General features: G+C 38.9%; 5 protein-coding genes and 1 long non-coding RNA gene across 7 annotated transcripts in view; 3 read left to right on the forward strand and 3 right to left on the reverse strand.

Annotated features, from left to right (window-relative positions):
- Nucleotides 1-5,301: 5,301 nt before the first annotated feature.
- LOC141641773 (uncharacterized) lies at nucleotides 5,302-6,024 on the reverse strand. Its single transcript, XM_074450422.1, has one exon. It carries the CDS (start codon nucleotides 6,022-6,024, stop codon nucleotides 5,302-5,304), a length of 723 nt encoding a protein of 240 aa, XP_074306523.1.
- Nucleotides 6,025-7,737: 1,713 nt separating this feature from the next.
- Nucleotides 7,738-10,830, forward strand: LOC141643718 (scarecrow-like protein 15). 2 transcript variants are annotated; one of them, XM_074452991.1, is made up of 2 exons: nucleotides 7,738-9,659; nucleotides 9,803-10,830. In XM_074452991.1, exon 1 carries the CDS (start codon nucleotides 7,899-7,901, stop codon nucleotides 9,621-9,623), a length of 1,725 nt encoding a protein of 574 aa, XP_074309092.1. In that variant the 5' UTR covers nucleotides 7,738-7,898; the 3' UTR covers nucleotides 9,624-9,659; nucleotides 9,803-10,830. The 2 variants fall into 2 exon arrangements, with proteins under 2 accessions (XP_074309092.1, XP_074309093.1); XM_074452992.1 differs by having other exon boundaries at nucleotides 7,738-9,668; nucleotides 9,803-10,227.
- LOC141643719 (uncharacterized) lies at nucleotides 10,406-13,170 on the reverse strand. The gene is made up of 4 exons (XR_012543758.1): nucleotides 13,058-13,170; nucleotides 11,993-12,195; nucleotides 11,199-11,641; nucleotides 10,406-10,827 (listed from the first exon to the last, which is right to left on the reverse strand). It is a non-coding gene; the product is annotated as an uncharacterized LOC141643719 (long non-coding RNA).
- Nucleotides 13,171-13,332: 162 nt separating this feature from the next.
- Nucleotides 13,333-17,654, forward strand: LOC141641774 (uncharacterized). The gene is made up of 3 exons (XM_074450423.1): nucleotides 13,333-14,559; nucleotides 14,665-14,757; nucleotides 15,477-17,654. Exons 1-3 carry the CDS (start codon nucleotides 13,333-13,335, stop codon nucleotides 17,652-17,654), a joined length of 3,498 nt encoding a protein of 1,165 aa, XP_074306524.1.
- Nucleotides 17,655-27,179: 9,525 nt separating this feature from the next.
- Nucleotides 27,180-27,941, reverse strand: LOC141641775 (uncharacterized). The gene has a single exon (XM_074450424.1). It carries the CDS (start codon nucleotides 27,939-27,941, stop codon nucleotides 27,180-27,182), a length of 762 nt encoding a protein of 253 aa, XP_074306525.1.
- A 38,912-nt stretch (nucleotides 27,942-66,853) lies between these two features.
- The window catches only part of LOC141643720 (aminopeptidase P1), an 8,783-nt gene continuing 3,547 nt past the window's right edge, over nucleotides 66,854-72,089 (forward strand). Inside the window, exons 1-9 of the mRNA XM_074452993.1 lie at nucleotides 66,854-67,108; nucleotides 67,251-67,314; nucleotides 67,835-67,974; nucleotides 68,108-68,392; nucleotides 68,666-68,788; nucleotides 69,675-69,920; nucleotides 70,176-70,262; nucleotides 71,407-71,471; nucleotides 71,948-72,014. Of these exons, the coding sequence (XP_074309094.1) occupies nucleotides 67,016-67,108; nucleotides 67,251-67,314; nucleotides 67,835-67,974; nucleotides 68,108-68,392; nucleotides 68,666-68,788; nucleotides 69,675-69,920; nucleotides 70,176-70,262; nucleotides 71,407-71,471; nucleotides 71,948-72,014 (1,170 nt within the window). The 5' untranslated portion in view covers nucleotides 66,854-67,015. The remainder of the gene's footprint in view (nucleotides 67,109-67,250; nucleotides 67,315-67,834; nucleotides 67,975-68,107; nucleotides 68,393-68,665; nucleotides 68,789-69,674; nucleotides 69,921-70,175; nucleotides 70,263-71,406; nucleotides 71,472-71,947; nucleotides 72,015-72,089) is intronic.

Raw genomic sequence — 72,089 nt, forward strand, 5'->3', positions numbered from 1 at the left:
TCCCGGTCATTTGTTGTTTTATTCCATTTTTGGGTGTCTCGGTTAATTTATCCTTTCTATTTTAATAATGAATTTGATGAGTAATTTGGTAATTCACACGCAATTTGTTACACTTGTCATTTGTAAAGAAACCAAATAATACGGATCAATACAAATTACAATTTTTCATTCACAGTATTCTTCATTCTTATATGGTATCAATCGCCTCGATCCTTAACACCGTATAACTCGATCATGGCCAACCACGCTCTCATCCTCCCCAACGCCGGTGAACCTGCCACCCCTATCATTTTCGTCAACCTCTCTCAATGCACCAAACTCACCTCTTCTAACTACACTCAATGGGCCTTCCAAATCCAATCCTTCCTCGAAGGACTTGAACTCTTTCAATTCCTCGATGGTTCCCATCCCTGTCCTGCCAAAATCGTAACCGTTGCCAATGACTTTGTCCCAAACCCTGCCTACTCGACTTGGTCGAGGCAAGACCGGCTGCTCATCGCTGCTCTTGCAGGTACCCTCGACAGCTCCATTGCTCCACTAATCACACAGTCCAAATCTGCCCGCGAGGCTTGGACGACCATTTCCTCCACCTTTGCTAACCCCTCTCGGGGTCATATCCTCCAACTCAAAGCTCGACTTGACTCCATCACAAAAACTACTGATGAAACCATAACCAATTATATGAATCGGATCAAAACCTGTACCCTATAACTCGCAAACCTAGGCAAACCCTTGGACCCCGAGGACGTTACTGCCCATGTCCTTCGTCGCCTTGATTCCACCCACTACCGTGCCATAAAAGAAACTGTCGAAGCCCGTGACACACCAATCTCATTTGATGCTCTGCACGAAAAGCTCATCAATTTCGAGCTTAAACATCCCGAACTATCCTCTACCACACCTCTGCCAACCACTGCTTTTGCTGCTCATTACCGCCCAAACCAGCAGCGGTATACCCCTCGTCCCTCGTCCCCTATCCTGCCTTCACCTGATGCCTCCAACCAGCCCAAAGAAGTCATCACATGTCAATATTGCTGGTACAAAGGACACACTCTCCTTAACTGTCGCAACTTCAAGAAAAATCACCCATCTTTTACCCTCACACCATACACTCGTCCAAATCGCTATTCCAATCCCCGACCCCAGGCACATACCGCCACCGCCTCGTCCTCTGCCTCTGACCCATGGCTCGTTGATAGTGGTGCGACGAACCATATCACCAATGACCTGTCTAATCTCGCTCTCCATCAACCTTATGATGGCCCCGACGATGTGGTGATTGGTGATGGCTCGTCACTTTCTATCTCCAATATAGGTTCTTTTCATATTTCCTCTAATTCTCAATCTCTTCATTTTCGTAATGTCTTACATGTTCCTTCAATTTCTCGCAATATTTTATCCGTCTCATAATTTTTGCTTGATAACAATGCTATTATCGAATTCTCATCCTCTGCTTTTGTATTCAAGGCAATCTCGACGGGCCGGATTCTGCTCCACGGAACCCTTGAGCGTGGTATCTATGTCTGGAACCCGTCCTCTTCTCAAGCCCTTTTAGCCACCTCGTCCTCCGCAGCCTTGTTATGGCACCATCGGCTTGGTCATCCAGCCTCTCCTATTTTTTCCTTTATTAAGAACAATTTTAATTTGCCTATTTCTCATTCAAGTTTTGATTATTATAATGCTTGCAAGATTAATAAATGTCACAAATTGCCCTTTTCCGCTTCTACATTAAAATCTACCGCTCCATTAGAATTAATCTTTTCCGATGATCTGTATACTTCCCTTAAACTAGAAGGATTATAACGATTTAATAAAGATGATCTAAGGTCATAAAATAAAATACATAAACATAAGTAAAAAGATTTAAAATCTACCACATTTCTCAAACACATCCTATAGGTGTGACCTTTAGGGACCAGTTGATCACCGCCATCTGTATGATAATAGCGTCAAACTTTCTAGCAAGCCAACCGTTATTAGGTAAACGTTAATCAACTGATTAAATATACGAAGTATACCCTTGTGAACCTGTAAGAGATTTACAAATGTTATCACACTAATTTGTGGAGGACACCAGCTCCAACACGGTCATCCCCGACATATTTTCATGATGGTTTTAAATATTATGTTCTTTTTGTTGACCATTACACGAAATATACATGGCTATATCCGCTTAAAAATAAGTCACATTTAATGTATTTACTCAATTTAAAGCTCTAGTAGAAAAGTTCTTCAATCGTCCCATTGTTCAAATGTTCTCGGACAATGGCGGCGAATACGTCAAGCTCACGCCCTCCCTCCTCCAACACGGCATCTCTCATCTTACCTCACCGCCTCATATTCCCGAACATAATGGTTATGCGGAACGACATCACCGACATATTGTCGATACTGGTCTTTCCTTGCTCACCCATGCGCATATACCCATTCACTATAGGCCTCACGCCCTCAACACAGCTGTTCACCTTATTAATCGTCTCCCAACTTCTACTCTTCAAAATGACTCACCTTACTCTCGCTTATTCAATTCTCAACCCAACTATAATAAACTTCGTGCATTCGGTTGTCTATGTTATCCCTGGCTTCGACCTTACACCTCTAATAAGCTCGAGCCCAAGTCACTTGCCTGCGTTTTTCTTGGCTATTCAAAGACTCAAAGTGCCTATCATTGTCTTGATCCGGTCACCAAACGCATCTATACCTCTCGCCATGTTACCTTCGTTGAAACGGAATTTCCGTTTTCTCGTCTCACATCTAAACCCCAACCTGAATCCGTCCTATCTCCTGATGATTGGTGCACACCATCAATTGTCTTCCTTCCCGCCTCCACCAACACGCCCTCTAAGACTCCTTCTTCAGCTTCCACTCGCACCTCCCCTTCCTCTGACCAGCCCAAACCCTCTTGTCCCCTCTCTTCTTCTTCCTCTCCCGCTGCCACTCCCTCTGACCAGACCACACCCTCCATGCCCAACCCTTCCACTGCCCCTGAATCCACTGTAACCCAACCCGTTTCCACTTCCCAACCCACACCTGGCCGTGTTATCACTTGCATGTCCAACAACATTCGCAAACCTAATCCCCGATATGCCAAACTTGCCATCACCACTACCCTGCATTCCCTTCCCACCACTGCCAAACAGGCTCTTGCCTCACCCCAATGGCGTGCTGCCATGATCGAGGAGTACAACGCTCTCATTCGCAACAATACATGGCCCCTTGTTCCCGCCTCTAAAGCTCACAATATTGTTGGGTGCAAATGGGTATTCCGTGTGAAGTACAATCCCGACAATACCATTCAAAAGTACAAAGCTCGTTTAGTTGCGAAAGGGTTTCATCAACAACTTGGCGTTGACTACACTGATACGTTTAGCCCGGTTGTAAAACCCGTCACAATTCGCTTACTTCTATCCCTTGCTCACAGTCAAGGATGGTCCCTTCGACAACTCGATATTAATAATGCATTCTTACAAGGTACACTTCATGAAACTGTTTACATGTCCCAACCACCTGGCTTTGTTAATGACGACACCTCTACTCACGTGTGCCGGCTGCTAAAGGCAATATATGGCCTCAAACAAGCCCCGCGTGCGTGATACAATGAGCTCAAAAAGTATCTTCTTCAATTTGGTTTCACTGCCTCCCTCTCTAACCCCTCTCTTTTTATTTACACCAAACAATCCAATGTTTTATATGTTCTTGTCTACGCCAATGATATCATTATCACCGGACCGTCTCACTCTTTTCTCACTACTTTTGTCACACAATTTGCCACTTGTTTTTCCTTAAAAGACCTCGGCTCTCTCTCTCTCTCTTACTTTCTCGGCATAGAGGTAACTCCCAATCACAAAGGCTTTCTCTTGTCTCAAACCAAGTACATACACGACCTTTTACTGCGCTATGACATGCTCGATAGCAAGCCGTCAAATACACCCATGGTTCCGCACCCTCCTCTCATGGTTGACACCAACACTCCGCCCTGTGATGTCTCTACATACCGCTCGGCTGTTGGAAGTTTACAATATCTAGCTCTCACTCGGTCGGATATATCCTTTGCTGTAAATAGGTTAGCTCAATTCATGCAAAAACCTCAACTTCATCACTGGCTTGCGCTTAAAAGGTTGCTTCGTTATCTTCATGGCACCATGACTCTCGGCATTCAGTTACATCGCCATAATCCCCTCCAATTTCATGCCTTTAGTGACGCGGATTGGGGCGGCGACAAAGATTGCTATGTCTCAACCTCAGGCTATCTCATTTACCTTGGCAAAAATCCCATTGCCTGGGCTTCTAAGAAACAAAAAACGCTAGCATTATCGTCTACTGAGGCTGAATTTCGAGCCGTCGCACATACCACGTCTGAACTTCTATGGGTTAAGTCTCTTCTTCATGAGCTTGGTTTGAAATTCACGTCTCCTCCTACAGTGTATTGTGATAATCTTAGTGCAACTCATTATTTGGCAAATCCCGTCTTTCACTCTCGCATGAAACATGTGGCCCTTGCTTTTCATTTTGTTCGCGAACAAGTACAATCCGGCTCTCTTCGTGTGACTCACATAAATGGCGATGATCAACTTGCCGATGCGCTTACTAAACCATTACCATGTCCCCGGTTTGATTTTCTGATATCCAAGATCGGACTTTTCAACGGACAGTCCGTCTTGCAGGGGAATGTTACGAAACCAAATAATACGGAACTTCAGTCAAAGGAAAGCTAACAACCTTTATTCTTGTTATCTCTTATCACTAACAAATACTCCGTAGCTTGTATATCTCATAATTAGTTTAGACTTTATCTTTTAGTCTAGATTTTTATTCCTTCATTGTAGCAACAAATAGCTTGTATTTAGCTAGGAACCATCTTATGTATATAAACCAAGCAATTGTACGTAAAACACATCAATACAAATTACAATTTTTCATTCACAATATTCTTCATTCTTATATCATTTAGTAATTGACCTCCTTCCCTTTCCTTATCTTTGTGCCAAAACCAAATAACAACAATTGATCCGGAACGGAGGGAGTATATTTCACAATTGATGCATTTTGACAAAATTATTGCGGAGTAATTTATAAACATTCTTAAAGCTAAAACTTTATATTTTATTTATACTCGTAATTTCTATTTTACTTGAGTGACGATTTCAATTTCATTTGTGAACTACTAGTATGCAAGGGAATTTAATTTACTCGTCCAAACGTATTAATTAGGAGTACAAAATTCGAGTACAAAAAAAAGAACATTCAGGTCTTTTTTTTTTTTTTTTTTTTTTTTTTTTTGGCAACCGTAAATAAAGAGTTTTACAATCGCATGGCCCGAGAAGCGAGACCATGTGCGACAGAATTAAGATTTCTAGCAATATAAGCAAAACTTAAACAATGAAAAGACGCATAAGAGCCCTTGAGATCCTGCAGAATGCCTTTGATGCCATGATGAACTCCTGCAAAACCTGCAATCTGGCAAAGTAAGAGTAGACAATCCGACACTACCTCTAGATGAAGGATACCCCTACCGACGGCCCATTGAAGAACTTCAGAGATACCTAAGGCCTCCGCTTGCAGAGCTGATTCAGCCTTAGTCTTCCTGCTTCCGCTCTCAATCATAACCCCATCACTATCATACGCCACCCACCCTATCGCCGCGTCCAAGGTCTTTAACCAGCCAGCATCAACCTTTATCCGTATACCTCTACAATGACCCCGTCTACCAACCATATAAACTGAGTGACCATCCTTAATAGTCTGCATACCATCAGCTCCTACCAAATATGTCACTCGCCCTTGCATCTTCTCATTGTGCTCCTTCTCGTTTAGTCTAGATTGTAGATACACCTCAACATTGTTAGCGATTGACTGAAGAAGTACGCACGGCATAACCTGATCTCCTCTGAAGACCACGTTGTTACGAGCGATCCATAGACCCCATAAGGTTGCCACGAAGACTAAAATTCGACCTTCGCCCCCCTCCAAAGTATCTAAATACCGAATCCAGTTTATGACCCAATCACCAAGCGGGATCATCATAGTACCTTCGACCCGAATCCCAAGGGCCGTTCCTGCCCAAACTCTGGAAGATAAAGGACAATCTCTAAAGATATGCTCAATTGTCTCGCTATGTTGTTGATCCCCTAAGCACATCCGACATGTATGATTCCCTTCAATCGATCGTTTATGAAACTCATACCCTTCAGGTCACCATTATGAATATATCAGTGTATTATGCAGATGTCAACTAGCATATGAATGTAGATTACGATTGAAATGCTCTTGTAACTTTCTTTCACTACCATTGTCCCGTATAGGGATGTTAACGAACTTAGCCGAGCTTGGCCTTACTCGGCTTGTGCTCGTAAAGTAAAACTCGAGCTCGAGCCGGTCTCGAGCTTGAAAAAATTGAGCTCGAGCTCAACTCAAACCTATATAATTGCTAAATTTTCATTTTTTTTCTCTCGATATTTTCAATAACAAGGCTCAAAGGTTTTAGTACAAATATTGGAAAATTAATGAGACTTTTTTAAATATGTGTGATACAAATATATAATCATGACAAAATATTTTTATAAAATATATGAGTAATATAACTTATCTAATTACAAAAGTTCAAGCCGAGCCAACGTTAATTCGGCTGGACTCTTTAAGCTCTCGAGCTGAGCTCGAACCCGAACCCGAGCCTGAGCCGAGCTTTGACCAAGCTTTGATTGAACCGAGCTCGAATTGCTCGCGAGCTGTCTCGTTTCATTAACAACCCTAGTCACGTACACCTTTATAGTCGGCCATGCAAGTGAACTAATAGAGTTGTTAACAAAGACTGAAGAAATTAAAGAAGAAAGACTTCCACAGAGTGATTCAGGATCATACCATTGAAGGACTACTAATAATTCCACATAAAAGAAATCACCAAAAGTGGAGCCATCTTGAGAGTGGAAGAAGAATCATAGAAAGCAACTTAGCTAGAAAGACCAATATCTAAAGCCTTGGCTTTCAAGCCTCCATTATTTTCATCTCATAAAAAGACCTTGCCTTTTTTACTTCTTTTTCTAAATAGATTGGCAGACAATTGTCTTGTATTTCGTTCTAATTATTCGTTCACCTTTGATTATAATATCTTCATTTATAATTGCGAGAAGAGTAATAGGACGTGAGAAAGTGACCAGATAGTATCAAGACTCAGTACCAGGTTCCACCTGCTCAATATATTATGTCGTCCATCATTTTAATAAATCCTACATATTGCTACGTATATACCAGGGTGATAATAAGACTCGAAAAAGACTGACCATCTCATTTTCCATTTTGAAATCAGATCATGGACACGGAGCTAAGGGAGGGCTAGCAGTAACGCTCGTTCCCGTTTGAGGATAAAAATTTCAAAAATTTAAGTTAAAACTTCCGAATTTTTTTCGAGTTTTTCTTATACTAAAACCCATTTGGCCCTGCTGAAATTTTTCGCTTGGTCGGATAATGATAGGGCGCCACCCGGTGGCGCCGAAATTGGGTGGCACCCTCTCACATGCATCCTTTATTAAAGGGGTTCCAACTTATTGCATGTTAAAAGGTGGCGCCGAGATTGGGTGTCACTCGATAACGCCAATTCATTTTCCTTTTCGCTATGCTGAGTTCAAATCCTAACTCTACCACCCAATCACCCATGTCAACATGAGTCTCTAATAAACATCTTTTTCGTCCATCCCCACCACCAGCTCAACCCATGCACGCAAAGTTAAAAGCTCTCCATTATAACCCTTCCTATACTCCCCCCATTTTCATTACTACCTCCTTTTCTCTTTTGCTTCCTCAAAAGCCATTTCCCCAAAACAAAAGAAAACCATACTCTACAAGCAAAACACCATAAAGTATAGTTCACTAAACTTTAAAGTTAAAAAAGTTTCCATTTAGGAATGAAAGTGCCTCTTTCCACCACCCCAACCTCCTTCTCCGCCTCCGCCAAACCCGTTTCTTCCACCACTTCACCTAACAACAACAACAACAACAACAACAATAACAACAACAGACAGTGCTACGAACCAACCTCAGTTCTAGACCTACAAAAGAGCCCTAGCGTGGCCACCAAATCGTCTTCAGACACCAGAACCAACAATAACAACAACAACAACAACAACAACAACAACCAGGCGCATCCACCGACAGCTGACCTGGACAATTTGGAGGGGTGGGATTCAATCCTATCCGAACTGGGGCTCAATGATGATAACAATAACACTTCCCACCCTAACAACTCGAAACTATTACTCTCCCATATTACACCACCTGATCACCATTCCCATACCCTCCCACTCATCACCCAAGTCCTTTCCGACTTCCCTTCATCGCAACCGTTCGATCAAAACCCGTCCCTACCTGGTTCCGATTACTCCTCCCAATTCTCAGACCTCTCCTACACCCCATCCCTCACCCCTAATTTCGCCCCGTTCGATCAACAACAACCACAACAACAAGATAATAATACTCCTACGTTCGGCCTCGACTTCCTCGACGACCTCGTGCGTGCAGCACACGCGTTTGAATCCGACGACTTTAACCAACTCCACCTTTTATTATCACGGCTTAACCACCGGTTACGGTCTCCAGTTGGAAAGCCACTCCAACGCGCCGCCTTCTTCTTCAAGGAAGCTCTCCAGCACGTGTCTAATAACCACCAGGCCGCGGTCGCTGCGCAACCGGTCAAGCTGTCGTCATATGACGTAGTGCAGACAATCCGCGCGACGAAGGCGTTCTCTGGAATCTCTCCGATTTCGCTTTCTGCTGCCTTTGCAGCTAACCAAGCTGTCCTCGAGGCGGTTGACGGTGCTGCTTTTATTCATATTGTTGATTTTGATATCGGTTTTGGCGGACATTGGGCGTCGTTCATGCGTGAGCTTGTCGATAAAGCGATTGACGTAGCGAAGCTGACGTCGATTGTCTTGAGAATTACGGCGATTGTTCCTGAAGAGTTTAGCGTAGAGAGTAAGCTAGTACGAGAGAATCTCTCACAGTTTGCGAGAGAATTAAACTTGAATTTCCACATCGATTTTGTACTTACAACTACTTTCGAAATACTCTCGTTTAAATCGGTGAAATTCATTGAGGGCGAGAGAATTGCAGTGCATCTCTCGCCGTCAGTGTTTCACCGCTTCGCGAATAATTCGCGAAGCGGATTGTCAAAGTTTGTATCAGAGCTACGAATTTTGTCGCCGAGCGTCATCGTGGTAGTGGATAGAGAAGTAGGGATGGAGATTGGAACGGCGTCGTTTGGGGTGAGTTTCGTAGCGGGAATTGAGTATTACACGGGATTGCTGGAGTCACTTGACGAGGCGGCTGCCGGAGGATTTAATGGCGGGATAGAGTGTGTACGGAAGGTTGAGGCGTATGTGCTTCAACCGAGGATAATTGCGGCGGTGGAGGCGGCAGCAACGGCAGTGAGACGGCGGAGTACAACGTGGAGGGACGCGTTTGGGGCGGGAGGTATGAGAGTTGTTGGGTTCAGCCAGTTTGCTGATTTTCAAGCGGAGTGTTTGTTACGGAGGGCTCAGGTTGGCGGGTTCCACGTGGCGAAACGACACGGGGAGATGATGCTGTTTTGGCATGATCGGCCACTTGTCGCCACGTCAGCTTGGAAGTGTTAAGGTTTTACAATGGTGGCACCAACTTCACGTAATTATGTAAGCCATGTACTCCACTTGACTATAACTCCTAATAAATTCGAACCCGTGACCTATTGTTTAGGATTTTGGTATTGATAATTACAGTGACCCTTTTGGTTATGAAAAATGAGAAATTGATTGCATAAATTTTGCAAATGTAGGCGGATCATACTGAAAGGGCGGAAAAGTTGGTGCAACAAGTACTTATTACAATGTACTCGCTCCTTTCAAGTCATTTCTATACGTCTAATGTATGGAATTGACTTGAAAGGAGCGAGTCGAATTCAGTTGTTGCAATGTTTTAGCTTGTTATTTTTGTGCTTTGGGTTTTCAATTGGGGTAAATAATTATGGGAGACGGTGTTAATTAAGTGGACGGCTTTAGAGGAGACCGTCTCTACATTTAGAAGCGTACTTAACTTGGTGATTAGCTTCTAATTTCTAGGGCTGGGGCTTTCGAAAAGGTAGGTTATATACTCTTGTATTACTAAACTATGTCAAATCTTGAAAAATACCCTGTTTTGTTCAAGGTAATATATGATATGAATGGTGTTGGCTATTTCTGCTGTTCAATCGGCCCGAGTAAACCCGTAACTTGCTAAAAACATTACATAATATGAAATTGTATTTACTTTTCTATCAAGTATGATCTTTGTAAATGGAAACTTTACCTTTGAATATGTATGGAAGAAATCGGGCCAAAATCATATACTCCGTAACTGACATAAAGCATATTCGTAAAGAGCTAGATAGAAGTTTAAAGGCAAAAAAACAAATGCTTTCAGCTTCCATATGGAAGAACTGCATGTTATTAGTTATTACTAAGAGAGGAAATCGGAACAAAAATTAGCAGTATTCTGAACTTTACAAGCTTTATACGGAGTGCATCTGTATTTACTCCTACTCAGCAATCAATGTATCGTGTGAATGGACGCCCCTTGGAACAAACTAACATTCGTCACATTACAAGAGCGATCAAGGGAGAAAAACAGTTCAGACAGAAATAATGGGAAGAAGGGGAAGGTAACATGGTCTGAAGTACGAACTGCGTTAAGATGAAACTATTGTTGTGTTAATGCTGGTTTCTCTGCCAAAAATCAATGCTGACCCATACATAGTGATTTCTTCCTTGATGCCCCAGTTATTACTGTACCAAATTATTCCTTTCCCAGACATTTCAGCTAGTCCTGCTTCCACAGCAACTAATACCAAGTTAGTTCTTGGTTTCAGCCTACACGTAAACTATTACAGGAAAGTATACCTAGACAAGGGGTTATTCAGGTTGGGGCGGATCACCTTGGGCATTATTACACTCGGGTTTGGGTCATGCCGGTCATTTTGGGTTTGCGTATGTTTATGGGTGTAATATTATTGGGTGATTTAAGGGTACGAGTCTGAGCTCTGTTGAAATGCAACAGTTGGTCTGAGCTCCGTTGAAATGCAAAGAGATAATCCGGACTACCAACCAACTAAATGGTGGGAAAACGGGAGTAAAGACTGAATCGAATGAAAACATCAAAAAAACAGTCATTATGAGAGGGAGCGAAAGATAATTAACCTGAAAAGAAGAGTTTTCAGCTGTCAGTTTTATGCGCTGGACTGCCACTTCTCTGCTAAGTTTTTTATTTTCACTATTTAATCCTTCTACCTTTCTTTGTAATTCTTCACACTCCGACTAAGTACGCACAAGAGTTTCATTAGTCAGTAGTAGTACTAGCCTTCAAACTACGCTGAAGCCTGAACGCTTCCTTTGACCATTTGCCTAGCCTTCACCTCTGACAAGCTCGTAAAAATAATATTGTTTCTTCCCATTTCACTTGACATTCATATAAGCAAAAAATATACTTTGTACTCCGTATTATTTTACCATTTATGTGAAAGAAGGGCCGAAAGAGAGTGAATACTAGTTCTCATGTGTCTACCTGCTTTAACCGCCTTGACCTCATAGCTGACTTGCGGTTAGATTGCTCCCTTTTTTGCTTTTTTAAGTTGACGTTCATCCTGTCGATAAAAGAAATTGGTAAACAAATATTTATAGCTGTCCATGCATACATTGACATTGGCATAGTACTGATATAGTGCATCCCTAAGTCACTAAGTGTAGGCCTGTAGGATTTATAAGGAGCTGAACATCTTTTCTACTTTTCTTTCCTTTTGAGGACAATTGTGTTTTGAGCCCTCCTCCATCTTTTCTAGATAAAAATTGTTGTTTACAGTCTATCCTATTTACCATTCTCTCTGTCCAATATTCAAGCTAAAATAATATAGAAAATCAGTCAAGGGAAAATGAACTATTCAAAAGAATTCAAAAAAATATACGAGTAATCCGTATCATACAAAAAAAACTGTCACCTATGAATCTATGATCATTGATGGAATGAATAGCAGGAGGTGACACTCCAGTACTTGGTCTCAACTTGACGGGCATCAGCAGCATTACCATTCCACAAGTCCATGCCGACATTAAGATGAGTTTCAGAACTTGGAAAAAGGTTCCATGTCACCGGACCCAAATGACCAACATACGATACAATATTCTGTGTATTAACTATCGCCTGCAAAATTGGGTATTGAATAAGGCTACAAAATGATAGAATAAGGCCATCTCTCACTGTGTGAGACGGTCTTTCTATTGGTCAAACACTCATTTATAAAATGGACCGTCTTATTCTCATGACTGTGAAACTTGTCATAATGCTAAATTATGCAGAACAAATCCCGAAAATTACCTCAATTCCTCACCAAACTGCCACACTATAATGAATTCCTAGAAAATTAAGCTAGAAGATAAAGCAGCGGACGTCCAATTAATGAATTTTGCGATATTCATATGATCCAGGATCCTCAAACTTAGGGCTGGTTTGGATAGCAAAATAAGAGGGAGGAAAGAGAAGGGGAGGGGGAATGGAGGATGAGTGTTCGGATACAATTTTCCCTCCAAATTTTTCAAATAGTGGAGCGATTATGATTAGTCTTGGTGGACGGAAAATGGATCCCTCCATTTCCCTCCTACCCCATTTGATATTCAAACAATGAACAAGGGATTTCTATCCCTCTCTTCCCTTTCCCTCCAAAACCCATCATCCAAACAAGCCGTTAAAGATTATTACCAATCCAAATCCCAAATTATTCAGATTATTAGTGGCAAAGAATTAAACTTTTCGACAAAATTGAAGCAATTATAATGGAACAAAGAAACCCACAAACCCCATTAGCCTATGTTTCCCTTGAATCACTTGCACTCGACTTCATCAGAATACTAAACATAAATTCAATTACATGGAAACAGTCACTTTAATTATATGCCCGTAAAAAAATCAGCACAAACAATAAATCAAAAGCAAGTACTTACTAAGTTAATTCAGAATTTGAATAAATCCAAGAAAAAAAAAACAAGGGGAGTAGAATTAAGTATACCTTAGAAGAAATGAGAAATCGAGAGGGAGAGAGGTGGGTGTGGTGAATATTTATTAGGATTATGTATTGTATTTATGAAAGCCCAAACCCAAACGACGAAGTCCGTCGTATGTAAATCTATTTAAGCCGACATTAGGCTAGTTAATCAATAAGATAACACATTATATTTCTTAACATGGTATCAGGATTAGGTTTCGACCCTCTGAAACCCTAATCACGCAAAACCCTAATCAACACCAAACAATTTCACAACGAAGATTCTTTCTTACGTCGCAATGGCCGGTGACGACGACGCCGTTCCGACTCCCAAAATCGATTCTACTTCACCATATTACATCGGTTCCAATGGTGTTCCCGAGGCCAAAATTTCGAACGTGGTCCTTCGTCGTGACAACTACGACGATTGGAGAAATTCTATGCGTATGTCCTTGAAATCGCGCCGCAAATTCGGTTTCATCGACGGCTCAATCAAAAAACCGACTGATCCCTTCTATCTCGAAAATTGGGAAGTTGTTCATTGTACTCTTGTACAATGGATACGCAACACCATCGATCCTTCGCTCCATGACACGATTTCCTATGTCGAGGATGCATCCGTTTTGTGGAACGATTTGGCCGAGCAGTTCTCTGTTGTCGACGGTACGGTAATTCATAATCTTAAAACTCAACTTCATAATTGCGTTCAAACTAAAGGCATGGATGTTACGACCTATTACGGAAAACTTAAAGTTATTTGGGACTCTCTTGTCGTTCACGAGCCTCCTTTTGCTTGTCACTGTGGTGGTTGCAAGTGTAATATTGGCCCCGATGCTACTAAGCGACTCGATAACGAGCGCCTCCATCAATTTTTTATGGGACTTGATTCCTCTTTGTACGGTAATATTCGGTCCCAGCAGCTACAATTAGACCCCCTTCCTTCTCTTGCTCGTGCTTACCATGCGGTCCTCCAGGAGGAGCGGCTTCGTGCTCCCTCCCAAACCGTGGTGGATGCTGGTGATGTAGCGGCTTTTGCCACCCCGCGTCAGCCCCTGTTTTGTCAGTTTTGTGATACACGAGGTCATGAGCCATCTGCTTGCTATATTAAATTGAATCGTTTTCCGGATTGGTGGGGTGATCGCCCCCGTACTCTTGCTGATTTGCGTCGGGTTCGGGCTGCTAGGCGTAATCGTGGGGGTTCTGGTTCGTCTGCTGGGTCACGTGACACCTCGGGTGCCACTGCTGCAGCCTCGGGAAGCGGGTCAGGAGCTGCTGCGGACCGTGTTGTTCAAGCTAACATGGTCTCGGGTGTTTCCATGAACTCCGTTCTTACCTCGGACCGTCTCAGTGGTATGTGTTTTTGGATTATTGATACCGGGGCTTCGAATCATGTTACAGGCGATCTTTCTTGTTTAATGGATTGTCATACGATCGCGGCTCGACCTGTTGGTCTCCCAAATGGGCAGCGGGTTGAGTCCACTATCATGGGTTCGGCATATATTAACTCTTCTCTTTCTCTTAGTCGAGTTCTTTATGTCCCGAGCCTCACATGTAGTTTATTATCCGTGTCTCAGCTTGCCTCCGATCGTGATTTTGTTTTTGAATTTGCTAAAAGCTCTTGTTTTATACAGGACCGTTCTTCGAAGACGACGATTGGAGTAGGTGAGCTACGGGATGGATTGTATTGGATTCGTGCGTGTGCTCCTTCGACGGATATTCATCAAGTAAGTGCTCTGGGCTCTCGTGACCTTTGGCATCGTCGTCTTGGGCATCCGTCTGATCAAGTCGTCAAGACCATTCCTTTTGCTAGTACTTTGAATTTTAATAAAGATTGGGTGTGTGATGTTTGTCATTTAGCAAAACAACATCGTAGTAGTTTTTGCATAATGAACAGCGTGCTTTGTCTATTTTTGATCTCATACACTGTGATTTGTGGGGTCCTTATCGCATTCCGTCATCTTGTGGTGCGAAGTATTTTTTGACAATAGTGGATGATTTTTCTCGCGCTACTTGGGTTTACTTATTGCTTGACAAAACAGAGGTTACCGATATGTTTATGAATTTTATTAATATGGTCTCGACTCAATTTTCTAAATCACTTAAAGTTGTGCAAAGTGACAATGGTACGGAGTTTAATTGTATGGCGGGATATTTCTTTGCTCATGGGATTCGGTTTCAAAAGTCTTGTGTAGGTACGCCTCAACAAAATGGGCGGGTTGAGCGCAAACATCGTCATATTTTGAATGTTGCTCGATCCCTTTTGTTCCAAGCCAATTTAGATAAATCGTTTTGGGGTGAAAGTATACTTACTGCTGCCTTTCTTATCAATCGTACCCCTTCTCCCCTCATTGGTAATAAAACTCCCTATGAATGCTTGCACGGTGTCAGCCCCTCTTATACAAATTTGCGTGTTTTCGGTTGTCTCGCATTTGCTCATAATCAGGTCACTAATGGTGATAAGTTTGCGAAACGAGGTCGCAAATGTATTTTTGTTGGGTACCCGAGTGATAAAAAGGGGTGGAAAATGTATGATCTTGAGACGAAATCCTATTTTGTCTCGCGTGATGTTGTATTTTACGAAACGGTCTTTCCCTTTTCCACCACCCCATCGCCCAACGTACCTTCTCCCACTGTTGTTTCCGATGAACCATTTAATGGTTCTTTGTCTGCTGATGAGTCCGACACACATACAGGGGGGGAGGGTGCTGGGCCTGCTACGGCTGAAACGGGCCAGGGGCCGGCTGCTACTGGGCCTGATATGGGTGACACGGGTCAGGGGCAGGATACCACGGGTACTTTGGACACCGGGTTAGAGAATATGGGTACAGGGAGTGCTTTGAATCCGGATGAGCATAATAATCAAACTACCGCTGACAATATGGGTAAAGGACGTCGTATTAAATTTCCGAATTCAAGACTCCAAGGCTACGTCCTTCGCACAACACGCAATCCATCCCAGTCCTCTAGCTCTTCTACTACTTCGCCGTCGTCTTCAGGTACGCCTTATGATTTAGCAAATTATATTAACTGTAATTCTTTTTCGGAGCAACATCGATCTTTTATTGCAGCTATTACCTCCGGTGTTGAACCACCGACTTTTAAGGAAGCTATTCGAGACAATGGTTGGTGTGAAGCCATGAAGGCTGAAATTGATGCTCTCGAAAGAAATGAAACATGGGAGCTCACCGATCTTCCCGTTGACAAAAAGGCTCTTGGTTGTCGGTGGGTCTATAAAATTAAATATAAATCTGATGGTACAGTTGAACGGCTTAAAGCTCGCCTTGTTGTTTTTGGTAATCATCAGGTTGAAGGATTGGATTATGGAGAAACATTTGCACCAGTGGTTAAGATGGTCACCATTCGCGCCTTCTTGACCGTTGCAGCTGTAAACAATTGGGAATTACACCAGATGGACGTGCACAATGCGTTTTTACACGGGGATCTTGACGAGGAGGTTTATATGAGACTCCCACCGGGCTTCAGTCGAGGTAAGGAAGGAAAGGTATGTCGTTTAAAGAAATCTTTGTATGGCCTCCGTCAAGCGCCGAGGTGTTGGTTTGCCAAGTTGACCGCTGCTTTGAAAGATTTCGGGTTTGTTCAATCCTATTCCGATTACTCCTTGTTCTCTTTCGCGCGAGATACAGTCCGTTTATTTGTCCTTATTTACGTGGATGATCTTGTAATTGCGGGTAACGACTCAGCTGCAATTACCAAATTCAAGTCTTATTTGGGTGAATGCTTTCATATGAAGGATCTGGGCAAGCTTAAATACTTTCTTGGCTTAGAGGTGTCGCGAAGCAGAGAGGGCATTTATCTTAGTCAACGAAAGTATGCTCTAGATATTATTGCTGAGACAGGTCTTCTTGGTTCCAAACCTGCGGCTACACCTATCGAGCAAAATCACCGCCTTGGACTCGCTTCTGGTCCCTTGTGTGATGATGCTGAGGCCTATAGACGACTCATTGGTCGTCTTGTTTATCTTGCTGTGACGCGCCCAGACTTGTCTTATGCAGTGCACATTCTGTCCCGTTTCTTGAGCAATCCACGCCGTGAGCACATGGCGGCTGCTCATCGAGTTGTCCGTTATCTCAAAGGCAGTCCGGGCCAAGGTATTCTTCTACGTGCTGATCGTCCTCTCTCTATATCTGGCTGGTGTGATTCCGACTGGGGAGGGTGTCCCACTTCGAGACGATCCATTACAGGCTGGTTTGTCACTCTTGGAGACTCTCCTATCTCTTGGAAGACCAAGAAACAGCAGACCGTCTCCCTTTCTTCTGTTGAAGCAGAATATCGGTCTATGACTCAGCTGGTGTGTGAATTGAAGTGGCTCAAAGGCCTCTTACTCAGTCTTGATGTGCCTGTCACGGCACCTATTCCCATCTTCTCCGATAGCAAATCGGCATTGGACTTGGCTCGTAATCCGGTTTTCCATGAACGAACCAAACACATCGAGATCGACTGTCATTTCATTCGGGATGCAATTGTTGATGGTTTGGTCACTCCTACACATGTTTCGACCAATGAACAGTTGGCTGACATTTTCACGATGGCTTTAGGCGTTCCACAATTTACCTATCTTCTCCGCAAGCTGGGCATTCTCGATCTTCATGCTCCAGCTTGAGGGGGGGTATTAGGATTATGTATTGTATTTATGAAAGCCCAAACCCAAACGACGGAGTCCATCGTATGTAAATCTATTTAAGCCGACATTAGGCTAGTTAATCAATAAGATAACACATTACATTTCTTAACAATATTCAAGTGGGAAACAACTGCACTGCAGAAGCGAGTTGAATTTGTGATATTTGTATGGGGGTTAAAATCGAGTAAAACTCACAACTTCACCACAAGGTCTCAATTCAACTATCTTATGGGGGTTAAAAACTTAAAATTAGGGATGTCAATAAGGTGGATCCGTGGATATAAGCGGGTATCGTCTTACGCTCGCTCCAGTTAAGACAGGTATGGGTAGAGTTTTCCGTTATGCAATAAACCAGCATTCGTCGAACTTTGGATAATCGTGAAAAATGGATTAATATGTTGTGAAATATTATAATATAATATGATATGGATGTCCATATTTTAGAATATTTTAGAGTGTATTATCTTATGGAAACAAACAAACATATATATACAATGCAATGGTTTTGTGATTTTTGAAAGTTTTTCTATTTTTTTTGAATTTTTTTAAAATTTTGCCAAATTTACAAGTTACTAGTTTGAATGCCCGTGCGTTGCAACGGGGTATTTAGCTTATTTATAATGCAAAAAAAAAAAAGTTATAAGCGTTTAATGTTTACATTATATGTCTAATGATTTGTTTACATATTATTAAAATATCTCTTTCAAAAAAAATAAAAGATTAATATACATACGTGGGTTAACTCTTATTTATAATCATATAATCACCCCACCTTATACTAATCTTTCGATGTGGACAATTCTACTATTTATTTATAAGTAATATATTCACAAAAATTGGATTTTTTTCTGATGTGAGACAATTCTAATATTTATACGTAATATATATTTATCAAACCTGCATTATTTTTCAATGTGGGACAAATAACATACTCAGAATTACTCCATCTTTTTTGTACTTAGTTCGACATCCAACCAGATCTCGAATACCGAATACAGATAATTGCTGCTCATTATATCTAATAGTTATATTTAAATTTAATAATATGATCAAGTACTCTCCATTAATATTTGTACATTGTTTTTCTTCAAAAAAAAAAATTAACATAATTGAGATACGGAAATTTCCCGTGGTACCCCTTAATTTTGTTAGATTTTCCATGTTACCCCTACTTTTAAAAATCTGCCTATAGTACCCTTGAGGTTCCATTTTTTTGTCCATGGTAACCCCTAATGTAAAGGTTGTTAAATGGACATTAAGTTTGATGGCGTGACAATAAAATAACAATTAAAAAATAATACCCCCTTTATTGTTTTATTGGTACGGATATCTCTCTTTTAAATGCAAATTTTATTAACTATATCATTATAATATTGGAAATTTCTCATGGTAACCTTGAACTTTGATAGATTACACATGCTACCATGGACGTTTGTTTTCTATTTTTTTTTTATCATAATTAAAATATGTGCAAATGATAAGAACCTATACTCTAATGATAGAATATTTTTTAACACAATTCTAATTATATTATTTAAACATAGTATATTTACCACACCTACATTATTTTTCAATATGGGACATATAAAATCTATAGGTAGAAAATATAATGATATAAAATTTTAAGAGCTCTCCAAGACAATACTTAAGCGACTCAAAAGATTTTGGGTTGATGCCTAAGTTCCAAGGATGCTCATAGAATCACCCACCTTATGCTATATTTCGATATGGGAAAATTCTATTTTTTATATGTAGTATATTTATCACACCTATATTATTTTTCAATGTGAGAGATATAACATACTATGAAATACACCATCTTTAATAGGGGTGCAAATTATATGAAATCTATATATACTCTAATGATAGCATTTCTTACCATGAATCTAATAATATTATTTTCATAATTTTTTTACCTACATTATTTTGTCAAATGAAATTTAAAAGTTTTTATATAAAAATTAGAAACATTACTTGAATATAAAATAAGAAATACATAGTATATATTATAATAACTAAAAGATTTTCCAAACATTAACTTAGGTTAGAAACCATTATTCTAGAGACAGTAATACAAACTCTTTTAAGAGTTATCCCTGATAATACTTAAGGGAATCAAAAGATTTTGGGTTATGACTTCTATTTATAATCATAAGATCACCATGCCTTATGATAATCTTCCGATGTGGGACAATTTTAATATTTATACATAGTATATTCACCACACTTACGTTACTTTTCAATGTAGGACAAATAACATACTAAGTACACCATTTTTTTTTCACCTACTTTGACATCAACCCGATTTAATAATGAGAAAATACAATACAATACAGTATATACTCTAATGATAGCATTTTTTTTGTCACAATCTAATTATATAATTTTCATACGATACTTTTTTTTCAAATGAAATATAAAGTTTTTATATCAAAATTATAAACATCACTTTAATATAATATAGAAAATGTATATATATGGGACATATCTATTATTTATACATAATATATTCACAACACCTACATTATTTTTCAATGTGGGACATATAACATGCTAAAAAGTCTATATCTTTTATATCAAAAAATTTTGGATTAATACATAAGTTTTGAGGATGCCTCCTATTTATATTTATAGAATCACCCTACCGTATACTATTATTTCAATGTGAGATACATAATTTAATTATTTAGACGTAGTATGTTCATAATGCCTACATTATTTTTCAATGTGAAAGATATAACATACCAAGAAATACATGTCTTTTCTTAAAAAATCACTATTGTATACATATTATTTTTCTTTAAAGGTAAAATCACTTAGTCTCGATCATTAGATATGGATCTCTACATCGTACATATAACGACTCATTAACGCTCTATTACTTCATTCAGAAGACAACCATTAGTAAAATCTTTAGTTTTGTATTGTGCCAGGAGATTACCATTAGTAAAATCTTTAGTTATTTTTTGATTTTCTTGTTCATGTTCTTAACTCTTTCCCGGGTAGTTCCCAACAATTTTCACTTTATTTTTTATATCATATCGTAGATAATGATAAAAAAATCTTAAGAGCTCTTTAAAACAATATTTATGAGACTCAAAAAATTTTGGGTTGATACATAAGTTCCAAATATGCATCCTATTTATAATCATAGGATCACATCACCTTATGCTAATCTTTCGGTGTGGGACAATTCTACTATTTATATGTAGTATATTCACCACACCTACTTATTTTCCAATGTGGGACAAAACATACTAAAAAGTACACAATTTTACGTATTAAGAAGTACACCATCTTTAATATGTGCAAATAATATGAAATTTATACTCTAATGATAGCATTTTTTAACACAAAGCTAATTATATTATTTTCATACTTTTTTTAACGATATTTTTTTGCCAAATGAAATGTAAAAGTTTGATATAAAAATTGGAAATATCACTTGAATATAATTTAGGAAATATACATATTATAATAATTAAAATATTTTCCACTTTATTTTTTACATCAAAAATTATACTTTCCTAAATTGATTTTTGATGATGTGGACGCTCTCAGATCGCTCGAAAAAACTCTCTTTTATATAGATATATAGATAGATTTACAAGTATACAAATTATTTACAAATATATACGAAGTAGATATTTCCCTCCCCACACTTAAGACTTACATCGTCCTCGATGGAACGAAATGTAAGGAGGAAATGGAAAAAGAAATAACATATTTTTGTATTTTTGTAATTTTTGTCAAAATAAAGAACTTGTTTTTGTATTTTTGGTTTTCTCAAAATGAAATAACATATTTTTGTAATTTTTTTTTTGGGCCTCCTCCCCACACTTGCTATATACAATACCCGGTGACGGGGAAAGTGTGGATGCGAGGCAAAGGAAATGAAAAAGAACATGTTTTTGTGTTTTTTGAAAGTAAAGGACATGTTTTTGAATTTGTTTTATTTTTTTTGAATATAAGGAATCTCCTCACCACACTTATCTATGTACATAATGTATGGAGGAGATTCGGAAGTTAAAATGCGTGTTTTTGTGAGATTTTCAATTTTTCGATTTTTTTTTTTTTGTGTGTTTTTAAATGGGGATGCAATGCATGAATTAATCTAAATGCAAGAAATAAATAACAATGCAACTAAACTATATGAATGCAAACTACATGTGACGATTTGTACAAGAAATGAAATCTAATGCAAAGTATGTGAATGCATCTAATATGAAATGACTAATCTACATATGATACAAGTATACTAAATGCACGCGAAAACGAAATATGAATGAGTTTGGATATGAGGGAGAACATACTCGTCATTTGGATTGAATTGGGAGCAAGGTGGGCTACTAACTCGGCCCTCAAGACTCGGAAACCATGTCATCATCATCCTCTCCGGGTCCATACTCGGAGTCTTGAATCAAATTATCGAGGTTCAAGGTTTGGTCACCTCCACTACCGTCGGTACCCAAAAGACCTCCCGTGAAGTCCCCACTCATCATCATCGCTCCACCATCACCACCCGTAGAAGGATCACCTATGAATGTACCACCGGACCCCGAACCTCCTACATCACTAGCAAAGTAAGGGCGGATGCCGCCCCGGTCGCTGCTCGGGTCTAGCAGGAAAAATGGGGGCGGAGAAATAGTCCGGCTAGAGATTGATGGGTGCGGGGCATCATAGGTGACGTATTCCCGCCTACAAAAGTCATCGTAGAGGGGGTAGGAGCCGGTGGACTGATTGTAGTAAATGCGGTCCAACTTCCGCCCCAACACGTCTCTCTCACTCTCTCACTGGCGGCCTTAGCCGTGGAAACATCCATCCTCTCCATCCACTCGGTAAGGAGGGCAGGTGGTAAGGGAGAGTAAGAAGGCTGACTCGAGGAAGACCCCTCACCGGGTTGGAATTGGCACGGTGGGGGTTGGTGAGGCTGCGGCATAGAGTAGCGGAGCGTGGAAGCGGTCGCCGCTCGACTATCCCTCGTATACACACGAGGAGTATTAACGGGAGGTTGGTCGGGGGTTACCTCCGCTTCAATCGGGAGGAGGTAATCACTCTTATCTTGCTCAATTTTAATCGCGGAAGCATTAGGGAGCGGGATTGAATTACGATGGTTTATTTGCCAATATTCCCGCCCGTCAAGAGGATTAAACTTAAGCCATTCAAGGTTAGTAGTCATGTATTGTTTGGTCAAAAAAGTGTCATAGTGGAAAGGTCCACCGGACGATCCATTGCTCGAGCAATGCGGGTTATGATGCCACCCACATGAATTGGGACCTTTTGTCCCGGAGAATTGGCAATCTTAGACAAGTGACAAGCAAGATGCTGAGCCACATTTATCTTATAGGTGGTGGGTTTAGTAAATAAGTAAGACCCCAAAATTTCAAGTTCGTTCGTCCTAAAGACCCACGGCTCATCCACCGCAAAAAGAGTACAACCCATGAACCTATGCCAAAGCCAAATGACGGGGTTGTGGCAAGAAGTGGCGGCTCGTTTGACCCACACGGCATCTTCAAGACAGGAAATAACCTTCCAAATCCGGGAATGGTGAATTGTAGTAGGCGGGTTGTGGGATGCGGCATTTTCCAAACCAAAAATCGTAGCTAACCGTTCATAAGGCGAAAACTAAGCGTAGCCACCATACGTGTTTGACTGTGTTTATGGATACTCAAACAACTAAGAAATTCCCATGTAATCCTTGGGTAAGTGTATTCATGCATATGAAACATCCCTCGCATCACGACACCGGTAAATAAGGCCTCCGTCTCCCGAGCTAACCCAAGTGACGATAAAGACGGATGGTGCAAAAATTTTGTCGGGGTAAGGGGACGTCGCTTGAAGAGAATGAACTTACCTTTTTGGGTTTGGGTGGCAAATTCCACCGTGGGAAAGTCCGGATCCGGGATTGTATCGGTGGCCGCGTGCGCGATGAGTTCCGATTGAGTTCCGATTGGTTGAGTTTTGATTGAGTTTGGGTGAACTCAGGGTGACATAGCAAAGGCACAAGCGGAACTCATCGCGTGCGCGGCCACCGATACAAACCCGGATCCGGACTTTCCCACGGTGGAATTTGCCACCCAAACCCAAAAAGGTAAATTCATTCTCTTCAAGCGAAGTCCCCTTACCCCGACAAAATTTTTGCACCATCCGTCTTTATCGTCAATTATATATATGTGTGATACATATATATAATCATGACAAAATATTTCTATAAAATATAAGCAATATTTATCTAATTACAAAAATTTGAGTCGAGCCAACGTTAGTTTGGCTTGACTCGTTAAACTCTCGAGCCAAGCCGAACTCGAGTTAATCGCGAGCTGCCTCGTCTCATTAGCACCATAGGTAGGAGAGTATAATGTGAGAAAGCAAAGATAATAAAACTGAAGCTAGATCAAAAGAGTGAGTTTTGAGGTGAAAAGGAGTGAACTCACGCTCCTCAGTACTGTTCATTACTTCCTCCATTAGTTTTAATCCCATGCAAAAATTGCACGAGGTTACTTGTTAAACAATTGTTATTATTAAATTACTAGCTTAAACCCGTGCAAAATTGCACGACATATGAAATTTGACAGATACATAAGCTTTTAAAAATTTTATTAAATCATCATATTAATTTGATTTTTTTTTCAATATTATAATTATTTTAATGTACAATATCTTACAGAAATGGTTCTTTATTAGAAAAAAATTAAGTAAAAAGTCAATATCTAAGAACTATAATAGTCAAATACGAAGAAATAAATATCATATCGTTACGACATTCATTCGTCTAAAGTAAAAAATATTATTAAATCACTGTAATTAAGAATCTTAATATTCAGATTTTTTGAATAAGTTACACCCAGACTTGACAAAACTGATATGACCGAAATGACCCGACCTAAATAACACGACTGGTATTCGACCATACACATGTACTAAGGATCAAAGTTTGGCATGTAACTCAAACCGACCTGATCTTAATGTTATTATGGACTCATCGCTCAATTATTTTTCTTACCGCATGATACATATAACTGTGTAAGGCTAGTTAATACATACTAAGAATTTCAAAAGCAATCAATAGTTACAAGTTACATATTATCGTTTAATACTTTAATTGTTAAGTATAACTTAGAAATACATTGTACCAAACAATATCTTAAAATACCGAAAATATATGGTATTTGAAAATAAGGTAACCAACCTAATTTGTTTTTCTTTATTTATTGCTTCAATTTAGGAGTTATTTTAGGAATTACATTAATTTTCAATAGAAATCAGATATGAGTAGTTTGGCGGGAAAAAAATGTGTTGTGGTTGTTGTTTTATAATTTAGTATAGAATAGATAGATGAATGGAAAAAATGTAGAAATATTGAAATTCAAATATACAAATTATACTCCTTCCGTCTCGATCAATAGTTATCTATTACTTTTGGCACAAAGATTAAGAAAAGAGAAATGGTTAAATTTGGACTACACAAAACTACAACCCCACATGCATATGAAAAGGTATGGTCCACAAAAAACTTTCAAAAAGGGAAATAGATAACTATTGATTGATACACCCAAAAATAGAAATAGATAACTATTGACTGGGACGGGGGGAGTAAGTAAGAATATCAATCGACAATATCGAATATAGTAAAGACAATAACATTAATACAATCGTTATTACATGAGACGGTTTTACACGGTGAGACGATTTCGTTGTATATAAAAACAACTTACTCATTAGTATTAGGTAAATAGTTTATTTGTAGAAATGAACCGTCTCATACAGGGTGATCCATCTTACTCTATAATTCGTGTCAATCTAAATACACTGAATAACAAATTGTTGGCTCAAAATCTAAATAATGATAAATAGGCTTAAACAACTTCAAACTAACCCATTAAAATCCCAATACATATCGCCAAAGGCTCCACCTTCACCTAATAGTAAATTAGCAATGCTAACCTGAGAAAATATGAAACAGGGGAACAGAATGGAAGACTCTTTTTCATTGAACAAAACCATCGTTACATGTATGCATATATACAGCTATACAAAAGATACGATAAGATACGATCTTAGCAATATCCTACAAAATAGGTAACCATATAATCTATTTTACCTAAATACTAATATTTACATATCATAATATCAGAATAATATCATGGAAATCCCATACCATATTCCATGATATTCTTATACTCCCCCTCAAGTTGGAGCACGAGGTAGTCCGAGTCCCAACTTGAACTGAAGGTGATCATAAGTCTCTCCTCCCAACGCCTTTGTAAACAAATCGGCTATTTGCTCTTTACTCCGCACGTGATACATATTAATCTCGTTGGAAACCAAATGTTGACGGACGAAATGACAATCAATTTCTATGTGCTTTGTTCTATCATGAAAGACGGGATTTCTCGCTATATGAATTGCGGCTTGATTATCACAAAACAAGCTCATCGGTTTTGTATGAAAAATGCCCAACGACGCCATAAAAGCTTTTATCCATATCAGTTCACTCGTAACAGCTCCCATAGCTCGGTACTCGGCTTCCGCAGTCGATTTTGCTACCGTCATTTGCTTCTTTGCTCTCCATGAGACGGGTGACTGCCCTATGGAAACAAAATATCCACTTAATGACCTTCTAGTCAACGGACAACTCGCATAATCCGAGTCACAATATCCACGAATATGTAAATCTGAATCCTTCTTGAATGTGATACCTTTACTCGGGTTTCGCTTGATGTATCGAACCACCCTTAAAGCCGCATCCCAATGCTCCTTTCGCGGCTCATTGACAAATTGTGACAACACGTGGACTGCATACACAAGATCAGGCCTCGTTATGGTCAAGTATACCAGTCGTCCCACCAAGCGACGATATTTTATTATATCCTTTAAAACATCCCCTTTTGCCAAGGATAAATTGTGACGTTGCTGTATCGGTGTCGATGCCGTTTTTGCTCCTTGCATACCTGCTTCCTCAATAATGCTAACTGCATATTTTTGTTGGTTTAGAAACAACCCGTTTGATCCATGAGCTACTTCTATTCCCAAGAAGTACTTGATCCGACCCAAATCCTTAATGCCGAAACTCTTATCAAGGAAGTCCTTAAATTTTGCACATGCCTCTTGATTGCTACTGACCACGATCATATCGTCTACATAGACGAGTACTCCAATGAAAACTCCACCTCGGTTGAATGTGAACAAAGAGTAGTCAGCTAATGATTGTACAAACCCGTAATTCTTCATCGAAATGGTTAATTTTGCGAACCAATTTCTAGATGCTTGTTTTAAACCATAGAGCGATTTAAGCAATTTACATACTTTGTTCTCCCCCTTCCTTTCGAAACCTTGTGGAATTTTCATGTATACTTCTTCGTCGAGGTCTCCATGTAAAAAGGCATTATTTACATCCAATTGTTCAATGTACCAACCTTTGATAACCGCCACTGCAAGTACACATCTCACGCTAGTCATCTTCGCCACCGGTGCGTAAGTTTCATGAAAATCGATGCCTTCAACTTAGGTAAATCCGTGCGCTACGAGTCTTGCCTTGTACCGCTCTACTGTGCCATCTGCTCGGTACTTAATTTTATACACCCATTTGCATCCAATGGGCTTCTTTCCTCTAGGTAGGGGAACCAATTTCCAAGTTCCATTTTTCTCCAAAGCATCAATTTCTTTGCTCATCGCTTCTCGCCATCGTCCGTCTTTCGCAGCTTGATGGTAATATGTCGGCTCAACATTTCCATCAATTGTTGCTAAAAAAGCTTTATGACATTCTGAGAAACAATTGGTTACAACATAATTTTCCAAGGGATAACGCGTACCTGACCGAGAGGACTTTGCTTGGACGTGGTGAGCATTCGGGTTGTGGGTAATTACTCTTGTTGATTTGCAATAGTAGTCTTTCTTCCATGTCGGTTCGAATTTTTGTCGCGCTCCACGACCCATATTTTCCTCACTCGTGTTTGTACCCGTCATCTCCTCTGTTCCTGCATTGTGTACTTCATTTGGTCCATCATGTATGGCTCCCCCTGTATCCGGTATTGGTTGCTCATCAGTAACCACATCCAACTCATGCCCCTTATCTATTTCTTCTCCTGCCCCTTTATCATCCCTTGGCATGTAGGGTATCTCTTCATAGTCAACGTAATTTTGTGTGGCATTGTTGGGTTCTTGTCGTGACACCAATTCATCATTTGAAACAGAATAGGGAAAAACATGCTCATAAAAATTAACATCTCGCGATACAAAAACTCGTTTTTCCTTTAAGTCATACATTTTTCATCCTTTTTTACTATGCGGATACCCAATAAAAATACACCGCCTTCCCCGTTCCCCAAATTTGTCCCGTGGTTTCTCTTTATTGTGGGCGTAACACAGACATCCTAGGACTCTTATATTGTCATATTTGGGTTTTTTGCGGTATAATATTTCATAGGGTGTTTTTCCGTCTAGCAATGGTGTTGGTGTCCGATTTATCAAGTAAGCAGCTGTCAAAATGCACTCTCCCCAAAAACCCAAGGGTAAACCTCCTTCAAAACGCAATGCCCTTGCTTTCTCAAGTATGTGTCGGTGTTTCCTTTCAACCCTACCATTCTGTTGGGGTGTGTCTACGTTACTAGTTCGGAATAGAATTCAATTTTCCTCATAATAGCGTTGCATGGGCCCAGATAACAATTCCGTACCATTATCACTTTGAATAATTTTAACGTGTTTCTCAAACTGAGTTTTCACCATTTGACAAAACAATTTTATCAAGTCCCCTGCCTCATTCTTATCCTTCATTAAGTACACCCATACACCTCGACTATGGTCATCGACTATAGTAAGAAAATAGTGTGCACGGGTCAAACTAGCAACTCGATATTTACCCCATATGTCACAATGAATAAGACCGAATAAAACATCACACGTTTTATGATTAAGCTTAAACGGAGCACGAGTTTGTTTCGCTCTATTACATGAATCGCAAACATCATCCGAATTCCAACTCAAATTGCAATCAATTAAATTATTAAAACGAGAAAAAATACTCTTTGAAGGGTGTCCAAGTCTTTTATGCCATAATCGACTCTCCTTCGATACGACAACATGATCCACCACCTCGCTTTTCTTCGACTTGTAGTAATATACCCCTTGTCGATGCTCACCCCGTCCAATCTCCGTCCTCGTAATCCGGTCCTGTATTTCACAATGATTAGGAAAAATGTTAGCAAACAATTGTTCTCATGTATTAATTGTCTGACGGAAATTAAATCACAGGTAAGCGATGGTACAAATAAGACATCTTTTAAAATAAAATTTGTATCCAATCTGACTTCGCCATGGACACTCGCTTCTACTTCCCTTCCATCAGGCAAGCTGACTGTCGAGGGGTTTTCAACCCAAGCTTTCTCCAAATATTCTCGCTTTCCCGTCATGTGGTGCGATGCTCTGCTATCTATCAACCATTCGACATCTATAGTTAGTTTCATACCTTGTAATTTTTCGTTCCCATTCGGACTTGCATTCAACAGTGTTCGAATTCTTTCAATTTCATCATCAGTGAATGGAACATTCTGCTTAGACTCTCCTGCCTTTGTTCCCGAAGTGCTTGCCATGGCATTGGCTTGATAAAGCGGTGTTATGGGAATTGTCTTTGGACCACTCCCGTTTCCTTTCTTTTTGTCATCACCTGTCATGGTGAATTCGTCAGGTTTTTAGATTTTCGTTTTGATAGAATTTGATGTCCCTGGATCGTTTTTCTTTTAATGCTCACGATACCATGAGAAAATATGAAACAGGGGAACAGAATGGAAGACTCTTTTTCATTGAACAAAACCATCGTTACATGTATGCATATATACAGCTATACAAAAGATACGATAAGATACGATCTTAGCAATATCCTACAAAATAGGTAACCATATAATCTATTTTACCTAAATACTAATATTTACATATCATAATATCAGAATAATATCATGGAAATCCCATACCATATTCCATGATATTCTTATATAACCTAACATACTTCCAAAACATACTTCACACGCCTCTTTCTCCCTCGCTCTCTCTCATCAAACACACCATGACCAGTCACCGTTATTATATCACTCCCTCAAACTCATTCTCTCACTCCCATCTCAACTTTTATCTCTCGTAAATCTCATGGATTCATAGTCCCTATAATTTCTCTCTATAATCGTCATTCTTTAAACAATATATCATCTCCTTACTCGATAATGTTTACCCAATTGTCAATCTCTCTCAATATCAGCTATGTTTGTTTCATTTTTTGTTCATGTTTTTGTGATTTTTTTTCTATTCAATTTCTCATAGATCTGATGGTTATTTTTTAAAAGATTTTTTATTTTTTATAAAATTATTAGTGAATATCATAGATCTAATGAGTATTATTTTTTTAAATAAATATATATATATATATATATATATATATATATATATATATATATATAGAGAGAGAGAGAGAGAGGGGTAAGATCTAATGAGTCCAACATGGGCCATTGAGTCCATAAGTCCCTCTAAGGGCCATTGGATGGACTCAATGGATGGTTGAGATGAATTTGATTAAAGGCCATTAAAAAGAAAAGGAAAAAAATGTGGATGGTTGGATTGAGATGGGGGGTTGAGATTGAAAATTACCAAAAAAAATTACCACTAATCAAATTTCTATACACTAATTAATTTTTCTTTCTCTCTCTAGCCCCTAATTAATCAGTTTTGAGTTTTAGATTTTGAAGTGTAAATGTCATGTTGTATGAGTTTTACAAGTGTAAATGTGATGTTTTACGAGTGTATGAGTTTTACAAGTGTAAATGTGATGTTTTACGAGTGTAAATGTAACATTTTAAGAGTGTAAATTTGATTTTTTGTGACGGAAATTTTGAATTTATATAATTTTAACATTTTACAAGTGTAAATGTGAAGTTTTACGAGTGTAAATGTAACATTTTTAATAGTGTAAATTTGATTTTTTGTGACGGAAATTTTGAATTTATATAATTTTAACATTTTACAAGTGTAAATGTGAAGTTTTACGAGTGTAAATGTAACATTTTTAAGAGTGTAAATTTGATTTTTTGTGACGGAAATTTTGAATTTATATAATTTTAACATTTTACAAGTGTAAATGTGAAATTTTACGAGTGTAAATGTAACATTTTTAAGAGTGTAAATTTGATTTTTTGTGACGGAAATTTTGAATTTATATAATTTTAACATTTTGCAAGTGTAAATGTGAAGTTTTACGAGTGTAAATGTAACATTTTTAAGAGTGTAAATTTGATTTTTTGTGACGGAAATTTTGAATTTATATAATTTTAACATTTTACAAGTGTAAATGTGAAGTTTTACGAGTGTAAATGTAACATTTTAAGAGTGTAAATTTGATTTTTTGTGACGGAAATTTTGAATTTACATAATTTTAACATTTTACAAGTGTGAATGTGATGTTTTACGAGTGTAAATGTAATGTTTTAAGAGTGTAAATGTAGTATTTTAAGAGTAAATTGGTCCTTTGAGTGTAACTTTGGTCCTTTATAAGTGTCACTTTTGTCCTTTACGAGTAAAACTTTAGTGTTAATGTGAAGTTTATATAATTTTATGTATTTGAAGATTTAAGAGTGTAAATTTGGTCATTTGAGTGTGACTTTGGTCCTTTATAAGTGTAACTTTGGTCCTTTTACGATTAAAACTTTAGTCCGACTCCCAACAAACACCACCAACGCCGTCCTCTACCACCAAATCATATCCACGAAAATATGAGTCCAAATATATATAAATTAAACGAGTGTAAATGATCAGATATACGAGTATAAATGTAAAGAAATATGAGTGTAAATGTTAAGAAATATGAGTGTAAATGTACACAAACACAAGTGTAAATGTTAAGATTTATGAGTGTAAATGTAAAGAAATATGAGTGTAATTGTTAAGAAATATGAGTGTAAATGTACACAAATACAAGTGTAAATGTTAAGATTTATGAGTGTAAATGTAAAGAAATATGAGTGTAAATGTTAAGAAATATGAGTGTAAATGTACACAAATACAAGTGTAAATGTTAAGATTTACGAGTGTAAATGTAAAGAAATATGAGTGTAAATGTTAAGAAATATGAGTGTCAATGTAAAAAATTGTGAGTATAAATCTGAGAAATGCGTGTAAATGTAAAGAAATATGAGTGTAAATGTAAAAAAATACAAGTGTAAATGTAAAAAAATACGAGTATAAATCTTGAACAATAACAATAACACCAACGATTAACAAAAACAGATCTTAAAAAGACTAAATATCTATTTTATAGATCTAAAAATAAAAGTAGATTTAAACTACTATATATTTATTAGATCTACGAATGTAGATTTAATAAAATACGAGTGTAAATTTGAAAGATGAATGTAACTTTAATAAATTGTGTTTTTTTTTTTAGATTTACACGTTAAACAACAAACAACAATTAAAAAAAAAAAAAATACAAAACGAGCAAACAAACGACAAACACTAAATCTCTATAAACACTAAACGCAATGGTCAGAGCAAACAAACACAAACTCTCTAAATTTGTGTTTCACCACCAAATGTGAAAGGCAAAAGAAAAACGTAAGAGGAAGGGGGGCCCATCACCACTACAAAACCGACAATACCAGTACAAGTGTGGTACCACCAATCCTCAATTTTTTAAAAAGAAAAAAGAAAAAAGAAAGAAAAAGAAGAAGAATAAAATCGACTAAACCTATCATTAGATATGCCTATTAAACATTAAAGGAAAGGAAAAAAATATAACATAATAAACACAAAATAGAATATTGCCTGCAACACTACACCAACAACTACAATAGATCTGAGAAGGGGGAAGGAGAAATAGACGCCCTTCACCAACATTTTTTGTTTTTTTAATTGAAATTTTATTTATTTTTCAGATCTAGAGTGACGGTTGGGTGGTAGTGGTGGTGGTCAGATCTGAAAGAGGAAAGGATGAAGTGGCGGCAGTGGGTGGTGTTGATGGTGGACGGTGGGTGGTAAGTGATCTGAAAAAAAGAGGAGGGCGGTGTTTGTGTTTAGTTGACGCGGTTGTTGTTGGTGGTTGGAGGCGAGGATGACAGTGGTGCGTAAGTTGTTGGTGGTTTGAGACGAGGCGGTGGTTGTTGTGGTGGATGGAAGTCCGGGTAGGTGGGGTGAGGCAAAAGAGGAGGGAATTTTTTTGTTTTTTTGGTTTTTGAATTTTTTGGATTTTTGGATTTTTTTGGTTTTTAGAGAGATTGAGGGATGATATTTGTGTGATAGGAGAGAGAAGTGAGCGGAAAAAGAAAGGTTATATAGTGAAATTATGGGTTGATTAGTAATGGTAGTGAGGGAAACTAATTAATTAGAATCAATCCCTTCATTTTAGCCTTAATCCCTTGTTTTTCCTCTTCAATCTCAACCCTTCATCCCATCTTTTTAAGGGCTCTAAATGGTACTTATGGACTCAATGAAAAAGGGTGGACTCACTTGATCCTTCCTCTCTCTCTCTCTCTCTCTCTCTCTCTCTATATATATATATATATATATATATATATATATAGAGAGAGAGAAAAGATCATTTGAGTCCTCCTCTTACCTTTGAGTCCATGAGTTCACCTTAGGGCCATTGGATGAGGGAGTTGAAGGGCTGAGATTGAAAGCAAAAAAGAGGGAATTAATGTCTAATTAAACACTTCCCCTCTCTACTTTACTAATCCACCTTAATTAAATATTAATACACTATATAACCATTTTTTTCACACACACTTCTCACTCATCCCTCACAATATCATACTCTCCCCCTCTCTAAAATCCCAAATAAATCAAAATCCTCCAAAACAAAAAAACCCACTGCTCCCCACTTCCAAAACCAAAAAAAAACCCAAAACAAAAATCTCATCATCACCACCTTCCACCGTGCCACCCCACCACTGGCCACACCACCGCCACCACCACACCACGCACCTCCCCCACCCCGACGTCTGCCACCTACCTTTTCTCCTTACCTCTCATTCCTCTCTCAGACCGCCACCTCATCTGCCCCACCACCACCACCCGCCGACCTCCCTCACGATCCCTACCACCCTACCCGCACACCCACTAATCCACTGACCCACCACCAGTCCTCCTCCTCCCAACATCCACCACCAGCCTCCCTCCCGACACCCACCACCACCGGCTACCTCCAGATCTGACGCCGCCCTCTCCTCCCGACATCCACCGCCTCTCCTCTCTCCCGACCCCCACCACATTCCCCTGCCGTGGTGGCCTTCTTCTCTTCCTTTTTCGTTCCAGATCTGCGTCTTTTTTTTTTTTTTTTTTTTTTTTTTTTTTTTTTTTTTTTTTTTTTCATTTGGTGTGGTGTGTTGTGTTATTGTTTTTTTCGATTTTCAGATCTCTAGTTACATGCATTCTTTTCTTTTGTTTTTTTCGATTTTGTTTAAATTCTTTGTTAAATGGGTAATGTTTTAACAAAGACGTGTATGTTCAATTTTTTTTTATTTATTTTATTTTTTTTTATTTTATTTTAAGATCTCCCTTTTTTTGAATTTAGATCTCATTTCCTTGTTAAATGTGTAATGTTTTAGAACTAGGTTTTGTTTTTCATATTTCGTATTTAAAATATCGTCTTATTTTTTTTTCGGGTTTTAGTATGACATTAGATATATTTTTGAAATTTTAGATCTAGGTTTCGAAAAACAAATAAAAACAAAGTCGATGATTAAAATAACACTTTTTCGGCTAGAATAACACTTTTTTCGGCTGGAATAACACTTTTTTCGGCTAGAATAGCACTTTTTTCGGCTGGAATAACACTTTTTTTCGTTAAAATTACACTTTTTTTTAATGAAAAAAAGTGTAATTCTAGCAGAAAAGAGTGTAATTCTAACGGAAAAAAATATAATTCTAACAGGAAAAAGTGTAATTCTAACGAAAAAAATTGTAATTCTAAAGAAAAAAGTGTAATTCTAGCAGGAAAAAAGTGTTTACCGTTAAAATTACACTTTTTTCTTTAGAATTACACTTTTTTTCGTTAGAATTACACTTTTTTCTGTTAGAATTACACTTTTTTCTGCTAGAATTACACTTTTTTTTCATTAGAATTACACTTTTTCTGCTAGAATTACACTTTTTTTCGTTAGAATTACACTTTTTTTCGTTAGAATTACACTTTTTCTGCTAGAATTACCCTTACTTCTATTGGACTAATGTTACACTCTCAATGGACTTGGTTATATTCTCATTGGACTTATGGACTAATGTTACACTCTCAATGGACTAAAATTACATTCTCAATGGACTGAAATTATACTTTTCTTGACTAAAATCACACTTTTCTCGACTAAAATTACATTCTCCTGGACTAAAATAACAAATTCATTGGACTGAAATTACACTTATATGGACTAAAATAACACTTTTTGTTGTTAAAATAGCACTCTTAAAATGCTAAAATTACAATAACTTGTGATAAAATGACAAAAATTCAAAATATTATTCGTTAAAATCACTCGGAAAATATTGAAGTTAAACTTGTAAAACGCTAAATTCTCGAAAATATTTCTTAAAATTACACTTTTTGCCGTTAGAATTACACTCGTAAAATCCTAAAATGTCGAAAACTTGTTATAATAAAAAAAACGAAAAAAACGAAAGAATCGAAAACTTGTCTCGAAAAAAAAAAACGAAAAAAATCGAAACTGGAAAAATGTTAACAAAATTTTCATAAACTTTGAAGTATAAGACAAAATATGGTGTTAATTGTGTATGATAATGAATTAGTGAATGTATTATTAAAACTAGAGAGAGAAGTGAATTCATTAGTGTTAAGTGTGTTTTTTTGTTTTCAATCTCAACCTTCCACCATGCATGATCCAAGGGTTGTGGGAAGGACTTATGGACTCAAAAAAAAAAGGGACTTAGAAGAACTTTGCTCTATATATATATATATATATATATAGAGGAAGGATCAACTAAGGTCCATTATATATTTGAGTCCATAAGGTCTTTTGTGAGCCATTGGATGGAGGGAGATGGAGGGATGAGATGAACCCACCAAAAGTCATTATACAAGCAAATTAACACACTTTACTAATCCACCCTAATTAACCACTAATTTACTATATATTTGTTTTCTACCCACCTATTTCTCTCTCATCTCACACATTTCACTCTTCTCTTCTCTAAAAAAAAAACCCAAAAAATCCAAATAAATAAAAAACCCAAAAAATCCAAATAAATAAAAAAAACCCAAAAAATCCAAATAAATAAAAAAACCCAAAAAATCCAAATAAATCAAAAAATCCAAATAAATCAAAAAACCAAATAAATCATTCATTTCTCTCTTCCTCATTCACCACCACCCACCACTATCCCAACCGACACCACCCACCGCCCACATCCACCGCCACCTCCACCACCGCCGTAATTATATAAACTCGTTTTTTTTTTTTTTTTTCCAGATTTTGCGTCTCGGTTTATTTCGTCACTTTTTTTTTTTTTTTTTTTTTTCCGATTTCGTGTTTTAAATCTCGTTTTTTTTTTGTGAGATACTTTTTTTCATCTAAGACAATAATGGACTAAAGTTATACAAAAATGAACCAAAGTTATACAAAAATAGACCAAAGTTATACAAAAAAAGACTAAAGTTATACAAAAATTGGACTAAAGTTATACAAAAAATTGGACTAAAGTTATACAAAAAATGAACCAAAGTTATACAAAAATGAACCAAAGTTATACAAAAATGGATCAGAGTTATACAAAAAAGCACCAGAGTTATACAAAAATGCACCAGAGTTATACAAAAATGCACCAAAGTTATACAAAAATGGACTAAAGTTATACAAAAATGAACCAAAGTTATACAAAAATGAACCAAAGTTATACAAAAATGAACCAAAGTTATACAAAAATAGACCAAAGTTATACAAAAAAAGACTAAAGTTATACAAAAAAATGCACCAAAGTTATACAAAAAATGGACTAAAGTTATACAAAAATGAACCAAAGTTATACAAAAATGAACCAGAGTTATACAAAAATGAACCAAAGTTATACAAAAATGAACCAAAGTTATACAAAAATGGACTAAAGTTATACAAAAATGGACTAACTTTTGTATAACTCTGGTGCATTTTTGTATAACTCTTGTGCATTTTTGTATAACTCTGTGTTCCGGGCGTAATTTCCAGAGCAGTTATTAGTTACCACCCGTGGCTTGTAGAATAATGTCTTGAGTTGAACCCTTCTTGCTTCTGTCGTCCCTCTCGGCCTCTCCTGCAACAATGAACGAACTGAGGGCTTGGCTGTGTGCCAAGCGTACTCACTCCGACGCTCAAGTCAGTAAACTTAAAGGATTAAGCTGTGTTACTTGGCTAGATACGTATTGTAGAGAGATAAGGGAGATATTACCAGATGAATAGTGTATTTAGGTTTTAGTTGTGGGATCCTCTCCTCAATGAAGGTTGAGGAGTATTTATAGGCTTTCACCTTTTGTCACGTAGTGGCCAAGTGGCCAAGTGGCTAGCAGGTGGAAAGACTGATCTACCCCTCGGCCGAGATACCTATGGCAGGCCGGCGGGCCGTGTTGACTCGCCGCCGAGGGGTCTTGGATATGAGTACGCGGGTATGTGTCCCGGCTGGCAGGTTGTCACGCCGAGACCCAGGCTAACAGGCCGATGGGCTGCATCGGCCAGTCAGAGTATAAGTCGTTGACTTCTTTGTGGATATCTTTGACCTTGCTCAATGTGTTGACTTGGTCGGCGGTGCAGAATATGCCCCATCAATTTGCCCCGCCGTAGTCTATGCCGTGGTATGGGCTCCGATGTACGTTGAGCATATATTCTGCATAAGTATTTTGTAAAATTTTTTCAGACGGCTTCTTCTTCTCCATCGGCGCGGCTCTTGGTTAGGCCGAACCGTATACCATATCCCCCCTCCACATGGATGCGTAAAGGGCATCCGATGTGGAAAAGAACATGACGCTGGCCGAGACCAATGCTGAGAGTGCCGGTTGATTTTGATTGCCCCCGGCCGGTGCTTCCTGGCTTGGTTGATCAGGTGGCAGGCGGTGACCAGATACCTAGGAATTTGTTTGAGGAAGATGAATAGTCGAAGAGATGTGAATGGGCGTGTTGAAGACGCTTGGTCACTGTTGCCTTGATTGACGTTCCGTGGTTGCATGCTCGACACGTGTCTGCTCGCTGATTGGCTGTCGCTTCATGGGCTGTGCTCTGATTGGTCCTTCTTTATGGGCTTTTTTTCTATAAATAGGGCAGTTTTTCCGTGATTTTGGTCACTAATTTCATTTTCTCAAATTTTCCTAAAATCTTCATCTTTCTTAAACTTTCAAGGGCTTCCTTTTCTTCCAATCTTCAGAGTCTTTGATCCGGCGAGCACTTTTTCCTTTTAAGGTAAACAAACGAATTTTTCTTTTATCTTGCTAGTAATTTGTTGTGAACATGTCTTCTCGCGATCTTTGGACCTAGTGGGCCCGTGTCGGAGGGTCATAGGTCTCCTTCTCTCAAGTTGATCCTCAAATTCGGAGGAATGGGAGGATGAAGATTCTTGTGGTGATTTTGGTGATGATTTCGGTGAGGAGGAGGAAATATCTCGTCCTAGTGAGGGGAGACAATACGTCATGGATCACGGCTATAACGTAAGATCGGTCTTGACCGTGCTTGGTCCCATAAGTTTGCCAGTTGTTCCGGCGAGAAACTTTTCGAGGGCCATTTTTTCTTTGGTAGGGGATACGAAATTGTTATCCCTGGGGGGGGTCAGTCCGTCTGTTGCCCTCCACCGGGCCACACCGGCGTGTACATGCGGCATTTGGAGTACGGGCTCCGGTTTCCGTTGAACGGGTATGTTATGGCCATAATTAGGGCTATGAACGTTGCCGTTGCCCAATTGCACCCGTTGGCCATGAGAACCATAATCGGCTTCGTCTGGCTTTGTCTCTTTAAGGGAGAGGCTCCGACGGTGAATTTATTCCGCCGACTTCATCATCTTAAACCATCGATCTCTGGCCGCGTCGGATGGTATAGTGTGCAAACGGAGCAGGGTTATGTCTCTGTTGACAAACTCTCTTCTTGCAAGGACTGGCCTGCTCCTTCCAGCACCAGGTTAATTTGCGGTGTGAGACCAGGGCGGAGCATGACAGATGGGTCACCCGGAAACATCTGAAAATGGACGCCAGCAGGGTCCATCTGAAGGAGGACGAGAGGCTGGCGATGAGGCTCTTCGAGGTGGACAAGAGTGGGATGCCGAAAAGATGGATCCCCCCGACGCAGATCATTCTTCAGGATGAGCCGCTTTGCTACGTTGGCCTCATACCGGCCCTAGCGCAGGGTGAGTGGGGTCGGTGTGAGGCCCATCACCGCTCTCAATGTTCCTGTTTTCTCGGACCTCGATTTATTTCCTCTACTTGACTCTTGCTTCGTTTCTTTTGCAGACCACTTTGGACCGGACCTATCTGAGGACCTTCTTCGGAGAATGGGGCTGCACAAAGATAAAACCGTTGCTAACTTGCATCCCAAGGCTCTAGCCCATGATCGTAGGACGTCGCCGAATGACCTTATGGGCAGCGGGTCAAGGCCTTGAGCAAGGAGGAGGCGCAGCGAGGGTTGTTAGCGGCGTAGTGCGTCGGACGCGGAAAACGGCGTCGACAGCGGTTCCCGCTCCCATCCCCTCCCCTAAGAAGGTGGAGATTGTGGACATTCCCGATGAGGGGATTCGACGCGGAGGGATCTCCCCTTATCCGTAAGAGGAGAGGATGGGGTTTCTACCGCTGGCAAGGAAGTGCCTCCTCCGGCCAAGAAGGCCAAACACGGTACCTATCTAGCCTGTGGCTTAAATTTAGCCGTGCCATTAGGTGTTTCTGGTAAGTCAATGTTGATACTGATGTTTTAATTGAATTTCTGCAGACCAATCGCAGTCGGCTGTTGCTCACGTCGGGCAGCTGGCGGTGGGGTCCTCTGCGCAGGTTGGTGACCAAGGCGCCGCCGTCAACCCTCGATCCCAGAAGGCTTTCGTCTCTCAGCCGCGGGTTAGTGGTCAAATTGTGACCACCGTCCCTTCATCCCAGAAGGCTTCCGTCTCCGAGCTTATAGAGGAGGGCACGAAGCTGATTAGGGAGCTGGCGAGGTGGAACGTGGTTACCGGTGCTCGTCTCATGGAGCAAGAGAAGGCCGTGGCTCGGGCTGTTCATGAGCGTAACGCCACTAAGCAGGTGGCTGCGTCGGCGAAGCTTGAGCTCCTCAATGAGCAGAGGCTTAGGGGAGAAGCCGAGAAGGCGCTCCCGGGCCGAGAGAAAACTTAGGGAGGACGCCGAAAAGGAGGTCCTTCCGAGAGGGCTAAGGCGAGTCTGCGGCGCCGAGGCCGCGAAGTCCGCTTTGGAGAAAAGTAGCCTTGCTCAGAGGCGTGCTGACCTCTGTCTCCAGCAGAGGGATGAATACAGGGGTCTGTTTAAGGCCCAGGCGGAGATGATTCGGGGCAAAGAGGCCATCATCAAGCAAAAGGAGGTGGACATCAATATGCTCCAAACCGTCATGCTCCCCAAACTGTGCGCCGAGTTCCGGGACTTGGCCGAAGACGCTGCTAGGGAAGTTATTGGGGAGCTTTTCCCTCTTGATGGTTCCTTCCCGTGGGGCAGGTTCGACGTGCTGCTTGATGACAAGCTCGAGGCTAAGGAGAAAGCCGCGGTGGAGAAGGCCCAGGAGGCGGCGAAGGCGAAGATGGAGAGGGAGGCGGCTGCGGAGAAAGCAGCTCTTGCTGAGAAGGCTAGAATGGCTAAGGAAGAAGCTGAAAGGATGAGGGCAGCTGAGGATGCCGAGGCCAAGGCTGAGGCTGCTAGAAAAGTCTCTTTGGGTTGCCCTCGGGGAAGATGCGGCTACCGACATCGATGGCAAAGAACAAAGGCTTAGGAGAGCAAGTTTACAGCAGATCTGTTTCAGCTCCTCACTACCATGTGCTGCTTGATGAGAACAAGTTTACAGCAGATCTGTTTCAGCTGTTCGAGGGCCAATTACCCAGCCCTTCTTCTCCGTTATCTCTTGGTATATGAACATAATTGTAGCTTTTGCTTTTTGTACAACTTTGGTAGGTTGTGTTTCGGCTTATCCCTCGGGGGACGGCCGTCGTCTGTATTCTTTTCACTTGTAATCTTGTAACTTATCTTCTAATAATAGTTCGTTTCTTTCGCCTTCGGCTTGGCCGAGGTCTTTATCTTATCTTTGTCAGTTATCTTCCTGTATTCCTAATTGAGCGCTCTTTTTGTTCTCGCCTCGGCTTGGCCGGGGCCGTTTTAGAGTGCGTATCTCAACTGTGTTTCAACGCTTCCAAGACACTTCGAATGCTTTTGCGAGTGTAATGTGCGATGGCTCTTGTCGGATTGACCGTGGGAGCCGGCGTTGGTTTCTTAAAGGAGACTGCCGCTCTTGTCGGTACGACAGTGTGAGCCGGTGTCTGTTTCTTGATAGCGTGTTACGTGGCGTCTACCACTTGGAGTGACTGCGACGGAGTCTACCTCTTGGGGTGACTGCCGTGGCGTCTACTACTTGGGGTGACTGCGACGGCGCTAATGTCTTGATGGAGACTGCCGCTCTTGTCGGTATGACAGTGTGAGCCGGCGTCGGTATCTTGATAGCGTGTTACGTGGCGTCTACCACTTGGAGTGACTGCGACGGAGTCTACCTCTTGGGGTGACTGCCGTGGCGTCTACTACTTGGGGTGTGCTGCGACGGCGCTAATGTCTTGATGGAGACCGCCGCCGCTCTTGTCGGTATGACGGTGTGAGCGGCGTCGGTATCTTGATAGCGTGTTACGTGGCGTCTACCACTTGGAGTGACTGCGACGGAGTCTACCTCTTGGGGTGCTCGCCGTGGCGTCTACTACTTGGGGTGCTGCGACGGCGCTAATGTCTTGATGGAGAGCGCCGCTCTTGTCGGTATGACAGTGTGAGCGGCGTCGGTATCTTTATAGCGTGTTACGTGGCGTCTACCACTTGGAGTGACTGCGACGGAGTCTACCTCTTGGGGTGGCTGCCGTGGCGTCTACTACTTGGGGTGACTGCGACGGCGCTAATGTCTTGATGGAGACCGCCGCTCTTGTCGGTATGACGGTGTGAGCCGCGTCGGTATCTTGATAGCGTGTTACGTGGCGTCTACCACTTGGAGTGACTGCGACGGAGTCTACCTCTTGGGGTGCTAGTGGCGTCTACTACTTGGGGTGACTGCGACGGCGCTAATGTCTTGATGGAGACCGCCGCTCTTGTCGGCATGACGTGTGAGCCGGCGTCGGTATCTTGATAGCGTGTTACGTGGCGTCTACCACTTGGAGTGACTGCGACGAGTCTACCTCTTGGGGTGACTCGCCGTGGCGTCTACTACTTGGGGTGACTGCGACGGCGCTAATGTCTTGAAGGAGCGCCGCTCTTGTCGGTATGACAAAGTGTGAGCGGCGTCGGTATCTTGATAGCGTGTTACGTGGCGTCTACCACTTGGAGTGATCGCGACGAGTCTACCTCTTGGGGTGATCGCGTGTGGCGTCTACTACTTGGGGTGACCGCGACGACGCTAATGTCTTGATGGAGGCGCCGCTCTTGTCGGTATGACAGTGTGAGAGGCGTCGTATCTTGATAGATAATCGATGTGAAAATTTTGCTTGGATGGAAGGCTTGGATGGTTTTTCATTAGGTAAAAACATGCGTTGGGGTGTCCACTGACTATTTTGGGCACCTCCATGCCTACATAAATTTCTACGAGATTACCAATGCCCTAATGGCTCATCACAGTACCCCTCCCCGATCGGCCACTAGTTGCATCCATGAGGTCGCCTTCCCGTCGTAAGGACGGGCTTTTTCCTTTTCGGACTTCCTTGCCTCTTTGAGGGATTGCATGTTGCATCCTCGGGCAGCTATCTGGATGTTGATCACCTCATCCTTCTCGTCTTTGGAGACGAGCTTATGCGCTTCCCCCGGTCCGAGACGTACTGGCAGTGTTAGGGCCGGATGGACATCACTGCGTCGGCCTCGCTCAGGGTGACTCGGCCTATGAGAACGTTGTAGGCGGACGAGCCGTCAATGACCACGAACTCAGCTAGGACGTTTTTAGCCGCGTTCTTTTCGCCGAACGTCACCGGGAGTCTGATTGATCCCAGCGGCACCAGGCCGGCTCCAGAGAAGCTGTATAGGGGGTTGGTGCAAAGGCTCAAGTCCTTGATCTTCAGGCCGAGGCCGAGAAAGCACTCTCTAAACATGATGTTCGTGTATGCGCCTGTGTCAATCAGGCACCTCTTGACCAGGTGGTTGGATATGTCCAAATTGACTACAAGCGGGTCGCTGTGAGGGGCGATGACCCCTTCGTAGTCCTTTCTTCCGATAGTCATGTCGGGGATGTTTGCGGAGGGGATCCCTGAGTTGGGCACAAAGTTGATGGCCTGGTATAGCTCGTTTAGGTGTCGTTTGTGCCCATGAGTGGACCCTCCGTTCTCGTTGCCACCGATGACAACGTGAATCACTCCTATCCGCTCGAAGACGGACTTCTTGTCCGAATCGCCGGCGTTAGTCTTTTGACCTTTTAACGTACTTGCCGAGGCTTCCCTTTCGGATCGGTTCCTCTATGGCATTCTTCGGATGGCGGCGATCGTTGGTTAAATGGCGGTGTGGCCGTGGTACTCACAAGATCGGCTCGTGTCACCGTCACTTTTTGGCTTGGGGGGTCTCTCCCACTTCTGGCCCTCGTTTTTGCTCAGGGCGAAGACCTCGGCGGCTGATACGACGAGAGGGGTCTTTTCACTATACCGCCTCTGATGGTACGCCGAGTCCTGTTTCCGGTCGGATCTGTCCGACCGTGATCTATTATTCTCACGGCGTCTTCCATCGGACCGCGAACCGTTGTCGTCACGGCGTCCTTCGTCCTGATTGTCCTGCCTGTGACTCTTCTTTTCTGGGTGTTCGGCTTCGCTGGGATCTACCCAGGTCTTGTGATAGTCTTCTACCTTGATGGCTTGGTCGGCCAACTTCCTGGCGGCGTTCAAGCCCAGGCCTCCGCTCTTGATGAGCTCGTTTTTTAAGGCTCCCCTTGGGAGGCCTTTCATCGATGCGAAGGCCGCCACTCGGGATTAATTTCTCGAATCTGCTGGACCTTTCCATCAAACCTCTTCACATAGCTCCGGAGAGACTCGCCCCTCCCGTCGATAGTCGGGAGGTCGATGTCTCTACGGCTCTTCTCTTGTTACAAGAGTCTTCGGGCTAGGAAGGCATCCTTTAGATCGGCGTAATAGTACACCGAGCCGTCGGGAAGCCCTTTGTACCAGCTCTGAGCCATCCCATGCAAAGTTGTTGGGAAAATTCGACACCAGACCTCATCGGGCTGCTCCCATACCGACATGTAAGACTCGAAAGCCTCAGCGTGGTCGGCTGGATCACTATCTCCCTTGTATGACAGAGGTGGCAACTTGAGCTTATGCGGCACCGGGACTTCCAAGACGTAGGCGTTGAGGGGCTGCCTAACCACGTATCGAACGACACGCGGCGACCGGCTCCTTGCATCCCTAACCTGGCTCCTTCCTCCGTAGCGGGAGGGGCTCCTTCTTCGACTCGGACTTCTTCTCCAACTCTGCTGAGTCGGACTCCTCTGGCCCCTTTGGGGTAAGCCTCGTTCGTGTGGCGGGGACGCTGTCCTCCCCCGAGTGCGGGAAGGACTTAGGTCTACCGCGCTCACTTTGGGCTCCCCCGGCGTCTTGGCTGGGTCGGCTTCTCCTAGTGCCCCGTTCAAATTTCTCGGAGTCACATTTTGGGCCCTAGCCTCCTGGACAGTTTCTGCCGCTCTTATCGGCGTGACAGTGTGAGCGGGCGTATTACTGATTAGGTCCAGGAGCATCTTCAGCTTTGCTACGTCAACCACCTGTCCCATGATGGTGACCTGGTTGGCTGGCACCGGTGTGTCGGGTATTATTGGCATCCCGAATTCTGGTTGAATTACTCCTCCGGTGGAGGGTTGTTCGACTCCAGATTTGTGGACGACATCATCGTGGTAAAATTCGGTTTCGTCCGTCACGAATACCTCTTGTTGTTTCGACATTTTCTTAGCTTTTCGGGTGGGTTTTTGTTGATTTGTTGTTTTTTGTTTGGGAATGAATGTGACTAGCTTCTAGTGTCTTCCCCACAGACGGCGCCAATTGTTCCGGGCGTAATTTCCAGAGCAGTTATTAGTTACCACCCGTGGCTTGTAGAATAATGTCTTGAGTTGAACCCTTCTTGCTTCTGTCGTCCCTCTCGGCCTCTCCTGCAACAATGAACGAACTGAGGGCTTGGCTGTGTGCCAAGCGTACTCACTCCGACGCTCAAGTCAGTAAACTTAAAGGATTAAGCTGTGTTACTTGGCTAGATACGTATTGTAGAGAGATAAGGGAGATATTACCAGATGAATAGTGTATTTAGGTTTTAGTTGTGGGATCCTCTCCTCAATGAAGGTTGAGGAGTATTTATAGGCTTTCACCTTTTGTCACGTAGTGGCCAAGTGGCCAAGTGGCTAGCAGGTGGAAAGACCGTTCTACCCTCGGCCGAGATACCTATGGCGGGCCGGCGGGCCGTGTTGACTCGCCGCCGAGGGGTCTTGGATATGAGTACGCGGGTATGTGTCCCACCGGGGCGGGTTGTCACGCCGAGAGAGCTAATATGTAGCCGATGGGCTGCATCGGCCAGGCTGTATAAGTCGTTGACTTGCTGTGGATATCTTTGACCTTGCTCAATGTGTTGACTTGGTCAGCGGTGCAGAATATGCCCCATCACTCTGGTCCATTTTTGTATAACTTTGGTTCATTTTTGTATAACTTTGGTTCATTTTTTGTATAACTTTAGTCCAATTTTTTGTATAACTCTGGTGCATTTTTGTATAACTCTGGTCCATTTTTGTATAACTTTGGTTCATTTTTGTATAACTTTGGTTCATTTTTGTATAACTTTAGTCCAATTTTTTGTATAACTTTAGTCCATTGTTGTATGACTTTAGTCCAATTTTTGTATAACTTTGGTGCATTTTTGTATAACTCTGGTCGTTTTTTGAATAACTTTGGTTCATTTTTGTATAACTTTGGTTCATTTTTATATAACTTTAGTCCAATTTTTGTATAACTCTGGTCGTTTTTTGAATAACTTTGGTTCATTTTTGTATAACTCTGGTTCATTGTTGTATAACTCTGGTTCATTTTTGTATAACTTTAGTCCAATTTTTTGTATAACTTTAGTCCAATTTTTTGTATAACTTTAGTCCAATTTTTGTATAACTTTAGTCTTTTTTTGTATAACTTTAATTTGGTCATAAAATGTATAACTTTAGTCATAAAATGTATAACTTTAGTCGTAAATAGTAAAAAAATCAAACAATAAATATGAAAAATATGAAAAAAAAAAATTTAATAACAAAAACCAAAAAAACTCATAATAACAAAAACAAAAAACCAAATAACAATAATAAAACCAAAAAACCAACAACCCAACCAAACCCGAAATGTAAAATAAACCAAATAACAATAAAAAAAACCAAATTTAAATATCGTGTGTATAACTCTAATGTTTTAAGTGTATAACTTTAGCCATAAATAGTATAACTTTAATGTTTTAAGTGTATAACCAACAAAGAAATTAATAACCAACAAAAATTAAAAACCAAATAACAATTACAAAATAAAGTAAATATGACAAAAACACAAAAAAACCAATAGATCTAAAAAAAACACCACCACACAAAATTAATACCAAATCTCAAATAATAATAAAAATAACTAAACTAAAAAAAATAAAAACCAAATAACTAAACTAAACTAAAAAAGCGTCCTACTGGAAATTGTACAACTTCTTCTCATTTTGTCTTTTAAATCACCATTATCACCACCACCATTTTTTTTTAAATGAGAAAATCATCATCACCACCATTTTTTTTAAAAAAATAAAAGAAAAAGCAAGGTGGAGAGCAACATCAAATAAGAAAAAATAAGATAATGGCTTTCCCTCAAACAAAATCATCTCAGCCAACAACAACAACAAGAACCACATAAATAAAATCATCTCAGCCAACAACAACCAACAACAACAAGAACCATATAAAATTTTCAGATCTGAAAAATAAAAAGAGAAAGGAGAGGGTAGGGATGCGGCTGCTTGTCGTCTGTCGCGGTGTGGTGGGGTGGTGCCGTGGTGGTGTGGTGGAGGAGGGGTTGTTTTTGGTTTTTTTTGTTGTTGTTTTAGTTTGGTGCGGTGTGGTGGAGTGTGGTGGAGTCGGGAATCGTTGGTGGTGTTGGCGGGTCTGGTGGTGTGTGGCGGGTTGTGGGTCGGGTGTGGTGTGTGGTGGGGTGGTGGGTCGGGTGTGGTGTTTGGAGGAGGGGTTTTTTTGGGTTTTTTTTTTGTTGTTTTAGTTTGGTTTTTATTTTGTATCAGGTTGGTTTTTTTTTTTTGTTTGGAGAGGGTGGGAAGAAAATGAGAGAGAATGAGTGAATGTGAGAAATGAGAGAGGATGAGTGAATGAGGAAGTGACTTGGGAGATTAGAATGATGGTAGAGTTATACAAAATTAGGTGGAGTTATACACCATTAGGGAGGGAGATTAGGAAGGGAGATTTGTAGCCCTCCATTGAGATGTAATCTCATCCCTCCATCCCTTCCATCCTAAGGTCCTTATAAGGACTTAGGGACTTATTAGATGTAGTGGCCTTACTAGAACCCTTCTCTCTCTCTCTCTCTCTCTCTCTCTCTCTCTCTTATATATATATATATATATATATATATATATATATATATATATATATATATATATATATAAAAGAGAGTTTTTTCGAGCGACCTGAGAGCGTCCACATCATCAAAAAATCAATTTAGGAAAGTATAATTTTTGATGTAAAAAATAAAATGGAAAATCTTTTAATTATTATAATATGTATATTTCCTAAATTATATTCAAGTGATATATCCAATTTTTATATCAAACTTTACATTTCATTTGGCAAAAAAATATCGTTAAAAAAATTATGAAAATAATATAATTAGCTTTGTGGTAAAAAAATGCTATCATTAGAGTATAGATTTCATATTATTTGCACATATTAAAGATGGTGTACTTCTTAGTACGTAAAATTGTGTACTTTTTAGTATGTTTTGTCCCACATTGGAAAATAAGTAGGTGTGGTGAATATGCTACATATAAATAGTAGAATTGTCCCACATCAAAAGATTAGTATAAACTGATGTGATCCTATGATTATAAATAGGAGGCATATTTGGAACTTATGTATCCACCCAAAATTTTTTGAGTCTCAGAAATATTGTTTTAAAGAGCTCTTAAGATTTTCTATCATTATCTACGATATGATATAAAAAATAAAGTGAAAATCGTTGGAAACTACCTGGGAAAGAGTTAAGAACATGAACAAGAAAATCAAAAAATACAAAACTAAAGGTTTTATTAATGGCAGTCTCCTGACACGGTACAAAACTAAAGATTTTACTAATGGTTGTCTTCTAAATGTAGTAATAGAGCAGTAATGAGTCGTTATATGTACGATGTAGAGATCCCTATCTAATAATCGAGACTAAGCGGTTTTACATTCAAAGAAAAATAATATGTATACCATAGTGGTTTTCCTAAGAAAATACACGTATTTCTTATTTTCGAAGAATTGATTGGGTTACTAACATCAAACCTCTTATTACTTGAGCAAATGGAATGGTATCCCAGGCTTCAGCTATTTTTATTCGTGTTTTTTCTTCATTTTCTCTTTGTCGCTCTTCTTCCTTTGTTTTCTTCGATATAATAATCAGAAATTTTAAATTCTCTATTTCACATTGAAAAATAATATAGGCATGATGAACATACTATGTCTAAATAATTAAATTATGTATCTCACATTAAAATAATAGTATACGGTAGGGTGATTCTATAAATATAAATAGGAAGCATACTTGAAACTTAAGTATTAACCCAAATTTTTTTTATATAAAGGATATGTACTTTTTAGTATGTTATATATCCCACATTGAAAAATATTGTAGGTGTGATGAATATATTATGTATAAATAATAGAATTGTCCCATATATATACATTTTCTATATTATATTAAAGTGATGTTTATAATTTCGATATAAAAACTTTATATTTCATTTGACAAAAAAGTATCGTATGAAAATTATACAATTAGATTGTGACAAAAAAATGCTATCATTAGAGTGTAGATTGTATTGTATTGTATCATTAGAGTGTAGATTGTATTGTATTGTATTTTCTCATTACTAAATGGGGTTTATCTCAAAGTAGGTGCAAAAAAAATGGTGTACTTAGTATGTTATTTGTCCTACATTGAAAAATTATGTAAGTGTGGTGAATATATTATGTATAAATATTAGAAGTGTCCCACATTGGAAGATTACCATAAGGCATGGTGATTTTATGATTATAAATAGAAGTCATAACCCAAAATCTCTTGATTCTCGTAAGTATTGTCAGAGAGAGCTCTTAAAAGAATTTGTATTACTGTCTCTACAATAATGATTTCTAACCTAAGTTAATCTTTGGAAAATCTTTTAGTTATTGTAATATATACTCTGTATTTCTTATTTTATATTCAAGTAATATTTCTAATTTTTATATAAAAACTTTTACATTTCATTTGACAAAATAGTGTGGGTAAAAAAATTATGAAAATAATATTATTAGATTCATGGTAAGAAATGCTATCATTAGAGTATATATAGATTTCATATAATTTGCACATATTAAAGATGGTGTATTTCATAGTATGTTATATGTCCCACATTGAAAAATAATATAGGTGTGATAAATATACTACATATAAAAAATAGAATTTTTCCACATCAAAATATAGCATAAGATGGGTGATTCTATGATTATAAATAGGAGGCATCCTTAGAACTTAGAGATCAACCAAAATCTTTTGAGTCTCTTAAGTATTATCTTGGAGCGCTCTTAAAAGTTTATATCATTATATTTTCTACCTATAGCTTTTATATGTCCCATATTGAAAAATAATGTAGGTGTGGTAAATATACTACGTTTAAATAATATAATTACAACTGTGTTAAAAAATATTCTATCATTAGAGTATAAGTTCCTATCATTTGCACATATTTTAATTATGATAAAAAAAAATAGAAAACAAATGTCCATGGTAGCATGTGTAATCTATCAAAGTTCAAAGCTACCATGAAAATTTCCAATATTATAATGATATAGTTAATTAAATTTTCATTTAAAAGAGAGAGATATATGTACCAATAAAACAATAAAGAAGGTATTATTTTTTAATTATTATTTTATTGTCACGCCATCAAACTTAACGTCCATTTAACAACTTTTACATTAGGGGGTACCATGGGCAAAAAAATGGAACCTCAAGGGTACCATAGGCATATTCTTAAAAATAGGGATAACATGAAAAATTTGACAAAATTAAGGGGTACCACGGAAAATTTCCGTATTCTCAATTATGTTAAATTTTTTTTCAAGAAAAACAGCGTACAAATATTAATGGAGAGTACTTGGTCATATTATTAAATTTAAATATAACTATTAGATATAATGAGTAGCAATTGTCTGTATTCGGTATTCGGGATCTGGTTAGAAGTCGAACTAAGTATAAAAAAGATGGTGTAATTCTGAGTATGGTATTTGTCCCACATTGAAAAATAATGCAGGTTTGACGAATATAAATTACGTATAAGTAGTAGAATTGCCCCACATCAGAAAAAAAAATCCAAGTTTGGTAAATATACTACTTATAAATAGTAGAACTGTCCCACATCGAAAAATTAGTTTAAGGTGAGGTGATTATATGATTATAAATAAGAGTTAACCCACGTATATATTAATCTTTTTTTCTGAAAAATATATTTTAATAATATGTAAACAAATCATTAGACATAGAATGTAAATATTAAACCCTTATAACGTTCTTTTTGCATTATGAATAAGTTAATTATCCCGTTGCAACGCACGAGCATTCAAACTAGTTACTTAATATAAGTAAGTATGTGTTTTTAAATAATATTATTTTTACTTTATTGTGTTGTCTATATTACATTTAAATTTTATTTATTTATTTAAAACTTATTTTCGTCAATTTTAAAAAATCCCATATTTTGAATGTAATCTTCCCCTTTTTTGAAGTTTTTTTTTTTTTTTGACAAAACAATAGAGTATTTCTATTAAATTTTGATAAGATCGTATAAGAGGAAGGTTGTGTTTTATTGATGAATGCATTGGCTTATATAGTTACAATCCAACGTGTGAATACAATAATATTGTGACGATATTTGCCTATAATTACGGGATATTATTGACTAATAAGATCACGCAATAATCTCGTAATATCGGTATAACCGATATTCCTAACACCCCCCCTCAAGTTGGAGCATGTAGATCGAGAATGCCCAGCTTGCGAAGAAGAGACTGAAACTGAGGCGCGCCCAATGCTTTGGTGAAGATATCAGCTAACTGTGCGGTGGTGGAAACTTGAGTTGTCGTAATCAGGCCGTCAATGATAGCATCTCTAATAAAGTGGCAATCGATTTCGATATGCTTCGTACGCTCGTGGAATACGGGATTGCGAGCGAGATCGATAGCGGATTTGCTGTCACTAAAAACCTTCATAGGAGGCGAGATAGTGATGTCGAGGTCAGATAAGAGACTTTTGATCCATTTTAATTCACACAAGATATTCGCCATGGACCGATATTCGGCCTCGGCCGAAGAAAGGGACACCGTGGTTTGCTTTTTCGTCTTCCACGATATAGGCGAGTGACCCAAAAAAATGAACCACCCAGTAACGGATTTGCGCGAAGAGGGACATCCACCCCAGTCTGAATCGCACCAACCCGAGATGGACGGGCTGCTATTCGAGCTCAATAAAATTCCTTGTCCTGGGCTTCCCTTAAGGTAACGGACCACCCTCAATGCAGCGGTCATATGCTCTTGACGTGGCTGTTGTAGGAAGCGAGAAAGAATGTGAACCGCGTAGGACACATCAAGCCGAATGACAGATAAGTACACGAGTCTCCCAACCAAGCGTCGATATGATTCAACATCCTCAAGTAGAGGTCCTGTGGCTGAACCGAGAGCATGATGTTGCTCTATTGGAGTATAGCTGCCGGTTTACAGCCGAGAAGACCTGTTTAGGAGATGATGTTTAGCGTATATTTCCGTTGACTAACAAAAATACCTTCGGTGCTTCGTGCTATTTCGAGACCGAGAAAGTACTTAAGAGGACCCAAGTCCTTCATGTGAAAACAGTTCCCCAAATACGTCTTGAATTGAGCAACAGCGGAAGAGTCATTGCCCGCAATGACGAGGTCGTCGACATAAATGAGAATGTAGAGACGTACCTGCCCTTGCGAGTAAGTAAAGAGGGAATAGTCAGAATAGGACTGCTTGAAAGCGTACTCTTTTAGAGCGGAGGTGAGCTTAGCAAACCAACAGCGAGGCGCTTGTCGGAGGCCATATAAGGACTTTTTGAGTCTGCACACTTGACCGTCTTTCCCACGACTGAAGCCCGGAGGGATTTTCATGTATACTTCATCATCCAAGTCACCGTGTAGGAAAGCGTTGTGGACATCCATTTGGTGGAGCTCCCATTTGTTGATTGCAGCGACGGCGAGAAAAGTGCGTACCGTGACCATTTTTACGACTGGAGCAAAAGTTTCCCCGAAATCCAAACCTTCCACCTGGTGATTTCCAAACACAACAAGGCGCGCTTTTAGACGCTCAATTTCGCCATTGGATTGGTATTTAATTTTATAAATCCACCGACACCCAAGAGCCTTCTTGTCGGGTGGAAGTGTTGTAAGCTCCCATGTCTCATTTCGTTCCAAAGCCTCAATTTCAGATTTCATAGCATCACACCATTCTTTATTTCGGATTGCTTCTTTGAAAGTCGGGGGTTCGACTCCGCCTGTGATAAATGCCAAGAAACAACGATGTTTGTCCGAAAAAGAATTGCAATTAATGTAATTAGTGAGGGCATAGGACGTACCTGAGGGCGACTTGGGGGAGCTCGGTTCGCTGGATGGTGGGGATGGACTATGCGCGGTCTCGAGAACATAACCACGAAGTCTTGAATTAGGGAATTTCTGACGCTGGCCACGGCCCATTGCTTCACCCGTGGTATTGCTCGTAGTTGTGCTTGATTCGGGAATGTCATGGTTGGGCTCGTTAGAGATCATATTAGAAACCGAGGGACCCGAGGTCGTGTCATCAGTTACCTCGGCATTCGGGTCTGAGGCCGTGTCACCAGTGGCCTCGGCATTTGTGCATGTGTCGGTCTCAACTGGCTGCTCCAAACAATTATAATCAGTGTCCGAGTCATAGAGGTCGGGTGCAAGAGGATCACATGTAGTGGGTTCGGCTAAGTCATTGAATGGACAAACAGATTCATGAAAAACGACATCCCGAGATACAAAATACGATTTTGTGTCAAGATTAAATAATTTCCATCCCTTCTTATTGTGAGGGTACCCGACAAAAACACACTTGCGACCCTTCTTTTCAAATTTATCCCATTTAGTATTTTGATTATGCGCAAAACAAAGACACCCGAACACCCACAAATTTGTGTAAGAGGGCGGCTTCCCATACAGACATTCATGAGGGGTCTTATTATTAAGCAATGGAGTGGGGGTTCGATTAATCAAATAAGCAGCTGAGAGAACGCATTCACCCCAAAAAGATTGAGGTAAATTACCTTGAAATCGAAGGGCCCGTGCTACGTTCAAAATATGTCGGTGCTTGCGTTCAACACGTCCATTTTGTTGGGGCGTGCCAACACAAGAGGTCTCAAAATGAATTCCTTGAGAGAAAAAATACCCGGTACAGTTGAATTCTGTTCCGTTATCACTACGAACAGTTTTAATAGTTTTAGAAAATTGAGTAGTGACCATATTAATGAAACTCATGAACATATCTGTAACTTCAACTTTGTCAAGCAGTAAATAGACCCAAGTAGCTCGGGAATAGTCATCTACGATTGTCAAAAAATATCTCGCTCCACATGAGGATGCAACACAATAAGAACCCCACAAATCACAATGTATTAATTCAAAAATAGTGGTAGCACGTTTGTTATTCAAATAGAAAGTATTACGATGTTGCTTCGCAAAATGACACACGTCACAAATAGAGTCTTTATTGCAAATTAAATTACTCAAAGAGGGAATGGTCTTGACAACTTTATCTGACGGATGTCCCAGACGCTTATGCCAAAGATCAAAGGTACCTTGATCGGTTATGCTATGAACCGCCAAAGGCCGCTCCCCCGCGCAAATCCAATAAAGTCCATCCCTTAGCTCACTGACTCCAATCGTCGTCCTCAGGGAACGGTCCTGTATAAGGCAATAATTTTGGGAGAATTCAAAATAATAGTCAGTTTTTGTTGTTAATTGAGATATAGAAATTAAGTTGCATTTCAATGTTGGAACAAACAACACATTACAAAGAGTAAGAGACGGATTGATATTTACGGAACTCATTATTGTGGATGTCACTTGTTGTCCGTTTGGTAGACAAACGGGTCTACCCGGAATTGTGTATCTGTCCTCCAAATAATTTAGGGTACCTGTAACATGGTTAGAGGCTCCTGTATCGAGTATCCAAGAACACATACCACTGAGACGATCATTAGCGAGGAGAGAATGAGCCGTAGCACCGGATATGACTGCATTTACATGTGCAGCGGGTTCCTTGTCACGCCCAGAGCTCGAACTCGAGGCCCCCACGTCTTTCCCACGAGGACCTTCCTTCCGCCAACGTCTATAATCAGCCACCGTTCGTGGCCTTTCACCTCCACCAATCTGGGAACCATTTGGTTTGAAGAAACAATTCGAGACCTCATGGCCTCTTGTCTCGCAGAAGGAGCAAAACAGTTGGCGACGCTCTCCCCTTTCCTGGTCCTGTAACACCTTCCAGTCGACAGAGGAATTAGGGACAGCAAAGGCCGCGACTTCAGACACGTCAAGAGTAATCGGGTCTGACCGCAAGCGTTCCTATTGAACAACCACACTATAGGCACGGCTTAGACTTGGGAGGGGGTCTAGTTGGAACTGTTGAGACCTAACACCTCCATACAAAGACGAGTCTAGACCCTTAAAAAACTGGTGCAATCGTTCATTATCTAGACGCTTTAGAGCAGCCATACCTATGTCACATTCGCACTTGCCACACTTACACGCAAATGGTGGTTTGTGCACAATGAGGGCATCCCAGAGATATTTCAATTTACCAAAATAAGTGGTTACGTCCATACCTTTGATTTGTTTACAGTTATGGAGTTGAGTTTTTAAATTGTGAATTTTGGTGCCATCAATGACATCAAATTGCTCTTTCAATTCTGCCCATAACACCGATGCATCCGCCACATAGGAGACGTTGTCGAGAATGGAGGGATCGATTGTATTGTGAAGCCATTGCACGAGTGTACAGTGAACGGCCTCCCAATTGTCGAGGTCAAATTTGCTTGTTGGCTTTTTGATCGAACCGTCTATGAACCCAAATTTGCGTCGAGTTTTCAAAGACATGGTCATGGAGTGTTGCCAGTCGTGGTAATTATCACGATGAAGCATGATATGAGATATTTTTGCTCCGGGTCCATCTCGGGATCCGAGATAATACGGGCTCGAGGGGTCGATTTTGAGAAATTCGACAGTGGAATCGAGGTTGTCGTCCATGACAGCCGACTTGAGGATTTTCGTGGTTTTAGTTTTGTGTAATTTTTAGGGTTTGTTGTGGAAAGAATCCTTGATACTATGATAAGATCGTATAAGGGGAAGGTTGTGTTTTATTGATGAATGCATTGGCTTATATAGTTACAATCCAACGTGTGAATACAATAATATTGTGACGATATTTGCCTATAATTACGGGATATTATTGACTAATAAGATCACACAATAACCTCGTAATATCGGTATAACCGATATTCCTAACAAATTTAAATGACTTTGATATTTTCTGAAGAATATTTATCAATTAAATTCCTAAATCTTATTTTTTATATAAGTTTTTTATGGTTTAATGGTATGTTTTTCCTATATTGAGTTACAGGACTTTTAGAGAGAATTTTTTGAAATAAATTGTTAAATTTAGCTTTCGGATTTTTTTTGAAGATTTTAAAACAATTTTTTCAAAAAAAAATAAGTAATTTTTAGATGTTAAATATTTGTAATCACTTTCTTGAGATCATTTAAAAGAATTAGATTATATTAATTCAAATTAGATTAGCTTAGATTAGACAGAGTATTAATACATTGATTTTATTATAAAAAAACGTGCAAAATAAACTCAAAATCGTTTTCTTCGGAGTAATTTTTTAGATTTGTGTATTGGGTGGAGGAGAGGAGATGAGATGAGATGAGAGGAGAGAGGGTAAGTAAATGGTGTATAGAACGTGGTGAGTCCTATATGTTGCCAAATTTCTGAAAATTTTCACCCAATGGGAAGCCTTGAAAAATTCTGGCTTTTTTACTTAGGTAGATTTCATTCAATTCCATACGTTTGCTTTATACACGTATATCAATGCCCGTAGTCTTTTGTTCATATCTTTAGTTACATATTAGTAAAAATTATAAAAATTTGTTATTCACAATGTACTCGGTAAGACAATTAAAACAAGATCTCACATGACTATATTTTATGCTATATATTAGAAGTTGTATCGAAAATTCTCCCTACTTGTGAATAGTGTTCAAAAAGGTAAATATATGGAATTGAATGAAATGGAGGAAGTATCATTTATCAACAGTAATATCCCTTAATCACTTTTTTTTGTAGAGGTAAGATTATTGGTAGTCTTGAAACAAGATTTTGGTAAGTTTTAAGACAAGACTCACTCAAGACTACCAATGATCTACCCTATTATTGAAAAAGTTTTAAGTTGAGTCTTGGAAATCCAAGACTTAACTTAAAGCTTTAGGTGACTTAGACTCCACTTTTAAGGAAAATTATCTAATGAATGGATCTCATATATCATTTCTTTTTATTATTTTTTTATTTAAGTTTGTAATAGTTCAGCTTCATTCACTTCGACTCAGCTTCATTCAATTTAGTTCAATTCAGTCAACTCCGATTAATTCAATTTAGCTCATTTTAATCGGAAAGAACAGGATCTAATCAGGTTTATAGATTGGCAGACAAATGATAAGTTTAACCTTTAATGGGTCCAAGGCTTTTGAGTATAATTTCCAAGAGAATTGTCTAAATTCTTCAACTGCCTCTCCTTTCGAAATTCAATATCAGTAAGTTTCTTTTGTGACGGGCCAAATATTATCCATATGAGAGATAAGACAAAAATCAAATACCTAATAAATAACAAATAAGTTGTCTTTATCTACTCATATTGTAACACCCGCGAAATTCCCATTTTGATATTTATAAATTTATTTAATCGTTCAATTACATTATTTTATATTTTTAAATTATTTAAATCAATTAATTCATTTTGAGCACGATTTTTATGAAAAGAATATTTTAAAGCTTAATTCATATAAAAATACGTATTTTTGGCCGGATAATAATAGTGACCATAATAATGGCCATAATAATAATAATTCCCGTCTTAACTTCCGTCTAGCTATAAACCGTCACATTTTCACTTGTGAGACTAATCTTTTCTCGACCTATCTCATACCGACACCACTTACCTTTTTCACCTAACTAGTCTAATAATTATCCACTCATACACTCACCCTACACACTACATTTACATAATAATAATATTATTATTATTATTATTATTATTATTATTATTATTATTATTATTATTATTATGTACTATTGTTATTACTATATTATTGTTGTTGTTGAATCACCCGTCCCCACCCCTTCACTTCTTTCTCTTCTTTTTCCTGCGAACAAACAACGACATAAACAACAGCAGCAACAACAACACAACTCCATACCCATTTTTATTTGACTCTCAAACTCAGATTTCTCCCTCAATTCTCGACCAAATCCTCTAATTTTTGTAACATTCCTTCCTCTTTCCTTCCTACTTCTTTCTAGCTAATAAAGTCCCGACTTTGTTGAAGTTTCGAAATCCACCATCTTACCAAAGTTTCGGTTTAAGCTTACATAACCCATTTTCTTACTCCTAGTGACGAGCTTGAAGACCCGGAGGGAAGCCCGTGTTCTTTTGGACGTCTCCAGTCGGAAAATTGAGAAATTAAAGGTAACGGTGATAGGTTACTCGACAAAGTGTCGATATTTTGCCTTTTTACCCGGTTTTCACTCTTATTTATCGTAAAGTTTAGTTCTTTGTGTCCTTCTCATATATGTGGTTGAATATGTGGATTTAGTGGTCATTTTACATGGTTATTTGGGTGTTTGTCGTAGCTTACTTCTCATAATGAATTCGGCTATGGTTTCAGGACCGTCTTGGGTCTGATTTGGGATGGGATATAGAGTAGTAAAGGTTGGTTAGTTTGTATGGGGTAATGGGCGTATGAATATGTGTATATACGTATCCGTCTTAAGCAAGTTTATATGTCCGTCTTTTGATTCACATGTTTTGTTGATTCGGGTGAGATGTGATGGTTGTGAGGTGATCGTGTGGATGGGCAGGAGATGGAACTTTTTCGTCAGTCTTCTTTTTCATGCGTTCATAAAGATGAGTAACGTCGTCACCGCTTTCGTCACCGGCGAGCAAATCAAGCAAGTTTGAGAATATAGACGCCATTAAGCAAGGTTGGATAACGACCTCTTATCGATAATGACCTTTGGACGCTTGTGATGTAACGTGTAAGTGTAAGTCGATAATTAATTTTTCAGTGCAGTGGCAGCAGATCCAGTTTTGAAAAAGTGATGTGTATTTTCTGGCTAGTGGCTAGTTTCTGCTCAGTTTTGAATAGTGCAACTAGTTTTATTACCGTGAAATTCATGGGAATAGTTATGTTGTCACGATGGTGATATTATACAAGCATCGTTTTGCAATCGCACTGGGTTTTAAAGACAAAAAGGAACTCGTAAGAAAAAATATTATTAATCAATACGTATATTGTCATAATATATCATCAAAATATATTTATTGTTACGTATATGGCCACAATTTACTTAACTTTGCCACGGTTTATTATTATTTTATCACGAATATTACTATGTTTGTTAGTATTTTGCAAACATTATTGTTATTATGGTTTTCTGTTTTTTTTCCCTATTTTTTTTATTATTATGCCCTCTCCGTCTCGATCATTTTTATACCTTTTACTGTCATTTCAATAAAAACAATTTATCGATGTAATTAATTCAACCTAAAAGAAATTTTTCAAAATGGAAATTTCTATATTTTTATTTGCGAACTATAATTCAAGATAGATTGAATGACTAACATTATTTTGAAAGATATGGTGAGAACTATAATCGGTGAAAAAATAAATGATGATTTTGTCCGTAAAATTTATTTTAACAAAAAATCCCAAAATTTAATTAGTACTAGATTTCACATAAATAAGATCCTACAACCAGTTGTTATTAGCATTATACAACTAGCCCATTTATAGTATATTTAACTGAAGCCTAATTTAATATTTGTTAACAAAACAATTTCCCTCTCTAAATCTCAGTGTAACCAAACGATTATTGCAAAAACCCTCCTCTAAACCTCTCTTAAACGACAAAACTCCATTGTTCTCTAATGTGGAAGACTTCCATATTCGTTTAAATCCAACCAATTCAGATTTTCCAGCTTCAATGTCTATGAACTCTTAAATTAAATTCACATGAAGACTACAAGCTATTATGAAAAGAATATGAGCTATTATAAAAAGAATACGAGTTTAAACTTAATTGTAATGTACTTTCGAAAATACGAGCTTTTATGGGAAAAAATACGAGATTTTATGAAAAGAATACGAGGTTAAACTTAATTGTAATATACTTTCAAAAATCCAGCTATTATGAAAAAAAAATACGAGCTTTTATGAAAAGAATACGAGCTTAAACTTAATTGTAATATACTTTCAAAAATCCGAACTACTATGAAAAGAATACGAGCTATTATGAAAAAAAATACGAGTTTAAACTTAATCGTAATGTACTTTCAAAATTACGAGCTAATATGAAAAGAATATGAGTTTAAACTTTCAAGAATACAAGGAGATATAATTTCTAATTGTTTTTCCAAAGCCATTGATTACGAGTTAAATGTTTCAATTTCCATTAAAATTTCACGCTCCTTTGAGGCTTTGATGTTCATGTTCCATTGATGATGATGATGATGATGATGATGATGATGATACATATGGTGTTTCATCCGCCTTCGAAACTTCCTTCACTATTGGTAAAAAATGATTAAATACTCATTGATTATGATTGAAGAAGGAGAGAAATAATAGTTGATAGATTAATTTAATGGGAGAAGATTAATTAACTGCATAATGAAGAAAGAAGTAGAGAGAGAAGAAAAATATGGAAGCAGTTAGAGAGAAAAGGGGGTTGAATTGGATTACGTAGTACTGTTTTAGGTTTTAACAAAAATAAATAAAAAAAAAACAAAAATAATAACCTTGGATGTACAATAGCATTGTACATCTGGATGTATAATCTATGAACTGCTAGATTTCATGCCCGGTCGTTGGCCGAGTAATATCAAGAAATAATTTCTGATACCATACAAATGGGACTATTTACATGTTTGATACCATACAAATGGGACTATCAATAAGAAATATTGATGCCACTAATTTTTTGTCTAAAATAAATATGGAAGATTCTAGAGAGTAAAAGGGGTATTAGAGCATCTCCAGTGGACAGCTACAACGCATTGTAGTTTGATTTTGCAACTCGGTTTTTTAAGCTATTTTGCTCTTCAACTACATACCGCTCCAATGGTTTGCTACAACATTTTCTAACTTTATGGGTCCCACAATAAAATTTCCACCAATGAAAAAATTTACTTTTTATTTTATTTTTATTTTTTAAAACCAAGCTACATGCTTGGTAGAGCTACAATGCTCATAAGCTACATCAATTATTTCTCACTCCAATGGTAAGCTACTTGCTTGCAATTTTATAAATATTGCAAGCAAGTCCCTAAAGGAATTCATTGGAGATGCTCTTAGTGTTGGTTAATGAGTGGATCAACTGATGAATCAAGTTAACAAAACCATCAACAAGATCATAGTATAACAATTTGGATCCTCTCAACTACTTTCCCTCTTCATTATCTCTCATCGGTCTAGATATTATCCTGAAACGATCTAATGATTCTAACTTTTAAGTAATGGATGGTAATGTGTAAGAGAAATAATATATAAAATGAATCTATTAGAGCTAATGGACCATCCATTACTTTTGAGATAATAGAGACTGGAGAGGATCCGAACTTGGCAAAATCGACATGACCCGACCCGAACCAAAAAAGCTGGCCCGAGAGGCCGAGAGCGGAATTAAACCGAACTATAAAACTCGAATAACACCCGAACCCCGAATTAACCCGACGAACTGAGCTTTTTTGACCCGTAATAGACCCGCCCGAAATGACCCAATCCGAAACCACCAAACCCGAGAATGATCCGACAAATTATAACTCAAATTGATTCAAAAAGACTCGAAATGACTTTATTTCTTAATCATGGACCCGAAAATGACTTGGCCCGAAATAACCCAACCCGCTTAACTAGAAAGACCCGGCCAATAAACCCGAAACAGACCTGTAACCCAAAATGTCCAACCCGACTTAACCCAAAAATGTGGCAAACCCGAAATGACCCGATTCAAACCCGATCCAATTGACCCGTTTTAGATCTAATCTTAACTCATAGTATAGACGCATGTATAGAGTTCGGGCTACACCATGGAATTTCGTTAAGTCACAGTGGTGAACTTGGAAAAAAAACTTAAGGATACGCATAGAATTTTCCAAAAACAAAAATTGTTTTTCAACAAAATTGATTAACGACTTTTGAAAATACTCATATGATCAGGGTCCTCAGATTTATTCTCTACAAGCTTATTATCAATCCAATTCCCAAATTATTCAGTTTACACATGAATTGAGCTTTTCGACAAAATTGAATAACGATAATGAAACAGAGGAAATCCACATATTACGAAATATGAGTATATGTCTATATGGTAAACGAAACTCTAAATAACATACAATACGACACCAAATAGAAGTAACCGTAGTTTAGACTTGTGACGAATATACCCGTCATAAGGGATAGACCTGACAAACAGATCGGATCGTGTCGTGTTCGTGTCAACTTTAAACGGGTCACAACTACCCTAACCCTAACCTAACCCAATTCATAAACGGGTTATTTCTCTCAACCCTAACCCAACCAATTTAATTTTTCTATAACCCAACTTGACCTGTGTAACACCCCCTCATACCAAGGTACCTTACCAAAGAGTACCTAAGCATGAAAGGCTGTTACCATCTCGGTTTCCCGAGGTTAGTATATCAAAGTTACAAATTCCAAACAATATTTATTAAAGTATAAAGAGTTAGCGAATACATTATCTCATACCAACTCAAACTAAAAGTGTAAGGACTTCAATACAACTGAAATCAAAGACGGCTAAACTCGTAACAGCGGAAACTAGACTCGAAGTGATGACAACCATGTCTGTCCCATAGCTAAACATCTGCATTACCTGTCATATCTGCTCACCATCCCCGAATGGATCACCGCAGGTTTTACAAAACAACAACACGGGGTCAGTTACTGCATAATTCAAATAAGACAAACAAATAGTGTAATCGGCTGATCATCCTCCATGCCCGGTCTCCCGATCTCACTCAGTAACCGACTACACACCGAAGTGTGTAGCCCTGCCAGATTACCCATCGCAACAGGTAATCCTCGCCGCCAGTGGGTGACCGCAACCCATCCCCACCAAGCCCAGCTCATCAACGAGCGACTAACAATCCCTGTCCCTTAATGTGCACATCCCCTCTCGTGACGGGTTCCACGGAGGGCGAACTAGGGTGTGAAGCCACTCCCGCAAGTGACTCCACCACAATCACACACACAGCTGTCACAACACCACAACCGTCACAACACAACCACATCAACACCGTCACCACAACACCCAACCTCCGATGATCAACAGATAACAATCATACACAGTACAATCACAATCTTAAATCAATTAACAGTAAACTGATTAGGGAAACCCTACCTTTTCGCAATCCGCTATACTGCAATCAATCATACAAATGCATAACAAATACCACATCGTCACCTACAACAATGGTAATCAACAGTCAACACATATATGATGAGCAAACCCTAAACCCCCAAATTAATCCAAACTAGGGTTTGCTAAATTATAAGGACAACAATAGATCAATAAAGATAAGACACTTACTATGACGACTGACACGGAATATGGTGCTAGAACCCACAATCGATGACCTTTGCCTTGGAATTGATGAAGATGATTAGAGGGGGAAGAAACGTAGTTTATATGTTTTTGGAAGAGAATGCCTTTAGAAACTGACAAACGATTGTATAAATAATCTCTAATCATTTTAATCAAAACCGCGGAAATAATACTCGAAAGACCGGATACTCGGCCGAGTATAAAGTATACTCGGCCGAGTACACTCTACTCGGTCGAGTATTCAGCATACTCGACCGAGTGTTCCCGGGCAGTAGCCAAACAGGCTACACGATACACTCTACTCGACCGAGTAGACCATACTCGGTCGAGTACCAGCCTATAAAATCCGTAGTATTACAACCTGTTTAACCCATTTATCTTTTGGCATGTCATTTTTAACCCACTTAATCCAATTTACCCAATAAACTAAGGTTTACAACGCTATTATCTTAAAAGTGATGAATGAAAATGCTTATTTTTAAGTTGTTTGGTTGGGTTATTGATACATCCCAAATATGTTATGACACTTTTAAATAAATGGGTTATTCGTATCGGGTTTGTGTCAAAAGAGCTCAACCCTAACCCGACTCACTTAAGCTCGTGTCGTGTCCGTGTCAACCCAATTACTTAAATGAGTCAAAACGTCTTAACCCTAATCCGCTAACTTCGTGTCGAATTCGTGTCCTGTCATTAATTACTACCTCTATCAAGGGAGACTTAGTAAATTCATTATACAACTCATTAAGCTGTCTCACACATGAATCCACCATAAATTATAAACACTCAAATTCATAAGAATGCTTAGCATAAATGTACATGCTCACAAGAAAAATCAGCACTAATAACAAATACTCCCTCCTATTCATTCATTTTGTCCCTCTTTTATTTTGCACAAAAATTAAGAAAATGATTTTGGACCACATAAAACACTCTATTCCACCCTACCCCACATGTAGGGATGTCAATTTCACCCGCATCCATCAAAACCCGATCCACCCGATCCTAAAAGATGGATGAAAACCCGACTTAAATGGATGATGGATGGATGACGGATGAAATGGATGTGGATGACGGATGGGTTGGATGAAGAAATTCCACCCGCTATCCACCCGACATCCATCCATCACCCGATTTTATTACTTTTTATTTAATTTTTTTACATATAACACATTATTAAGATATAAAATATTTAAATTTTCATTTTTATCTACTCTCAATATAGATATTTTGTGAACTTACCAACTAGAAAGTTAAACTAAGTAATTATCTAACTTCATTTTTGTAGAGAAAAAAATCATTATTTTTTTAAAACTTGAAATATAAATATACACAACACCCGTTTATCACCCGATCCACCCGTTTCATCCACGGATGATGGATGGATGGATGACGGATGATATGTTTCATGGATGACGGACGGGTTGGATGAGATTTTAAAAGAACGGATGGATGACGGATAACGCTTCACCCGACCCGAACCCGATCCATTGACATCCCTACCCACATGTAATTAAATTTGGACCACACAAAAGTTACCAAAAAAGGAAAGAGGGACATAAATCAGACTAGCTTCGATAAGGAAAGAGGGACAAAATGAATGAATAAGAGAGAGTATAAAAAAGCACGTAAATATATCAAGTAAATCGAAATTAAAATAAACTTAGAAAAAAATAGGGAGAGCATAATTGAGTATACCTTGGAAGTTGAGAAAACCGAAAGAGGGGTGAGTAAAGTGAATATTCAAGTGGGAAAAAAAAAGCAGATATGGACCCAATCCAAACCCGACTCAAATAACTCGACCTAAACTCAACATGTGTCCGAATCTGACCCGAACCTAATCAAACCGACCTACATTTTTGTTAGCCCATCTTGGCTACTATCCCTGAATAACTTGATAAATGATGACAACCCACCCGAAAATGATTGAACTCGAAATAACCTAACTTGCTCCGACTGATTCTTACAAATCAAAACAACTCGAACCGAGTTGACCCGGCTTAAATCGGACTCGATTGATCCATTTGCCAATCACTTGAAAATCATGTCTCAAGTCCTACGCTTTCCATCTCCTTTTTCGTGAGTACTTTATGGCACATATGGTGTGCGCGCAATCGCCTTATCTTCCATGATACTCCAACTGATTACTATGATCTTCTTAATCGTATCAGTAGGGATGCACACAATAACGTGCAGGTTGAGAAAGAGCGAGGTTCAGTAATGATTGATATCGTTCCTTCAGCTCCGGAGGAGATGCAAATTTCTGCTCTTTTACGAAATCATTTCCCTATTTGTTTAATTGGGTCAGTAATTTGCTCGGAGCATATTCGTCTTAAATGTGATGCTTCATGGAAATCTACTATGAAGGCTACTGCCGGGTGGTTTTTCAAAACTAACAATGGAGTTCTGTGTCATGTTGGAAAGAGCTCTTTCTGGGCAAAAACTCCTCTCCAAGCTGAGGCTATTGCTTTGATGACTGCTTGCCGGGATGCCATCTCTCTGGGATATCGACATATTGATGCAACCTCGGACTGTTTAAATCTTGTCCTCCAGTTGAATGGTGGAGCGACTATCGACTGTGCAATTGCTCCAATTTTACGTTCTCTACTTTCCTTATTATCTTCATGTCATTGTTTTTCTCTTAGTCATTGTCCTAGGTCCCTTAATAGGATTGCTCATGGTATAGCAACCGCTATACCTTAAGTTAAGCAATCTTTTTCTTTCTGACAAAAAAAAAAAAAAAAAGTCTTTTAGAATGAAACAACCTCAATTAAACAACGCTGAAGTGAAGGGAAGTAACAACGAATAAATAGTGATCAGGTCCAATAACACGACACTAACCCAACACTCACAATCTCACAGTTTAAATAAGGGTAAGATTATAGTCACACTCACCAAAGTCTTAAGACTCTGCCACATCAGTTTTCCACTAACTTTTATTATTTATTTATTGTTCAGACTTATCTCGGACTTTTATACATTATCAGTCAGACCCACCTCAGACTCTACTTTTTCACTTTACTTGAGAAAGTGTTGGGTTTAAGAAAAAAGAACAAAAATAATAGGGATATTCTACATGGTACCCCTCAACTTTTCGACTTTCTACGTGGTACCCCTATATTTTTTAAAACATACATGGCACCCCTAATTGTTGTCATTATCACTAATTGCACCCCTAAACTTTATTTTCCGTCAATTAAACTCTGTTTTAGGCGTTAAGTGATGACTTGGGCGCGTAACCAAGCTTGTCATTTATTATCCCATGACATATGGACTCTATTAAGCTCAAAATACATCTCGATCTTAATATTTATTGATATATAAGGGCTAAAAAAATTTTGACGGAAAATTTATTGATCCCATTCCAAATTATCACGTCCAAAGATGGATATTGAGCCTAATAGAGTCCTTATGTCACGGGATGATAAATGACAAGTTTGGTTACGCGTCCAAGTAATCACTTAACGCCTAAAACTGAGTTTAATTGACGGAAAATAAAGTTTAGGGGTACACTTAGTGATAATGACAACAATTAGGGGTACCATGTATGTTTTAAAAGTGTAAGGGTACCACGTAGAAAGTCGAAAAGTTGAGGGGTACCATGTAGAATATCCCAAAATAATATAACACTTGTCATTCTTTCATCGGATGTCTTCTTCTAATAGTGCTCAACTTAAGACTTTGTCAATACTTTATTAAAAATATGATAGATTATTAGTAGTGTTGAGTGAGTCTTGTCTTATAAGACTTACAAAATTCTTGTCTCAACTACCAATATTTTATATTCAGTAATAAACTCTTGCTGAAAAAAAAAAAAAAAAAAAGAACTTATAAACTCTTGACTCTTGAGAGTCGTATATAAAGTCCAACACTCTCCTACTCTCAACATCAGCAATCTCTCTTTCTCGGATACATCAACAACAACAACAACAACAACAACAGCAGCAGCAACAACAACAACACTCAACCATGGCGGATAAACTTACTGCTTTGCGATCTCTAATGGCTTCTCACTCTCCTCCTCTTCATGCTTTAGTCGTCCCTTCTGAAGATTATCATCAGGTTCTTATTTTTATTGCTTTTATATCTTTGCTTCTCTGATTCAATTTTATATATACTTCTAAATTAATAGTATTGGGTTGCTTAAATTTTTGATTTTCAATAGTGGGTTTTTGTTTTTATTGAATTTCAATCATTTTTGCAGAGTGAGTATGTATCTGATCGTGATAAAAGACGCAAATTTATATCTGGATTCTCAGGAAGTGCTGGTATGTATGATTATATCTCTTCATTTTTCTAATTTGAATGTTGTTATTGTGTTTGTATTCGGAACGATGAATATAAAAGGTAAACAAATTAATGAGACAGACGGAGTATTAGTTATAATTAGAGTAGATAATTAAGCACTTGATTGATCATGCCATTGATAGATTAAATTTTATTTTCATTAAAAAAAAGTTTGCTTATTGCTGTGCTTGTTGATTTGTTGGAAAGGTGACATGATATTTTAGATCACTTGATTGATCATGTGAAGTGCTTCTGTATAACATGCATTTTCAACTACCCCCTCCGTCCCAATCATTTGTTTATCTTTGATTAAAATACTCCTCACAAGGAACAAAAAAAAGGTAAGAAACGATTGCGACGGATGGAGTAGATACATCAATCATGTGATACTGAGTACTGGCTAGTGCTATTAAAGTTTTAACCAAATCACTTGGTTATGCTGGTTGAATTGTGTTGATTGACATAAGCTTGTCAAAATCGTTACTCTTATGTGTACATCAGGTTTGGCTCTTGTAACCATGGATGATGCACGGCTTTGGACGGATGGGAGGTACTTCTTGCAGGCAGAGGAGCAGCTGAGTAATCAATGGAAACTTATGCGTATGGGAGAAGATCCAGCACTTGAAATCTGGATGTCAGATGTGAGTATGATACTATGATATTTGCGGGATTTGTGACTTATGGTTTAAACTTTAAAGCTAAGGAAGAGCTGAATATACGATGAATGTTTTGAGTTTTAGTGTAGAACTGAATTATCGTTATTGTTTTTACCAGAACCTCCCAGAAGAAGCGGCAGTAGGTGTTGATCCCTGGTGTGTTTCAATAGATACTGCACAAAGATGGTTGCGTGCATTTGAAAAGAAAAGACAAAAGTTGGTGCAGACTTCCACGAACCTTGTTGACCAAGTATGGAAAGATAGGCCAGTAGGTGAACTGAGTCCAGTTAAGGTCCAAACAATGGAATTTGCTGGTCGCTCGGTAGCTGAGAAGCTGCAAGATTTGAGGGACAGACTTCGACAGGAGAAAGCACATAGCATTGTCCTTACTGCACTTGATGAGGTAGATCTTTCTCTTCTATTTTGGTGGTCAAACTTTGTCAATGTTGACCATCAAGGTAAAAAATCATAGAATTCGGTATGTTTGATTCATCGAAACAGATACTTTCATATATTATCCAAAAAAAGTTTTTTAAGTAGTGTATATTAGATATAATGTTGGTCAATTTTGACATTTTTTTTTACCACAAAATCAAGTGGAACAATATAAATGGGATGGTGGAATACATCAGAGTCTACTTCTGCTCCATGATATTTTCTGGTGCATATGTTGCAGGTTGCTTGGTTGTATAATGTTCGTGGTGGTGATGTTTCGTATTGTCCAGTTGTTCATGCCTTTGCTGTAGTAACTACTGGGGCAGCTTTTTTCTATGTCGACCAAAAAAAAGTATCTCCTGAGGTTGGTATATACTTGGAAGTTGCTAACCATACTAAAAAGCATTCTGCTTTTCTTTCATTGTTTTACAATTGCGCAGTTATGATGAATTGATCTTGGCAACATCAATTACCTTGTATATTTAGTAAAGAATACATTTTGTAAAGAATTTGATTTGATATTTGCAAGTGTGAACCCCTCATTGAGTAGTTGACAAAAAAGTACCCATTTCAGTGGGCAAAACAAAGAATACAAAAACTATATTGCTCTTATTGATATAATTGTACAACTAGCTTAAAGTAGTTTATTTGGATGTTAAAAGTTAAAACACCAACTATGAATAAATAAATGGGAAAATGCAAAACAAAGGATACAAAACTATATTGCTCTTACGGATATAATTGTATTTGTAAGACTAGCTTAAGGAAGGAGTTTAATTTGGATGTTAAAACACCGAGTAAGGACCAATTTAGGACGCCTTAGGCATATAGGTTGGGTAAAAAGGTTTAAAAACTTATAGAACAGGCCCTAGCTTCTCGTAGAAGAAATAAGGGTCATAGGTTCTGATTGAAGATATTCTTAATAGAAAAACATTCTAAAGTAAGTTCCTAGACTCATAATAGAAAAAATATGGGTCCTTGGTGCTAATAAGAGTCCTACGTGAAACACTTTATTGAACTCCTATTGTCCTGAAAGAAAGCATTACGATGGCTTATGAAATCACGTCACAAGATGTTGTGACTGTGCTGACATTAGTTCTGATAAATCTGTCCAGATAGTATCTAATTCCAAAATCATGTTTTTTTTATTTTGCTTTGTCAAAGTTCCTAATTTGTTAACAGTTTCTTGGCCTTTAATTTTCTTTGCGAATTTGGTACTAGGATATATGATCATATATTTGCGTTTGTAGGTGCATTTGTACTTGAAGGACAACAAAATTGAAGTCCGGGACTATGCTGCAGTTAGCTCAGATGTTGAGTTGCTGGCATCCAACCAGCTTGAGTCTTCATTGTCAGAAGGTGGAGTAGAGACAAAGAACGAGTGTAGCCTCATTTGGATGGACCCTGGATCATGCTGCTATGCTTTATATTCAAAGCTTAAGGCTGACCAGGTCTCTTTACAGCAATCTCCTATAGCCCTTCCGAAAGCTTTGAAGGTAATATTTTTGTCTAGTTTCATCTGCATTACTTGCTGATTCAATTTTTTTCACCAAATGTGAATTGTTCACCAAAGAGCTATGTACAGTTGTGCTTCTTAGTCTAGATTGTATGACAACTCATAAAAAGCGTTCAGCAAATGTGAATTGTTGATGTTAATAAAGTGATTGTTGTTTATTAGGTTTAGCAAAATATGCAGTAATATTCTTAATTATGAACAGAGTGATTTCCTACTTAACGCTTTATTATTTCAGAATCCTGTTGAAATGGATGGGTTGAAAAGCGCACATATCCGAGATGGTGCAGCTGTTGTGCAATTTCTTGTGTGGCTGGATAAGCAGGTACATGTTTATATCTTGTCTTTTTTTCCTTTACAAAAGATATGCTATCGGTTCAAATGAAGTTGGTTATGCCAAAGAAGATCATGTTTAGAGTTTAGACGATGGTTGTAGTTTTTTGCTTACCCATTATCATATTGGATTCCGGTACTCCCATCACTCCTAAAGTTAGCTGCATTTAGTTGGATTTATTTTTAATGTAAAAGGGCGAAGGACCTGATCACCAGCTAAATGCCCATCCTCTGCTGTAAAATTTGCTGTCTTTCCATTTCACTCTTTTGGTTATTTTTGAGAACTTTAAGTTTCACATGCTAAATTTAGAAGGCAGCATTTCATTTTAGAGGGACAAACCATGTGCAAATGTGCCAAATTTTTTTGGCATGCGGTGAGTTTCTTAATAATGTGTATAAGAGCGTGACCATTGCTTGACCAGCTAAATGCCCATCCTTAAGTGCATAAACGCGCCCCTTTCCCTTCATGGACCTCGCGCCTTTTAAACTAAGCACTAAATAACTCCAGGGACCAATGTTAGAGCAAATGTTACTAAAGGATTCCGTTGATTATTTTCTGTGAAATCAAGAACCTTGTATTCATCTTCTATTCTGATGGAAAGGAAGCAATCCTGGAAGGGGTATTTTTAAGGCATAGCTGCAGATGAGGTCATGCTTTACATAGGAAGAATTTGTAATGGTAATTGGTAGCTCCCTACTACCTGGACACATGATGGTTTTGTACAAATTTTGCTAAAAATATAATTGGAAATTACAGTAGAAATGTAGAATACTAGAACATCAATTATCATTGTTTGTTCTTGTGGAAGTATGAGTTTCATCAATTCTCAACTTTTATTCCCCCTCTGCCCCTCATGATCTGTCAAAGAATGGCGCTGATTTTTTTTTTTTTCAATCATGTAAGTTACATAAATTATGATGATCTTATCTCCATTTCAGTTTTTCTTCCTCACAGTAACTGTAAAAAAGTAATTAATAAAAAAAAGCGGGGATAGTGGTTTGGTATTTTGCGACCTCTTCTGTGATGGCCTTAGTTGTGGTTTTCTAATGGTTGCTCTCTGACACTTACAAAAGGTGCGCTTTTAGATAATAGGAAGTCTCTGTAACTCAAGGATCTAATAATATAATTTTTGCAGATGCAAGAGCTCTATGGAGCTTCTGGTTATTTCTCTGAGGCAAAGGCAGAAAGGAAACAACTTCCGTAAGCATCTTTCTTCTCACTACCACAAGAGATTTTTTCTGCAGAAAGAAAAACTTCAGTCAGCATTAGCTAACTTGTAAATATACTTGATGTACTTAGACAAATGTGCTACTCCATGATTTTATGCATGAGGAGATATACTCTGATACAATTACATGCGGCACTTGGGTTATGTAATTATGTTGTTATATACTATTGATGTATATAACAACATAACCTACGTTCCCCATGTAACAACGTAACCCAAGTATCTGCGCTTCCTATATTTCCCTGGTTTTAGTCGGAGCTTCTTTGGAGGCACAATGGTAATGAGGGGTGCAGATACAAACTATTCCAGAGTAAAAAAGGAGCCTAATAAACAATGGTTTTTTCTTAATTTTCTACTACCATGAATCCATCTGTTTTTACCCATATAGATAAAAAGTTTTCATTGACTCAGTTTAAATTGTTTCTTGACCATCTGGGGATTGTGGCAGGGAAGCAGCAAAACTGACAGAGGTATCTGTGAGTGACAAGCTCGAAAGTTTTCGTGCGTCAAAGGAGGTAACTTTGCAACATAGAATCCACACTTTTGTTCTATCCTTCTTTGAATTAGTGTGGGTAGTGGTCTATTAAGCC

Source organism: Silene latifolia, chromosome 2 (genome assembly GCF_048544455.1).
Source record: "Silene latifolia isolate original U9 population chromosome 2, ASM4854445v1, whole genome shotgun sequence".
Lineage (NCBI taxonomy): Eukaryota > Viridiplantae > Streptophyta > Magnoliopsida > Caryophyllales > Caryophyllaceae > Silene > Silene latifolia.

What these genes read in the sequence shown, in the direction of transcription:
- LOC141641773 (XM_074450422.1), bottom strand. Translation starts at nt 6,024, where the DNA reads ATGATGATCCCGCTTGGTGATTGGGTCATAAACTGGATTCGGTATTTA.
- LOC141643718 (XM_074452991.1), top strand. Translation starts at nt 7,899, where the DNA reads ATGAAAGTGCCTCTTTCCACCACCCCAACCTCCTTCTCCGCCTCCGCC.
- LOC141641774 (XM_074450423.1), top strand. Translation starts at nt 13,333, where the DNA reads ATGGCCGGTGACGACGACGCCGTTCCGACTCCCAAAATCGATTCTACT. An exon ending in CTTCTCTTTCTCTTAGTCGA is followed by an intron (nt 14,560 to 14,664) that starts GTTCTTTATGTC and finishes TGTTTTATACAG; the next exon opens with GACCGTTCTTCGAAGACGAC. An exon ending in CTTCGACGGATATTCATCAA is followed by an intron (nt 14,758 to 15,476) that starts GTAAGTGCTCTG and finishes GCTCATAATCAG; the next exon opens with GTCACTAATGGTGATAAGTT.
- LOC141641775 (XM_074450424.1), bottom strand. Translation starts at nt 27,941, where the DNA reads ATGTATGACTTAAAGGAAAAACGAGTTTTTGTATCGCGAGATGTTAAT.